The sequence below is a fragment of the Lutra lutra genome, chromosome X (assembly GCF_902655055.1).
Source record: "Lutra lutra chromosome X, mLutLut1.2, whole genome shotgun sequence".
NCBI lineage: Eukaryota > Metazoa > Chordata > Mammalia > Carnivora > Mustelidae > Lutra > Lutra lutra.
Genome location: NC_062296.1, coordinates 51,012,799 through 51,084,887, shown reverse-complemented (window position 1 = coordinate 51,084,887; position 72,089 = coordinate 51,012,799). Strand labels below are relative to the sequence as shown.

At 45.8% G+C, this 72,089-nt stretch overlaps 1 protein-coding gene across 1 annotated transcript; it reads left to right on the top strand.

The window, feature by feature from the left end:
* The first annotated feature begins 34,714 nt into the window (after nucleotides 1-34,714).
* On the top strand, nucleotides 34,715-60,552 carry NALF2 (NALCN channel auxiliary factor 2). The gene is made up of 3 exons (XM_047716393.1): nucleotides 34,715-35,844; nucleotides 58,873-59,044; nucleotides 59,435-60,552. The coding sequence occupies exons 1-3, from the start codon at nucleotides 34,981-34,983 to the stop codon at nucleotides 59,818-59,820; spliced, it is 1,422 nt and encodes a 473-aa protein (XP_047572349.1). The 5' UTR covers nucleotides 34,715-34,980; the 3' UTR covers nucleotides 59,821-60,552.
* Nucleotides 60,553-72,089: the final 11,537 nt, after the last annotated feature.

The window sequence follows — 72,089 nt, the reverse complement described above, 5'->3', positions numbered from 1 at the left end:
TCCCAGGACCCTGAGATCATGACCTGAGCTGAAGGCAGAGGCTTTAACCCACTGAGCCACCCAGGCGCCCCCTCACTCTGATTTTTCAATGCTTCTTTTTTTTCCTTTCTTATCTTCTTTACAAGCAACTGAACTTTTGTTATTTAATTTTTCCTCCTACTGCTTTGTATGTTGTATACTCTTTCTAGTCTTTTAGAAATTACCCTTAGAGGGGCACCTGGGTGGCTCAGTGGGTTAAAGCCTCTGCTTTCGGCTCAGGTCATGGTCCCAGGGTCCTGGGATTGAGCCCCACATCGGGCTCTCTGCTCAGCAGGGAGCCTGCTTCCCTCTCTCTCTGTCTGCCTGCTTCTCTGCCTACTTGTGATCTCTGTCTGTCAAATAAATAAAATCTTTTTTAAAAAAAAGAAATTACCCTTATATTTTAATATTAATACTTAAATGAACCAAGTCTAAATTTAATTAGTATCTATACCTTGCCCCAGTGATACAAGGACCTCCTAATGCTTTCATGTTGATCACCGCCTCGGCTTACTTATTACAGTTGTTCACTAATTTAATTCCACCTTTTTAAAAACTCCCCAACTCAGCCACTATATTGTTTAACATAGGTAATGGTTGTTTATATTTATCTAAATTCCTTCTCTCATTATTCTTTCTTTCACCTCATTCTTCTTCCATTCTTCTGGAAATTCATTATAGAAGACCTGTTAGTGAGGATCTGATTTTACATGTCTGAAATTATCCTTATTTAGCTGTTATTTTTTCAGTATTAGCTTTTCAAGTATAAATATTCTAGACTGACAGATATTTTCCTTTGGCACTTTTAAAGTACAGTTGATCCTTAACATGCATTTGAACTGTCCAGCCCACTTACACATGGACTTTTTAATAAATATAACATAGTATTGTAAATGTATTTTCTCTTCCTTACGCTTTTCTTAATAGCATTTTCTTTTCTCTAACTTACTTTATTAAAAGAATACAGCCTATAATACATGTAACATGCAGGGGCGCCTGGGTGGCTCAGTGGGTTAAGCCGCTGCCTTCGGCTCAGGTCATGATCCCGGGTCCTGGGTTCGAGCCCCGCATCAGGCTTTCTGCTCGGCGGGGAGCCTGCTTCCTCCTCTCTCTCTGCCTGCCTCTCTGCTTACTTGTGATTTCTCTCTGTCAAATAAATAAATAAAATCTTTAAAAAAATACATGTAACATGCAAAATGTGGGTTTATCAACTATTTATGTTATCAGTTATGCTTCCAGTCAGCACTAGGCTATTAGTAGTTAAATTTTAGAGAAGCCAAAATTTACTTGCAGATTTTCAACTGCACAGGGGTCAGCACTCCTAAGCACCCACACTGTTCAAGGGCCAACTGTATTATTCCTTTATCTTCTGACATTGTTGCTTTTGAGAAGTCTGCCCTCAGTTTAATAATCATTCTTTAAGGGATAATCCATCATTTCTGTCTGACTCCTTTTCAGACATCCTTTATCTTTTTACTACAATGTGTCTATGCACATCTTTCTTTGGATTTGTCCTGCCTGAGATTTGTTGCAATTCTTGAATTTAAGGATTCAACTTTTTCATCAGTAAAGGAAAACTATCAGCCATTACTCTTTGAATTTTGCTTTTCTCTCATTTTCTGCATTCTCCATCTAGAAATGCAATTACATTTATCTTAGATTTCTCATTCTATCTTTAATATTTGTTTAATTTCTCATTTATAATTCCTACCCTTCTCTCTCTCTCTCTTTCTCTCTCTCTTTCTGCTGTATTATGAGTAATTTCTTCAGATCAACTTTTCAGATCACTAACAGTATCTTTATTTCTCTCTAATTTTCTATCTAACCTGTCCACTGAATTTTTTAAATTGACAATTACATTTTTTTATTCTAGAAAGCCTATTTTGTTCTCTGAAAAACTTACCTAAACTTTCAAATGCAAGTCCTGTCCACAGGAAACACATAAGAAAAAGAAATAAGAGGCAGCCATAATGGTAAAAAGAAGTTAAACTGTCACTATTTGCAGCTGATAGTATATTATATACATACAAAATCCTAAAGACTCCATCAAAAAATAATAAATGAATTCTGTAGTTATAGGATACAAAATCAATACCCAGGAATCAGTTCCCTTTCTACACACTAATAACAAAGAAGAAAGAGAAATTAAGAAAACAACATCATTTATAATTACACAAAAAGAATAAAATAACTAGGAATAAATTTAATCAAAGAGGCAAAATACCTGTACCCTAAAAACTACAAACACTGATGAAAGAAACTGAAGATGACAAAAAAAAAAAAATGAAAAGATATTCCATGTTCAGGGATTGGAAGAATTAACATCGTTAAATCATCCATATTACCCAAAGCAATCTACAAATTCAAAGCAATCCCTATAAAAATATTAATAACATTTTCCACAAAACTAGAATACTAAAATTTGCATGTAACCACAGAAGACCATGAATAACCAAAGCAATATTGAGAAAGAACAGAGCTGGAGTCATCACAATTCCACATTTCAAGATATACTCCAAAGCTTTAGTAATCAAAACAGTATGCTACTGACACAAAAATAGACACATAGATAAGTGGAATGAATAGAGAGCCCAAAAGTAAACTCATGATTACCCAATCAATTAACCTATGACAAAGAAGGCAAGAATATACAATGGGAAAAAGACACTCTCTTCTGGTGCTGGGAAAATTGACAGCTACATGTAAAAGAATGAAACTGAAACACCTTGTAGCACCATACACAAAAATAAACTAAAAATGGATTAAAGACCTAAATGTGAGACCCAAAACCATAACAATCCTAGAAGAGAACATAGGCAGTAATTTCTCTGACACCAGTCATAGCAGCATTATTCTAGCTATGTATCCTAAGGCAAGGGAGACAAAACCAAAAAATAAACTGTTGGGACTATATCAAAATAAAAAACTTTTGCACAGCAAAGAAAACCATCAAAAAACAAAAAGACAGCCCACTGAATGGGAGAAGATATTTGCAAATTATATATCTGATAAAGGAATATACCTGATATATCCAAAAACATAAAGAACTTATACAACTCAATTCCAAAAAGCCCCAAACAGTCTGATTTAAAATGATGAGAGGACCTGAAAAAATATTTTTTCCAAAGACATACAGATGGCAAACAGACACATAAAAAGATGCTCCAACATCACGAATCATCAGGGAAGTGCAAACAACAATGATGTATCACCTTACACCTGTTAGAATGACTAAAATCAAAAAGATAATAAAGAACAAGTGTTGGCAAGGATGTGGAGAAAAAGGAACCCTTATACACTGCTGATGCAAACGTAAATTGGCACAGCCAATGTGGAAAACAGTATGGAGTTTACTCAAGAAATTAAGAATAGGGGCACCTGGGTGGTTCAGTTGGTTAAGCAGCTGTCTTCAGCTTGGGCCATGGTCCTGGGGTCCTGGGATCAAGCCCTGTGTTGGGTGCCCTGCTCAGGGGGGAGCCTGCTTCTCTCTCTTCTTCTGCTCCTCCCACCACACTCATGTTCTCTTTCTCAGTCACTCTACTCCCACTCTCAAATAAATAAATAAATAAATATCTTTAAAAAAAGAAATTAAAAATAGATATACCATATGATCCAATAATTCCACTAATGGATATTTACCCAAAGAAAGTGAAAACACTAATTTGAAAAGATACATGCACCCTTATGTTTATTGCAGCATTACTTACAATAGGCAACATATGGAAGCAACCTGTGTCCATTGATAGATGAATGGATAAGGAAAATGTGGTATGTACACACACACACAAATGGACTATTACACCGCCATAAAAAAAGATAAGATGGGACGCCTGGGTGGCTCAGTTGGTTAAGCAGCTGCCTTCGGCTCAGGTCATGATCCCAGCGTCCTGGGATCGAGTCCCACATCGGGCTCCTTGCTCGGCCTGCCATTCTGTCTGCCTGTGCTCGCTCTCTCTCCCTCTCTCTCTGACAAATAAATGAATAAAATCTAAAAAAAAAAATGAGATAATGCCATTTGAGACACCATGGATAGACCTAGAAAGTATTATGATAAGTGAAACAAGTCAGACTGAGAAAGACAAATACCATATGATTTCACTCATGAGTGAAATCTAAAAAACAAAAGAACAAACAAACAAAAAGCAAAATCAGACCTATAAATATAGAGAAACTGATGATTGCTAGAGGGGAAGAGGGTGGAAGCCTGGGCAAAATGAGCAAAGAAGAGTAAGAGAGGCAAACTTCCAGTTATGAAATGAATAAGTCATAGAATAAAAGGCACAGCATAAAGAATATAGTCAAAGATATTGTAATGGTGAGATATTAGGACAGATGATAGCTAGCTATACTTCTGGTGAACACAGCACAATGTATAAACTTGTTGAATCACTATGTTTTACATCTGAAACTAATGTATGATTGTGTGTAAACTATACTAAAAAAGAGAAAAAGAGACAATGCATGGACCTTATTTGGAACCTGGTCGAATACACCAATGGTAATATAAAGTTTACCAGACAATCAAGGAAATTTGAACACTGACTAGAAATTTAATGACATTAAAGATTTAGTGGGTTTTTTAGGTGCTATAAGATATATTTTTTTGTTCTTTAAAAACCTTTTCTTTGGGAGTTATATATTAAAATACTTATAAATGAAATTATATGAGGCCCAGGATTTGCTGGAAAGTAATCCAGTGTTGGTCAGATATTTGAAGATGGCAGAGGAATAAGGGGACCCTAAGTTTGTGTCATCACTTGAAAACAACTTGATGGTTATCAAATAATTCTGAACACATGAGAAATCAATCAGAGTTCTAAAAAACAAATACTGCAAGTCTACAAGTAGAAAAGTGACAACGTTTTGGAAGTTTCTTTTAACAAGCAAACCAAAACACACCCAGGATCTAGTTCTGTTTTTGTTTTTGTTTCATTTTCTTTCTTCTTGTCTTTTCTGGACAAAATGACAAGATGGAGAAATTCACCCCAAAAGAACAGGAGGTAGTGCTCACAGCCAGTGATTTAATCAACACAGATATAAGTAAGATGCTTGTACTAGAATTTAAAACAACAATTATAAGAATACTAGCTGGGCTTGAAAAAAGCATAAAAGACACTAAAGAATCCCTTACTATAGAGATAAAAGAACTAAAATCTAGTCAGGTTGAAATTAAAATGCTATAACTGAGATGCAGCACCAATTTTAGTATATGTGCTGCCGAAGCGAGCACTGAGATGCAGCACCAAGTGGAGGACATAAAAATGAGGATAAACAAAACAGAAGATTGTCTGATTGTCAGTGATATAGAAGATAAAACTATGGAAAATAATGAAGAAGATAAAACTATGGAAAATAATGAAGCATAAAAGAGGGAAAGAAAACTTTTAGATCACATGGGTAGACTTAGGGAGCTCAGCAATTTCATACAGTGAAATAATATCCATATTATGGGAGTCCCAGAAGAGTAACAGGAAAAAGGAGCAGAAAGTTTATTTGAACAAATTACAGCTGAGAACTTCCCCAATATAGGGAAGGAAACAGGCAATCAAGTCCAAAATACACAGAGAATTCCCCTCAAAATCAACAAAACTCAGTCAACACCATGACATATCATAGTGAAACTTGCAGATTGCAAAGATAAAAAGAAAGTTCTAAAAGCACCTCGGGAGAAGAGGTCCTTAACCTACATGAGTAGACACATAAGGCTGGCAGCAGACATGTCCACAGAGAGCTGGTAGGTCAGAAAGGATCAGCACGATATATTCAACATTCTAACTGGGACAAATATGCAGCCAAGAATACTTTAATCCATCATGGCTATCATTTTGAATAGAAGGAGAGATCAAGAGTTTCCAAGACAAAGAGAAACAAAAGGAATTCATGAACACTAAACCAGCCCTGCAAGAAATATTAAAGGTGGACCTTTGAGCAGAAAGAGAGATCAAAAGTAACAAAGACTAGAAAGAAACGGAGACAATCTACAGGAACAGCAACTTTACAGATAATATAATGTCACTAAATTCATATCTTTTGGACACCTAGGTGTCTCAGTCAGTTAAGCGTCTGCCTTCAGTGCAGTTCATGATCCCAGGGTCCTGGAATCAAGTTCCACATCAGCCTGCTTCTCCCTCTGCTCTTGCCCCCACTCATGTGCTCTCACTCTCTCTCTTACAAAAATAAATAATTTTTTAAAAAAAATCTTTAAAAAAACAAATTTACAATCTTTCAATAATTCCTCTGAATGTAAATGGACTAAATGTTTCAATCAAAAGATATAGAATATCAGAATGGATAAAAAACCAAGACCCATTGATACATTGCTTACAAGAGACTCATTTTAGACCCAAAGACAATTCCAGATTGAAAGAGAAGGGGTGGAGAACAATTTACCATGCTAATGGACATTAACTGAAAGGCAGAGTAGCCATCCTTATATCAGAAAAACTAGATTTTAAACCAAAGACTGTAATAAGAGATGAAGGACACTGTATCGTAATGAAGGGGCCTGCCCAAGAAGAATATGTAACCACTGTAAATATTTATATGCCTAACTTGGGAGCAGCCAACTATAGAAATCAACTAATGACAAACTTAAAGAAACTCATTGATAAGAGTACAATAATAGTTGGGAAATTTAAGATCCCATTCACAGCAATGGACAGATCATCTAAGCAGATCAACAAGGAAACAAGGGCTTTGAATGACACACTCAACCCAATGGACTTAACAGATATATTCAGAGCATTTCATCCTAAAGCAGAAGAATACACATTCTTTTCATGGGCATGGGACATTCTCCAAAATGGATCACATACTGTCACAAATCAGGTCTCAACTGATTCAAAAAGCCTGATATGTATTTTCAGACTATAATGTGATGAAACTTGAAGTCAACCATAAGAAAAAAATTTGGAAGGACCACAAATACATGAAGATTAAAGCACATGCTACTAAAGAATGAAGGGGTCAACTGGGAAATTAAAGAATTTTAAAACTACATGAAAGCAAATGAAAATGAAAACATGACAGTTCAAAACCTTTGGGATGCAGCAAAGGCAGTCTTAAGAGGGAAGTATATAGCAATATAGGCCTTCCTCGAGAAGGAAGAAAAGTCTCAAATACACAACCTAACCTTATACCTGGAGAAAGAACAGCAAATAAAACCTAAGTCCATCAGGATAAGAGAAATAATAAAGATTAGAGCTGAATTCAATGATATAGAAATAAAAAACACATTAGAACAGGTGAATGAAAGAAACTAGGAGCTAGATCTTTGGAAGAATTAACAAGACTGATAAATGCCTAGCCAGACTTACAAAAAGAAAAGAGAAAGGAACCAAATAAATAAAATCATGAATGAAAAAGGAGAGATCACAACAAACATTTAAGCAATGCAAACAATCATAAGAGAATATTATGAGCAATTCTATGCCAACAAATTAGGCAATCTGGAAGAAATGGATAAATTCCTAGAAACATATTAAACTCCCAGAACTGAAACAGGAATAAATAGAAAATCTAAACTGACCCATAACCAGCAAAGAAATTGAATCAGTAATCAAAAATCTCCCAGCAAACAAAAGACCAGATGGCTTCCCAGGGGAGATCTACCAAATATTTTAAGAATTAATGCCTATTCTGTTCCAGAAGGTGTTCCAAAAAATAGAAACAGAAGGAAAACTTCAAAACTCATTCTATGAGGCCAGCATTACCTTGATCCCAAACCCAGACAAAGACCCCACTAAAAGGAGAATTACAGACCAATATCCCTGATGAACATGGATGCAAAAATCATCAATAAAATACTGGCTAATTTTATCCAACAGTACATTAAAAGGATTATTCACCACAACCAAGTGGTATTCATTACCAGTCTTCAGGGGTGGTTCATTATCCACAAATCAATCAACATGTTATACCACATTAATAAAAGAAAGTACAAGAACCATATGATCCTCTCAATAGATGGAGAAAAAAACATTTGACAAAATAGAACATCCTTTCTTGATAAAAACCCTTCACAATGTAGGGATAGAGAGAACATACCTCAACATTATAAAGGCCATATACCAAAGACCCGCAACTAATATCCTCAACAAGGAAAAACAGAGATTTTCTCTTAAGGTCAGGAGCATGACAGGGATGTCCACTCTCACAACTATTGTTCAACAATAGTACTGGAAGACCTAGCCTCAGTAATCAGACAACAAAAAGAAGTAAAATGCATCCAAATCAGCAAAGAAGAAGGCAAACTTTCACTCTTTGCAGATGATATGATATTCTATGTAGAAAAACCAAAAGACCTACGGAAAAATTATTAGAACTGATACAGGAATTCAGCAAAGTCACAGGATATAAAATCAGCACAGGAGTCTGTTGCATTTCTATACAGTAAAAATGAAGTAGCATAAAAAGAAATCAAGGAATCAATGCCATTTACAATTATACCAAAAAACCATAAGATACCTTGGAATAAACCTAACCAAAGAGGTAAAAGATTGGTACTCTGAAAACTATAGAACATTTGTGAAAGAAACTGAGGAAGACACAAAGAAATAGAAAAATATTCCATACTTACGGATTGGAAGAACAAATATTGTTAAAATGTCTATATTACCCAAAGCAATCTACACATTCAATGCAATTCTTATCAAAATACTACTAACATTTTTCACAGAGCTGAAACAAACAATTCTAAAATTTGTATAGAACCTGAAAAGACCCTGAATAGCCAAAGTGATGTTGAAAAAGGAAACCAAAGCTGAAGGCATCATAATTCCGGACTTCAAAGTGTATTACAAAGCTGTAATCATCAAGATAGTATGATACTGGCACAAAAACAGACACGTAGATCAATGGAACAGAATAGAGAACCCAGAAATGGACCCTCAACTCTACGGTCAACTAATCTTCGACAGAGCAAGAAGGAATGTCCCATGGCAAAAAGACAGCCTCTTCAACAGACGGTGTTGGGAAAAGTGGACAGCCAGGTGCAGAACAATGAAACTGGACCATTTTCTTACACCATATACAAAAATAAATACAAAATGTTGAAAGACCTAAATGTGAGACAGGAATCCATCAAAATCCTAAAGGAGAACACAGGCAGTAACCTCTTTGACCTCAGTCACAGCAACTTCTTGCTATACATGTCTCCAGAGATAAGGGAAACAAAAGCAAAACAAATTATCATTTCAGGATAACTTCATCAGGATAAAAACCTTTTGCACAGCAAAGGAAACAATCAACAAAACTAAAGGGCAACCTACAGAATGGGAGAAGGTATTCACAAATGACCTATCTGATACAGGGCTAGTATGCCAAATCTATAACTTATCACACTCAATAGCCAAAAAACAAAAAGTCCAGTCAAGAAATGGACAGAAGATCTGAACAGACATTTATCTAGAAGACATACAAATGGCTAACAGACACATGAAAAAATGTTCCATATCACTCTAACATCAGGAAAATATAAACCAAAACCACAATGACATATCACCTCATACCAGAATGGCTAAAATTAGCACATCAAGAAACAACAGATGTTGATGAGGATGTGGAGAAAGGGAAAAACTCTTACACTGCTGGTGGGAATGCAAGCTGGTACAGTCACTCTGGAAAACAGTATAGCAGTTTCTCAAAAAGCTAAAAGTAGAACTACCCTATGACCTAGCAATTGCACTACTAGGTATTTACCCAAAAGATACAAAAGTAGTGATTTGAAGGGGCACTGCATCCCAGTGCTCATGGCAACAATGTCCACAATAGCCAAACTATGGAAAGAGCCCAGATATCCATTGACATATGAATAGATAAAGAAGATGTGGTGTATGTATACAATGGAATACTACTCAGTCATCAAAAAGAATGAAATCTTGCCATTTGCAGCAACATGTATGGACATAGAGGATATTACGCTAAGTAAAATAAGTCAGTCAAAGAAAGACAAATACCATATGATTTCACTCATATGTGGAATTTAAGAAACAAAACAGATGAACATAGTGGAAGTGAAGGAAAAATGAAATAAGATAAAAACAGAGGGAGGAAAACCATAAAAGCCTACTATGGGAAGCAAACTGAGGGTTGCTGGAGGGGAAGTGGGTGGGAGGATGGGGTAATCTGGTGATGGGCATTAAGGAAGGCACATGATATAATGAGCACTGAGTGTTATATGCAACTCATGAACTAAATTCTACCCTTGAAACTGATAATATATTCTGTTTATTAATTTCAATTTGAATTAAAAAATACATAGAATTAAACATACACACACATATAGACAGGTACACACAAACACAAGTACATCTGGAAAAATCTGAATAAATTTGTGGATTATAACAATGCTGATATCTTGGTTATAATGTACTGTAGTTTAACAAGCTCTCACCCTTGGGGAAAACTGAGTAGAAGGTACATGAAATATTTTTGTATTTCTTGAAATTGTATGTTAAGCAGCAATTATTGCAAAATAAGCTTAGTTTTAAAAGAACCATAATTAAGTGGTATATCAATACAATGGAATATTACTGAGCAATAAAAAGGAATGAGGTGATCAATTTCCAGAGTGTCAGTGTGAGGAATTCTGTGATCCTTCTCAGAGAAAAAAACAATTTCATTGCTGAAATGCATTTTAAAAATAATCATTTAAGTCTCTGGAAATTGTTCTAATGGTATATGCCAAATGGAGAAGCATCTCTTTTTCAAAAAGTTGTGACAGTGAAAGTCTATGGCATTTAAGCCATGACACACTCCCTTATCAACACCCCATCTCCTACCCTAGTCATGTGCAGCCAAGACAAGCCTCCCTCTCCATATGGCCCTCAGTCTGTCATTGTGGCTTCACATTAGGAGGGGCAGGCCACCAACATCCATCCTCCCTTCAAGATTCATGCTGCAGATGCTCTCTGTTGGGCAGACACTGACAAGAGGACCAGTCTCTTTTCCCAAGACAGCCTCTACTGATAAAGCAGAGACTTTACTCCAGGCATGACAGACTGAGAAAGCTGGGACTCAAATGTCTTCACTTCAGCTTGTTTATAGGGTAAGTGGGCAAGTTAGAATGAGCTACTATCCCATCTGTAAGCACTGCCCATAAAGCAGTAGTGCCACTCTGGACAAACCAGACTATGGCCCCTGCCCCATTCCTGTATAATGCACAGAGGTTTTGCCCTGGGGAAAGACAGACCACAAGAACTGATAGGTCTGTACCTCTCTCCAAGGGAACTGACATTGGAGTAGAGTGTAGGGAGATGTCTGACGGTGTTGTTGAAAACAATGGGGATCTTGGTGGTGAGCAACTAAAAGGAGGTTAGCAGCTCCAGAATACTAAAAGCAACAGTCAAAATGATATACCATCTAGAAGTTTAACAGAGACACACAGGCAAAGAAACAGCTAAGAAGAGTATACCTGGAAACTACTAACCACAAAGATTGCTAACATTTTGCTCCTACAAAGAGATTCTACTTTTATCAGACCAGACCACAGAGTAATTTATGCACCAGAGCAACATCAAAAACAAAAGAGCAATCAGATAGCAATTAGTTGAGGCTAACAACTGGGTGGGATACCAATAGAGGCAGATCCACCCAGGCACTTGAGGAGACTTCGAACTTACCCAAGGCTATGCCTCTGAGGAGTAACATTAATGGTGGTATGCTGTGAGGAAATAGATGTTACCAAAACAGCCAAGTCACTAAAGCATAACAAATAAAAGAAGAAAAAAAAAAAACCCACAATAAAATAGAGTCCCATAACCCATAGGAGGAAGTGGATCGGTATCCAGATTGCTACAATATGCATAAACTCTTCATTTTTTCAAAAATATTACAAGGTATGCAAACAGCAGGAAAGTATTACCCAGAAATAGGAAATAAAGCAGGCAATACAAATTGTCTTTAGGGAGGCCTAGATGTCAGACTTACCAGACAGATTTCAAAAGAACTATTATAGATAGAAGATATTATAGAGATAGTTCTAGAAGAACTAGAGGAAGCTATGATTTAAAAAGTAAGGTAAGTTATGATGACAATGTCTTATTAAGTAGAAAATATCAACAGAGATACGCACTATTTTTTTTTTTAAAGAACCAAATGGACATTCTGTGGTTAAAAAATACAATGACTGGAATAAAAAACAATTCACTATAGGGGTTTAAGAGTAATTGGAGCTGGTAGAAAAAAGAATTTATGAACTTGCAGATAAACCAGTGGAGATATACAATCTGGAAAACAGAGAGAAAAAAGAAAAAAAAGTTAACAGAACATAAAAGAAATGTGAGTTACCATTAAGTGCACCAACATACATGTAATGGAAGTACCAGAAGGAAAGCACAGAAAGGTGCAGAAATATACCTAGAGATAATGACTGAAAACTTCCCAAATTTGATTAAAACATTGACCTACATATTCAAGAAACTCTATGAAGTTCAAGTAGGATAAAGGCAAAGAGATCTTCGCCCACACACATCATAGTCAAACTGTTGAAAGACAGAGTCTAAGAGAAAATCTTAAAAACAGCAAGAGAAAAACAAATTATCACAGGCAAGAGACCCCTTGTAGCTGACTTCTAATCAATGACAACAAGGATCAGAAGGCAGTGAGGTGACATATTCAAGATACTGGAAAAAAAATCAACCAAGAAATTTATATCCAGCAAAACTATTTTTTAAATTTTATTTTTAGGGGTGCCAGGGTGGCTCAGTCATTGTCTGCCTTCGGCTCAGGTCCTGATCCCAGGGTCCTGGAATCAAGCCCTGCATTGGGCTCCCTTCTCAGTGGGAAGCCTGCTTCTCTCTCTCCCTCTCCCCCTGCTTGTGTTCCTTCTCTTGCTGTGTCTCTCTTTTTCAAATAAATTTTTAGAGAAAAATTTTTTAAATTTTATTTTTAGAATTTATTTTAGAGAGAGAGAGTATGTGTTTGTGCAAGTGGGGGACAGAGCAGAGGGAGAGAGAGACAAGCAGACTCCCTACTGAGTGAGAAACCATACACAGGGCTTTATCCCAGGACCCTGAGATCATGACCTGAGCCAAAATCAAGAGTCAGATGCTCAACTGACTGAACCACCCAGGTGCCCCAAAAACTATTTGTTTAAAATGAAAAAAATTAAAACATCTCCAATTGGGTAGTTACTCTAAATGTAAACATGAAGTTACTCTATGAGAGCAATTCGGCTTGTAGTTATATATCTAAGAGAAATTTGTTAAAAATATGTCTACACAGAGATTTGTACATGAATATTCATACCAGCGTTATTCATATTAGCTTAAAGGTGAAAACAACCTCAATCTCCATCAACAGATGAAAGATTAAACAAAATGTTCTATAGCCATACAATGGAATATTACTTGGCCATAAAAAGGAATGAAGTACTGATACATGCTACAACATGGATGAACCTTGAAAACATTATACTAAGTGGAAAGTCAGTCACAATAAAAAACGCCTATTTTATTATTCCATTTATATGAAAGACCCGTAATGGGCAAATCTACAGACATATAAAATAGATTGTGGTTGTTTAGGGCTGGGCACAGGGACAGCAGAGACCTGAAGTGTCATGGCTAAGGGATACAGTGTTTCCTTTTGGACTAATGAAGATGTTCTAAAATCAATTGTGATGGTTGTACAAATGTGTGAGTAGACTAAAAACCAGGGAATTATATATTTGTGTGGGTAAATTGTACAGTATGTACAATAAAGTTCTCTTGTTACCAAAAAAGGGAATAAAGTATCTGATACACATAACAACATGTAGAATATAGAAAACATTATATGACCAAAAGAAGTAGAACCCCAAAGAATATATACTGTGTTGTTCCATTTATATGAGATTCTAGACAAGAAAACTAACCTACAGTAACAGTAAATATATGCATGGTTGTCTATGGGGGCCAAGGAGTAATTGAAAGTAGAAATGAAAGAACATTCAAAGTGATGGAAATGTTTTATATCTTGATTTAGAGTGGTAGAAATATGGTATATACATTCATGAAAACTCATTGAGTTGTATAATTAAGATAGGTGTGTATCAGTGTATGTAAATTTTACTTCAATTAAGAAAGAGGATATCAGAAACAGGAGAAAGGTAGAGAGGAGGGACAGAAAGGGAGAGTGGAGAGAGCAGATATAGGAGCTACTCATAAAGTAGAATGAGTATTACCAAAATAGTATTACCAAAATACTAGCCAATAGGATTCAAAAGTACATTAAAAGGCTTATTCACCACGACCAAGTGGGATTTATTCCAGGGCTGCAAGGTTGGTTCAACACCCGCAAATCAATCAATGTGATACAACACATTAATAAAAGAAAGAACAACAACTATATGATACTCTCAATAGATGCTGAAAAAGCATTTGACAAAGTACAGCATCCCTTCCAGATCAAAACTCTTCAAAGTATAGGGATAGAGGGCACATACCTCAATATCATCAAAGCCATCTATGAAAAACCCACCGCAAATATCATTCTCAATGGAAAAAAACTGAAAGCTTTTCCACTAAGGTCAGGAACACGGCAGGTATGTCCATTATCACCACTGCTATTCAACACAGTACTAGAAGTCCTAGCCTCAGCAATCAGACGACAAAAGGAAATTAAAGGCATCCAAATCAGCAAAAAAAGAAGTCAAACTATCACTCTTCGCAGATGATCTGATACAATATGTGGTAAACCGAAAAGACTCCACTCCAAAACTGCTAGAACTTGTACAGGAATTCAGTAAAGTGTCAGGATATAAAATCAATGCACAGAAATCAGTTGCATTTCTCTATACCAACAACAAGACAGAAGAAAGAGAAATTAAGGAGTCAATCCCATTTACAATTGCACCCAAAACTGTAACGTACCTAGGAATAAACCTAACCAAAGAGGCTAAGAATCTATACACAGAAAACTATAAAGTACTCATGAAAGAAATTGAGGAAGACACAAAGAAATGGAAAAATGTTCCATGCTCCTCGATTGGAAGAATAAATATTGTGAAAATGTCTATGCTACCTAAAGCAATCTACACACTTAATGCAATTCCTATCAAAGTATCCATTTTTTTCAAAGAAATAGAACAAATAATCCTAAAATTTATATGGAACCAGAAAAGACCTCGAATAGCCAAAGGAATATTGAAAAAGAAAGCCAAAGTTGGTGGCATCACAATTCCGGACTTCAAGCTCTATTACAAAGCTGTCATCATCAAGACAGCATGGTACTGGCACAAAAACAGACACATAGATCAATAGAACAGAATAGAGAGCCCAGAAATAGACCCTCAACTCTATGGTCAACTAATCTTTGAAAAAGCAGGAAAGAATGTCCAATGGAAAAATGACAGCCTCTTCAATAAATGGTGTTGGGAGAATTGGACGGCCAAATGCAGAAAAATGAAATTGGATCATTTCCTTACACCACACACGAAAATTGACTCAAAATGGATGAAGGACCTCAATGTGAGAAAGGAATCCATCAAAATCCTTGAGGAGAACACAGGCAGCAACCTCTTCGACCTCAGCCGCAGCAACATCTTCCTAGGAACATCACCAAAGGCAAGGGAAGCAAGGGCAAAAATGAACTATTGGGGTTTTATCAAGATCAAAAGCTTTTGCACAGTAAAGGAAACAGTCAACAAAACCAAAAGACAACTGACAGAATGGGAGAAGATATTTGTGAACGACATATCAGATAAAGGGCTAGTGTCCAAAATCTATAAAGAACTTAGCAAACTCAATACCCAAAGAACAAATAATCCAATCAAGAAATGGGCAGAGGACATGAACAGACATTTCTGCAAAGAAGACATCCAAATGGCCAACAGACACATGAAAAAGTGCTCCACATCACTCGGCATCAGGGAAATACAAATCAAAACCACAATGAGATATCACCTCACACCAGTCAGAATGGCTAAAATTAACAAGTCAGGAAATGACAGATGCTGGCGAGGATGCGGAGAAAGGGGAACCCTCCTACACTTTGGTGGGAATGCAAGCTGGTGCAACCACTCTGGAAAACAGCATGGAGGTTCCTCAAAATGTTGAAAATAGAACTACCCTATGACCCAGCAACTGCACTGCTGGGTATTTACCCTAAAGATACAAACGTAGTGATCTGAAGGGGCACGTGCACCCGAATGTTTATAGCAGCAATGTCTACAATAGCCAAACTATGGAAAGAACCTAGATGTCCATCACCAGATGAATGGATAAAGAAGTCGTATATATACACAATGGAATACTATGCAGCCATCAAAAGAAATGAAATCTTGCCATTTGCGACGACATGGATGGAACTAGAGGGTATCATGCTTAGCGAAATAAGTCAATAGGAGAAAGACAACTATCATATGATCTCCCTGATATGAGGAAGAGGAGATGCAACATGGGGGGTTAAGGGGATAGGAGAAGAGTAAATGAAACAAGATGGGATTGGGAGGGAGACAAACCATAAGTGACTCTTAATCTCACAAAACAAACTGACGGTTGAGGGGGGGAGGGGGGTGGGAGAGGGGGGGTGGGGTTATGGACATTGGGGAGGATATGTGCTATGGTGAGTGCTGTGAAGTGTGTAAACCTGGCGATTCACAGACCTGTACCCCTGAGGATAAAAATATATTATATGTTTATAAAAAAGAAGAGGAAAGGGTCCAAAATAACAAAAGGTGGCAGAGGAATATTCTGCAAGAATATCACTGACTTTCTCATGTGTCTGGTTTTTTAAATTAATTTATTTTTTTATTATGTTCAGTTAGTCACTGTATAGTACATCATTAATTTTTTATGTAGTGTTCAAGGATTCATTAGTTGCATATAACACCCAGTGCTCACCACAACACATGCCCTCCTTAGTACCCATCAGCCTGTTACACCATTCCCCAACCCCCCTCCCCTCTGAAACTCTCATTTTGTTTCTCCAGGTCCATAGACTCTCATGGTTTGTCTCCCTCTTTGATTTCTCCCCCTTCAGATTTCCCTCCCTTATCACTGACTTTAAAGCCAGATAGATGTTTAAGAGGTTCCTCCAAAGTCTAGCTGTAGGACCTGTGGCAATCATCCCACCTCCCAGAGCCTGTTTACTCACCTATTAAAAAAAAAAAAAAGAATAGTGATCCCTCTTTTGCAACGTTTTTTATGAGGATTAATGAAATAATACATGTAAAGTATCTAGAAGGTTTGATTATTATGACTCAGATTTCTAACTTTTCCCCTAAATAGATCAAGCCCTGCCTCTAGAATAAAACAAAGGTCTCAGATACAGGAAGGAGTTGTACAAGGGATACCCAAAGAAAGAAGTCAGAAAGTGAGGATGAGCAGGAGTTTTCCAGCAGGTGGTGGACTTGAAGCCTAGGGTGAACATTGCTATATTTACTTCTAGAAACCCTCTCCCCACCCAATTCTCAAGCTGGGAGGTGGGATGTTGGTAGTATCTTCACTCAGCTCATACCTAGAGAGGCATAAACCCTTCAAAGCTGTCTTCTTATCTCTGCCTGGATGGTCAGATCAGTTTTCTGGCACTGTAGGTAAAGTAGTACTCTCTCAGGGAGCAATGAGACATTTCCTTGAGGTCTGTGGGGGAGGCTACATCTTTTGTATCATATCAAGAACCTGCATCCTTTCCTATCCATGCTCTAATGCCCAAAGGCATGCAGAGCCCAGAAGGTGAGAGATGGGCTAATACTACATTTCTCCCAATTCATGCACCTCCGGGCCAGAGCTACTTGGCAAAAATCAGAAGTTGAGTCATGGCTTCTGGGTTAACTTCAAGGCACCCTTAGGAAGGATCACGTTCTTAGATTTTGAGATGGGTGCTTGGGGGATCATAGGGGGCTTTGGGCTGGTGATTTTGAGGCTGAGCATGCTCTGAGAGATCATTCCATTCCCAGTGATTTAAATGCCTATTTTTTTTTCCTGTTCACTTTCCACATTCCTAGGAGAGGTCCGGGGGTGGGGGAGAAATCTGGATACAAGCTAAAGTGGGTGCCAGCACCTTCCAGTCATGATCTAAACCTCTCCAGTATCAGGATTTGACCAAGTTGTTTCCCGCCTCTGACCCAAGAGATAGCCATGCTCCTGGCAACATTGCAGAGATTACTAGGGGTAGCTATAAGATGCTGGGGAAAGTGACCAGTAATTTGGAGGTCTGACAGCCTTTTTTCAGAAGTCACTTTGAGTGAGGAAAAGTAACCTCATTTACCATGGAGGGGGCAGCAGAGGACAATTTACAGAATCCTCACCCTACACTCAGAACTCCTGGTTAGAATCTGTTTGTGCATAGAGTTATATCTGTGGTCAGCTCAATCACAGGCAGCATCACCTCCCTGCAGGCCAGTACAGACCTGACTCAATGTAGGAAGTGGAGAAAGTCCAAAAGGTAACCAGAGAAATCAGAGAAAAGGAAAGTCTCCAGGGAAGTGACACAGCCTTCGAAACCCAAATTGCCACAATAGGTAAGTCCAAAGCATGATAAGGGAGGAGGGCAGTTATTTGTATATAATTTGCACAGATGTCTCTCCTTCCCTAACTGACTGTCATATAGAAACATTCGTCCTCCAATTCTCATATTCTAGGCTGAGCTCTCCTAGCCTAGAGCTCCTGCTCAGTAATGTTGCCTCAACTTCACTCCCAGATCATTCTAGCAATGGCTTTTCCCCACATCTACCACGCTTGCCTCTTTGGCCTGGAAGAGCTACCTTTTTACCTTTATGGTCCATAAATTAAGGCTACCCAATTCAGGAAATCTAGGGAGAGTTTCACCCTTCCCCTGGGTATACCGAAAAGGATGAGTCATTCAGCATTTCTTGGGGAAGAGGGCAAGTCTTGTAACTAGAGCTAGCTTGATTAGTTACTAAACTCAGAAAACATTAGCCATCTACATTCTGTAAATGAACTGAAAGCCAGAAGCACTCCTGAAAGATAGTCCATTACTGGGGGAGTCCATAAGGAAGCTCAGACTTCAGAACAGAAAGGGATAACCTGTTAACTGACATATCAAAGTCCAAGATGGCCTTAGAAGGTCACATAGCCAATAAAATAAATAGGCCCAGCTATAATCCAGACCAACCCATGAAGGTACTGAGCGTCCTTGACGTATACCTTAGGGAAGCCTCATGTGCTGTTCCTCCTAAAGTTCCAGACCATGGGTAAGGTTCAGACCTACCCCGAGACATCTACTGACTTCCTTCCTAAAGGCCTAGGAACTCAACCTCCTTTCCTTTCCTCTCTAAAGCTATCCCTGGCACTCCTCTCTTTAGGTGGGGCACAGCTCTTCTTCAGACTGGCTAAAGAGTGAGTTAAAGTTATCCTGGCACTCCCCCCAAAATAAATCTAATGACAACCCTCAGGTAAAGAGCTCTACTGACCACCGCCAAGGTAGAGGTAAAAATAACAACACATTGCCCAGACTAGATTCATTGAATTGTTACAGCAGAATGAACATAAAATGGCATAGGTTCCATTTTCCAAAGTCCCCAGATTGAAGAGACTGAGATTGAAGAGGTTAGGCTCTATCTCCTGACTCCCTTCTGAGATGACCACTAGATCTATGAGGCCTTTCCCTCTGTATTTCTTATCTGGAGGGTGGTAATCACTTCCTCCTAACACTAAACACACACACACACACACACACACACACACACACACACACACACACACACACACACTTCTCCCAACTCATGCCTGACAAGCTCCTTTTTCCTTATGGGCCATCTGTATCTCTGATGATATTATCCCCGCAGCCCACAAGCCTCTGCTATACAGAGAAATTTTCCCCCCAACCTGGGAATTTCTTCCCAGCAGAGAACCAGACTTAATAATATGCTGGCAAATGTGTTTCAAGCAATGCAATAGAAAGACACCATGAGAAAATAAAAAGAGGATGCTTACCTTGTCCTACAAAGAATAGTTCAGGGTGGACTAAAATGTACTGAGGACCATGTATGAGGCACTTTAGAACCATCATGACATTTCATCTACATAACAAATTTATGAAGTAGCTATTTCTCCCATTTCACTGATAGGAAAACTGATAGGTTCTGACCACTTGTGCTCACTGGGATGCAAACCCAGGCCTTTCTGACTCCAAAGTCTATGCTGTTTTGACTACCAGTGTGCTGCTTCCTGAAGAGGGTGGGAACCATAGACCAGAGCCCACAAGGTCAGCTGAAAGAGGCAACTTCTAGATCACTGCACCATGTCCCAAACCTGAGAAAATGAACCATAGACCCTCCGGGGAACAGGATAGCTATAGAGCCAAAGCGCAGCACATGCCAGGGTGTCAGCCCCCACCCAAAAGCAGTGCAGGAAGAGGTTGAGGGAGGGACTGAAAGAGAAGTCCAAGCCCAGGCCCAGGTCGTGCTTGGACCAGCATTCAATGTCACTCAGACACTAGTGCTCAGCCACTTCTGCTGCTTTAAGACCTCTACTTCATTCCCTTCTATATTCAGCTCTGCTGGTGGCAGAGGATGAGGCAGGCAGTGACTTGGTATTGAGCTGTGGAAGATGAAAGCCCTCCCTTCCTTGTCCTCTGATCCTAACTTTTGCCTTTCACCAGGTACTTCCCTGTGGCAGATGAGGCAGGAAGTTGTAGAGGGGAGCTTTCTAGCCTTCACAAGCAATCTGCACCAGATCCCAGACCAGTAGCCTTTTGGCCGAGGTCTTGCCTTGACTTGGGAGTTGGCTTCAGAGAGGATCTGAAGAGCAGAGCTGAAGGGACCCATCTGCCCACTGGTGGCTGGAAAATCTACCTCTGTCTCTATAGATAGGTAACTTGTTGACCCATAAGAAAATATCCAGTAAATAAAGAAACCACTTCCCTTGTTAGGAGAAACCCATTGCACTCAAAAGAGAATCTTCATGTGGGAAGGAGCCATAATCACCACCCAACTCTGGCCCACTGAATCTTCCTTTTCCTTGAGGTCCTAGGTCTCACTCTGACCTTACCACTGTCACTCCCTTTGTAAAATAGAACACAGAGTCTTCCAGGTTAGAGCAAAGTGGACCTTGGGAAGGAGGGCTGGAGAGTAGCTCTCATTCCCAGGAACCTCCATAGTAGTCCCCCATAGTAGGGCTCTGCCTTTTTCTCATCCACCCCTGTTGCCACAGTATCTGCACTAAGAACTTTCTCAATCACACTGGGGAAAGCAAAGGGCAATGTCAGAAACCCAAACAACCCAGATTCCACAGTACCCATCTGAGCTGAGTCAACCATGGCTAACTCTTCACTGGCACTCACACACTGTCTGTATTATATCCCAGCTCCAAAATGGCATATGCCTGGCTCCTGCCCTCTCTGGCCCTAGCCTGTGTTCACAAGGAGACCACTTTTTACCTCCAACCTCAGTGGGCAAGTGTTTGAGAGCTGGGTTCCTCCCCAACCAATACTGCAGAAACTTGAATCCCAAACTTCCTAAAGGGCTCCTTTCTCAGTCCTGGTTTCCACACTAATGAATATATATTTCTTTCTCAGGTGATTCTCAGGACTCCATTGTGGTTGATATCATTTATTATCCAGTTCAGGTGAAAGCCAACTCCTTATATTTGACCTGCATGACTTTGACCTGCACAGGTTCCACAGTCTGACAGCACTTCAGTTTTAGACAACCCTTAACATCTGAATACCAAGAGTAGCCCACATACAGTGTAACATATGGCACCTCAATTCTCTGTACTGTGAAATGTGGGAACTTACATGTAGCCCAAAATAATAACCTTTAGAACTCTTTGGATACAGCCAAAGTAGAATATTTCCATCCTTGCTGTGAGAAGCATGCGGTAATAACCTTTTGTTTTGGTATGGTTTGGGTTTTTTGTTTGCTTGTTTCTAACTCTAAGGACAATTTTATTTTAATTAAAGCAACAGTCTTAAATTAGCTTTAGTACCAAATAGTATCCCAGACTCGTGTAAACTGAAAAAAAAAAACCATTTGGGTTAGTTTCTGAGTTTTGGAATACCCAAATCTTACAAGTGCTTGCCTTCAAACTAATGAAATGGAGTTGTTATACAAATGAATTTTAGCAATACCATCCAGAGGTAGAAAAAAATACACATAGATGGATGGACACACATACACATACAAGATACAAACAATTTTCTAGCTTTTGTTCTTAGTAATATTTGTGGAAAAGTCATTAACAGTCTTCTAGCTTCTGTTCTTACTAGTATTTGTGGAAAGACATTAAAAACCCAACGTCCAAATACCTCCCTTTTTTGTAAAAAACTTTTCCCTAAAGTTCTCTCTTATTCTTTATTTCAAAGAATTGCCTAGAGTGCCTGGGTGGCTCAGTCAGTTAAGTGTCCAACTCTTGATTTTGGCTCAGGTCATGTTGTCAGGCACATGAGATCCAGCCACGCAAAGCTGGCTGCATGAAACCTGCTTACGATTCTCTCTCTCTCCCTCTCCCTTTGCCCCTCTCACCCTGCTAGCACACACACTCTCTCTCTCTAAAACAAACAAAACAAAAGAACACAAAGAATTGCTCTCAGGTCCTAAAGAAGGTGGGCAGAAAATTTACATCACAAAGGCAGAAAGGGAGCATCCATATTTCCTCCAAAGTGAAAATTTGGTGTGTATCTGTCTGTTATGAGGGGTGCTAGAGTCTGGGCATTCTAGCAGTTTTTCTTTTTTAACTCTTGTTTCCTTCTTCAGTTTCATTCAATTGTAAGCTGTGTTTACATTTAAAGATGTAAAATGTATAATTTCACAGTACAGAAAGAATGCAGAGCAATTTTTGTTTTCCAGAATTTCAGGGTAGTTGTAATTTAAAGTTAAACTTCCTTTCTCCTAAGTACAGTACAATTTTGTTCAAATAACTTGATTTTTTACAAGAATAGGTGAGGTTTGGGATTGGTAGATAGGTGGGCCTTGACTTATTTCTGGAGTTCCATTTCTGGTTTCATAGAGATATGTAAGACAAAGAGTTGTTTTTAATTTTCCAAAGAACTAGATTCCAGCCTGAATATTAAGTGATTGGCTTACCTTTTTTTTTTAAGATTTTTTTAAATTTATTTATTTGACAGAGAGAGAGATCACAAGTAGGCAGAGAGGCAGGCAGAGAGAGAGAGGAAGGGAAGCAGGCTCCCTGCTGAGCAGAGAGCCCGATGCGGGACTCGATCCCAGGACCCCCACCGAGATCATGACCTGAGCCAAAGGCAGCGGCTTAACCCACTGAGCCACCCAGGCGCCCGATTGGCTTACCTTTTTAATTGAATTTACTTCTTTATATTAAGGAAACTTTTAACTAAAATTGGAATCAAAATATTTTTGTCTGTATAAAGCATTTTTTTAAAAAGGCCTTCTAATTCACCCTCGGTTTCTATTAATCCCTGAATATTGGTCTTTCACAGATCATTAGTAGGAGGGACTAAAAGAAATTTTGGTCCTCTTTTCCTCTGAAAGGAAGGTAGTAAATAAGTCATCAACCTTTTAAATTTCTCTCACAATTTTGTGGGAACTTTTAAAAGTGGAGGTAAAGGGCTTATAATTTGAAAGTTTTTGCTGCTATGCAGGAGACACAATATATACATCTTTTGCAGTGAGGGATCTTGCATACACCTGCAATGGACATTGCTAATGAATGCCTGCAGCTAGTGGAGTCTGGATTATCAGTCCCTGAAAGGTAATTTGTTATTTATGTACCAAACCCTAACATCACAAAACCTTGGATGGCAAAAGCTTTAGAAGTCATCTAGTCCTCTTGTGGCTATTTCAACAGAGGAAGTCATTTAACTTCTACTAGATACTACTTGCAGATTCCTTCACTGAGGGGAATTCACTACCTCTGTGGGAAACTATGAGAGGAAGATCCTCTGTTTCTGCATGTTGTGGTTGCAGTTCATGTTTGGTATTAAAACACAGCCATGATCTGTTAGGCACATGTAGCAGATTTGTTAGAGTAAAGGCACACCCCTGTGATGGGGTGGGGATGGTCTTGCTTGAAGTATCTATTTATCCACTCATACATTCATGCATTCACTCATTCAACAAATACTGAGTGTCCATATATTAGGTATTATACTTATTGCTAGAAAAACAGGGAAAAATAAAAACAGATATGGCTCTTGCTCTGATGAGTTTGGAACGTAGTGGGCAAGACAGTAATAAAACAAGGAATCACAAAAATAAGGTGAAATACAACTGAGATAAATGCTATGAAGAAAGGAAGACAGTTCTATGAGAGGTATAACAAAGGAACCTGACCTAGCCTAGAGGGACTGGTCTAGGAAACCTTCCCTGAGGAAGTGATGCTGGAACTGAAATCTGAGTATTAATTAGGTTAGCTAAATGAAACAGATGGAGGAGGAAAGTGGAGCATGTTCTAGGAAGAAGAACAAACATGTGCAAAGGCCCTGTGGCCAACGAAAAATGGTAAATTTGGAATTTAAAGAAGACCAGCATGGGTGGACCTTGGAGCAGATGGGACAAAGTGATGTGAGGCTAGAGATGTAAGTTTGGACAAGACCTTATATGACCTTGTAGGCCACATTAATGATTCTTTCCTCAAGTATCATGGGAAATTATTGGAGGATGTTCATATAAGATGATAACACAATTGGGTTTAACTTTTGAAAATATCACTCTGGTTTCTCTGTAGAAAATGGGTTGGAGAGAATCCAGCATGGATGTGTGGAGACCAGTCTTTGTAATAGATAAAATGAGAAATGACAGTAATCTAGACAAAGGTGGCAGCTGACAGTGTCATTGAAAAGATGTGGATATTACAAAGATATGGATGGAACTGGAGGGTATTAGGCTAAGCAAAATTAGTCAATCAGAGAAAAACAATTATCATATGGTTTCACTCATATGTGGAATTTAAGAAACAAAACAGGATCATAGGGGAGGGGAGGGAAAAAATGAAATAAGATTAAATTAGAGAGACAGACAAACCATAAGAGATTCTTAACTCTAGGAAACAAATTGAGGGTTGCTGGAGGGGAGGTGGGTGGGGGGATGGGGTAACTGAGTGATGGGCATTAAGGAGGGCACATGATGTAATGAGCACTGGCTGTTATATGCAATAGATGAATAACTGAACTCTACATCTGAAACTAATGATACACTGTATGTTAACTCACTGAATTTAAATAAAATAAGTTAAAAAATTTTTTAAAAAGAAGAAAGAAAGATGCTTTCAACACAGGAAGAAAAGCGGTGGATGAATTAAGAAACTTTTGAGAGGTAAAATAGAGAGGAATTAGTGATGGATCGGATATGAGGGAGAGGGGTTGCCAAGAATGACTCCTAGGTTTCTGAACTGCATGACTGGATAGTTGGGATGCCATTCATTGAAAATAGGAAAACTGGTAGAGGAGGGGATCATAAGTTTGTTCTTGGGTGTATTGAATTTGAGATGTGTTTCAATTATCTCAGTAGAGACATAAATATGCAATATATACCATAGTCATGGATAAGATTTCCTAAGAAGAGAGTATAGAGTGAGAAAATAAGGCAACTTTGAGGAACTCCAACATTTAAAAACAACTGAGAGAAAAGTGAGCTCCCAAAAGAAACCAATAAGGAGTTATCAGAGAAGTGGGAGAAAAACAAAGAAAGGAGGCTAATGGAAGAAAGTGTCTCAATAAAAAAGAAGCAGTCAACAATGTCAAATGTCACTGAGAAGTCAAGTGAAATAAAGATTGCAAGCACCCTTTGGAGTTAATGACATTAAGTTCACTGGTGACCTAAATCAAAGCATTTTCAGGGTAATAATGGGGCAGAAGCATGATTGAAAGCAGATAATTCTTTTAGGAAGATTATTTGGGAGGCAAGAACAATGAGTGATAACTGGAGAGGAGGTGGAGTTGAGGCAGGCATTATTTTAAGATGACAGAGACTGTTTTACTTGCTACTGAGAAGGGTCCAGTTGAGAGAAAGAGGTTGAATACCTAGAAGAAAAAAGGGATAATTGATAGTGTGAAAAAGTGGGAAGGGATAGGCTACAAAACACCAGTGCAAGGACGGTCCTCTGAGAAGAAAGGACACTTCCTCCACTGTTAGAAATGGAAACTCCTGGGGCACCTGGGTAGCTCAGTGGATTAAGCCTCTGCCTTCGGCTCAGGTCATGATCTCAGGGTCCTGGGATGGAGCCCCGCATCGGGCTCTCTGCTCAGCAGTGAGCCTGCTTCCTCCTCTCTCTGCCTGCCTCTCTGCCTACTTGTGATCTCTCTCTCTCTCTGTCAAATAAATAAAAAATTAAAAAAAAAGAAATGGAAACTCCTACCTAGAATGTCATTGAGGTAATGTAGGAACTGGAGGCTCTGCCTGATGATTTAATCTTCTTGGTGAAATAAATGATGAGGTGATCTGCTATGAGAGAAAGTGAGAGTGTAGACACAGGGGTTGGAGGTTTAAGGAAAGAGTGGAGAAGACTTGAAATAGTCATCCTGAAGAGTGAGAGGTACTAATGAAATTCAGTATGTAGTAGGATCGTGAAGAAGTGTTGATGGCTCAACTGAGATTGATTATTTATAATGGAACAGATCCCGTTTGTGACAATAAATGTAGGTAGCTAAATGGAGTGGAAAAGATGAGGAAGTTTAGGAACCAGGAGGTCCAAGTGAAGGCTGAATCATCAACATGGATACTTAAGTCCCCTAGGATGATGGCAGGACTTACAGTAGGGGGTGGGAAAGCCAACAAGACGGACACCAAAGTCTTCACTGAGAAAAAAGGGTGTATTCATTACTTGGGGCTGCTCTAACAAATTACCACAAACCGGGTGACATAAAACTACAGAAATTTATTCTGTAATAATTCTGAAGGCCAGAAGTCCTAAGTCAAGGTGTTGGAAGGGTTGGTTCCTTCTAAAGGCTCTAAGGGAGATCTACACCATACATCTCTCCATGTTTCTGATAATTGCTGACAATCCTTGGCATCCCTTGGTTTATCCTGCAGACCTATCACCCCAGTCTCTGCCTCTGTCATCACATTGCCATCTTTCCCCTGTATATGTCTATGTCCAAATTTGCCTCTTTTTATAAGAACATTAGTCAGCGGCCCACCCTAATCCACGATGACCACGTCTTAACTTGATAAGATCTATAAAGACCCTATTTCCAAATAAAGTCACCTTCACAGGTTAAGACTTCAACATATCTTTTGGAGGGTGACAATTCAACCCACTACAGAGGATATGACCAGGAGGTCTATACATGACAGAAATGAGAAGGAGTGAGTTATATATCGAAATGATGTCTGTCTCAAAAAAAGCTGTAGTTTTTGCAAGAGGGGAGGAAACAAATGGTCTGAGAGTAAGTTCTGGGGGTAAGGAAGACATCCACTTCACTTTCTGACCTTAAAGTACTGAAAAAGACAACATAAGAAGACAGCAGGGGAAAAGGAGCCCTCTGGGTAGAACTAGGTTTCTGTTAAGCAAAAGAGGTTGAGAATGCTGATTAGGGAGCATCTGGTCAAGAGGGCTCTGGTGGAAGGCTTGGGGAGGTGAAGAAAAACTGGAGGGATGGAGGGATGGAGAGGGTCAGGAAAAAAGCAGAGCATTATGAGAACTAATATAAGGGTGGATGTGAGGCTTACACTTTGGGGGTGGACTAATGACTTTGGAAGATGTAGGGCAGGGTGAATTTAGTCCTGGCATCTTTGAAGAGTTATCAGAATTTTGGATATGGTGGTCAGAAAACCAGCGCTCTCATCCTGGGTTGGTGGCAGCTTCAGGAACTGTAGACTCTGCATATTACACGCTTTAGGGTAGTGATGACAGCATAAGTGGCCATCTTGTACCTTTGAGGCTTAGAGTGGAATGGAGTCTAAGTCAGGGTCACTTTGTCAGTTACCCAGGCGTGAGGCTGTATTCCTTTTACAAGAAGTTGGAAATGAGAAGGAAAGCCCAAGGTAGGCTAAGAGGTGGACATTTACTTCTCTTGGCCTCGACTGAGATGGTATTGAAATATCTAACAGGCATTCCTGGGTTGTAGGTTTTAAAATCAGGCCCTCTATCTCTCTGCTCTATTTGCCAACTCAGCCACCAGGGCCAAACGATCAAGCAAGCTGCAAATGCTACCTGGTGCTCAAATCTAGGTGATTACCCAGAATCACTAACACTCTTCTAGGGAGAGCATGAACTCTTGTGTTCAAATTCTGCCTCAGCCACTTGCTAACTGTGTGACCTTAGACAAGTAACTTAAATCTATCTGTCCCTCACTTTCTTCATCTGGAAGAAATCACGTCTGGAGAAATAACAGTTCCTGCCTCACGGAATTGTTGTCATAGAGGGTTAAGTGACTTGATCTATGTCAGTGCTTAGAACGGTACCTGGTACATACTACACACTATCTAAGTATTTTTATTGTTATTCGTTCTCTATCCCATCACCCTACTTAATCCCTTGACACTACCCTGCTTGCTATAATCATCTTGACTCTGAACCCTGCCTTGAATAACTACTTCTGATCCTTCCCCTATGGGGGTTCTTCCCTGGGTCTTTTAATTAAGGCCAATTAAGCCCAGGTCCTTCAACTGTTCTTCATACGATGTGGCTGCTGGTTCACCAGCCTAGTAACCCACCTTTGGACACTATGTACTTTATCAGTGTATCCCTGTTTAAATGGGTTGTCCAGAATGGAGCACAGTGCTCCAGGAGGGATGTGACAAGTATGGAGAAAGACAGAACCATCTTTTCTCTTGTTCTAGTTCTATACTTCTATTAATGCAGCCTAATATCTAATTAGCTCTTTTGGCAGCGTCATCACTCTGTAGACTTGTCTTTTTCACATGTGCTGTTGTTAAACCAGGCAGGTCTCTTCTATCCTGTGCTAGAGGAACAAACCAGCTGTAGTTGCTGAAAGGAAGTCAAGTCTAGCAGTCAGAGTCCAGTGTATGAGGGGTTTAGTATAAAGGAAGGGCAGTCCAGGCAAGGAGTTGGTAGCTGGGGTTCATGGCAGATGCTATCAGTTGCCTACCCAATAAGGATTTACCTCTTCTTCCTTACTCACAGAATCCCAACTTTGTTCAGACAAGCAATGTGCCCAGCTAAAAGTAGTGGACTTTCTGGCTTCCTTTGCAGCTGGGAGTGTCCATATGGCACAGTTCTAGTCAAAGGGATGTAGGTAGAGGTCACTGAGGAGAGTGTTCCATTCCTAATAAAAAACCAAAGCCTAGGGCACCTGTGTGGCTCCGTCGGTTAAGTGTCTGCCTTAGGCTCAGGTTATGATCTCCAGGTCCTGAGATCAAGCCCTGTGTCAGGCTCCCTACTCAGCAGGGAATCTGCTTCTCCCTCTTTCTCTGCCTCTCCACTGGCTCATGTGCTCTCTCTGTCTCGCTCTCTCTCAAGTGAATAAATAAAATCTTTAAAAAAAAAAAAAAGGCCAAAGCCTCTCTAGAAGGTTCTTTCTCCTTAGCCTTCTTGCCCAGCAGCTGTTTCCCATTCTTCCTGTCTATAATGCACACATGTGATCCAGAGCTTCAGCAGGTGTCTTGTGACCATGAGACAAAAAGCAAACCTACCCTAAGGATGGTGGAGATAAAAAGCCAGGGCCTTGGGGTGCCTGGGCAGCCCAGTCTGTTAAGCATCTGCTTTCAGCTCAGGTCATTATTCCAGGGTCCTGGGATCGAGTCCCACATCAGGCTCCTTGCTCAGAGGGGAGCTTGCTTTTCCCTCTGCCTGCCACTCCCCCTCTCCCCGCTGCTTGTGCGCTCTCACACTCTCTCTCTCTCTCACACACACACACCTACACACACACACACACACAAATAAATAAATCTTAAAGAGAAAGGGAAAGGAAAAGAAAGGAAAGGAAAGACAAGACAAGACGAGACGAGAAAAGCCAAGCCAATCCAGGGCGTTGATGGCATTGCTGAACTGCCATATCAGCCTTAGACCATGTATTCAGGGAATTTTTGGTACACAAGACAAATAAAACTTTATCTTAGATAGCCATTATTGTAGAGCTGTCTATTATTTGAAACCAAAAGCATACCTAACTGACATAGGGTTACCATATAGGAAAACTGGGGATCCAAATGGAGGGCTAACATGAAGATAGGAATTTAGACACTTAGAAATACAGTTGGGGTCAGAGGAGTCCACCAGTAACAGGCCTCAGCCACTGAGTAGGGACTTGGGGTCAGGAATTTCTCCCTAGATGGTGGACTAAAAGAGCATACTGGACCTAGGACTTGATAGGGTACCGGTGGTCAGGCAGGGTCACTGAATGGGGGACTAAGACACAGGACAAGGAGAGAGGAGGCCAGGAATTAAACTGAGCAATGAGAGAGAGGCTCAGTGGAAACTTGAGATAAGATTCAGACCAGTGGCAAAGGGGTTACTTGATGCTGAGTTCCAGTATACAGGATGAGGTTACTTCCATCCTTCCTCTCTTAGGACAGATGTAGCCTGCAGGTTGGAGGTAAAGTATTCCAACTATATGAAGGAAGGAGTGGGGACAGAAGGTGGGATCTAGGCAAAGCCTGACAAGCTGTAGTTCAAGCTGTGCTTTAGCCATCCCGACACTCTTCTTACAGGTTCTTAGATTCAGCCTTAATTGCAAGTTCTTGTTTCCATCCTTTTCCTATGAACTTTTAAGATCTGAGCTTAACAGAAAGTTCCCTGTGTAACCATTTGGTCTCTTTAAATGGCTCCCACTTTTTCTTCTCCCTAATTTGTCAGAATTTCACAATGGAAAACCTTCCCTTCCTCTTCTACTCCAAGTTGTCTCTCCCCTACCAGGTTTGGGGGCACTCTATCACTCTTGCTGGGCAGTCTGGGTCCCATCAGAAGTGACCCATCCTTAGCCTCCAGCTTTAGCCTCTGCTTACCTGGAGCAGGTAGAGAAAAAGGGCTGGGAAGAAGACTGGCCAGGGTCCACCAGTTCTACGGAGCAGCAGACTCCCCCCCCCCCCCCCCCCCCCCCCCCCCCCCCCCCCCCGGCTATTCTGCTGCAGGGGCCTGATTAGAGGCCAATGCCTTCCCTTCCCCAATCCCAACTTCTTGTATAATCTAGAGTGAGGGAATGAGAACTTCCTCTGACCTCTGGTATGCTACCACTTCTCCTTTGTGTGCGGCAGGTACTGTGTAGGTAAGTTATTGTTATATTGTGCTCCTGTGATAAATGGACCTTTGTGAGACACTTTTCACCGTGTGTGTGCTGGAGGAGGGAGGGAGTCTTGCCTGAGTGACTTCTCACAGAAAGCTCCAGAGGTGCTCAGAGCTGATAGCCTAGGCCTGGCAGGTTGCTCTTTCATTGGCATTCAAGGGTGTCAATCACAGTGGCCCTGCCAATCAGCTCCCAACCAGGTATCTGTAAGACATTAGCCTTCTTTGTTTAACAGAACACTGAACCCTCCAAGGACTAAACAAAGAATGGCTCTGGAGAGACAGTTCCTAGGGATGCAGGGGCAGTCCTGCCAGTGTCACTAACTGGAACCCTTTGGTTTCATCTTCCTTCAAGTCCTACTTTATTCCTTGCATCTAGGCCAGTCCTAGGTCCTTTTAATTCTGTCATTTCCCTCCCATGTGGATTTATTCTCTTTACCTACTGCTGCTTTGCTTAGCCCTTAACACCTCTCATCTGAACTACTAACCAGTTTCCTAACCAGTTTCCCTGCCTCAAGTCTCCCCCTGCCCCTCCCCAAGTTCCATCCTGCAGCCAAATGAATCTTCTAAAAATACACATCTGATTGTGTCACCTCCTGCTGAAAACCTTTCAGCCTCTTCTGTGGCTCTTAGTACCCCTGGCATAAAGTCCAAACTACTTAGCACAGCACCCAGGGCCCTTCATGATTTGACTCCTGCCAAATCTTCAGCCTCATTTTTGGCAGTGCTCCCATTTTACACCTATTCACAATGAACTACTTTGCAGGTTTCTGGATGTGCCATTCTTGGCTTTGCTCCTGGGCCTTTACACATGACATTCCTTCTGCCTGGGACATCCTTCACACACCATCTTCTCTCCTATCTGTCTAGCCAATTCTTTCTCATCCCTAAGACTTCAACTGAACTCCTTCAGCCTAAGACACATATTTTACTCATGCCCATATCTCTGATGCCTAGTACAGCGTCTGGAACATAACAAATCCTCAAAAGATGTTTGTCAAATGAGTGAATGAATGCTCTCAACTCATGTGGCTGTGTGCAAAGTTGTCTCTGAGAGAAGCTGGCAGAGCTGATCGGTCCTTTCCTTTATGAGAGGAAAACCTCTCCTTCTTCCCATTCATATTTATCCTTATTACACTGGGTTGCAACTTATTTAAAATATCTGCATCCCTAATTCAACTATGAGCGTTTCAAGGGTGGGGCCATGACTACCTAGTTCCCTAGTCTCCCACCTAGTCCCCAGAATAGTATTTGGAACATAATGAATGAATAGGCCTCTCAAATGCCTGACAGATTTGTTCCTTGTCTCATATCCCTCTACTCCCTTCCCCACAAGCTCTCACCACCAATACATCCAAACTGTACACTTGTGGCCTCAGAACTATACAGGGCTCCTCCTCGTCCCTGAAACATTCACCTGCATTCTTCCTAAGTGGAACGCCCTTCCCACCCCCCACCCAAATTCTGATATTCCTTTAAGAACCAGCTCAAATTTTCACTCTTCCAGAAACCATTCATTCACCCACCCCAGCCCACTCCGAGTAGTGCTAATGATTCCCACCCATCTCATTTAGCCCTTGGCATCCCCTCATGTTACTCAGGGGAAAACCAAGACTCAGAGAAAGAAGGGACTCTCAAGGACACATGCTATGCTCAGTGGTAGAACTATTGCTTGAACCCAAGTTTCCAGCCCATGAATCCTCCCACTAGCCAACTTTCATGCTTTCTTTTCCTTCTATAGACTATGGTTTCCTTTAAGGCAGGGCTGTGTCTTCCACCCCTTCATTTTTCCGGGGCTTTCCTGGAGTGTTAAGAGAGCTCTAGAGCCAGACTGCCTGGGTTTCTGCCTTGGCTTCATCAGTTATCAGCTCTGGGGCCTTAGGCAACTTAACCACTATAAACCTCAGCTTCCTCATACATAAATGAAGATAACACTAGTGCCTATCTCATAAGATTGTTGTGAAGATTAAATGAAATAATGCTTGTAAGGTACCTAGAGCAGTAACCTAGCACCTAGTATATGCTCAATAAAGGCAATTTTCTTTATTGCTGTTAGTCTTAATATTAACATATTTTTACTGGTAATGGTTGATTAAAAATTTGAATGGGAGAGTTACTGGGAGTGGGAGGGAGTGAGGAAAGGAAGTAGACAACAGGACCAGTCCGAGATTTGGTGGAATCCAAACAAGGTTAGTGGCGTGGCAGGACGTTTGTATGTCTGAGTTCCTAGTGCCATGTGACTCTGTAAAGGCCCAAGCACATGGTTCCATCCGGGCGGCGCAGCTTCCCTAACTCTCTCAGCTATTCTCAGCAGCCTGTAGGGGGAGCCAGGAAGCTAGGAAGGGGGAGAGGCTGCTGTAAATCTTACAAAGGGCAGAAACGACACCCTATCTCTACTACCCACCCTTAGCCCACCGTCTTGCCCCCTCCAGGGATCTCTCTGAGCCCGGTCCTCTGCGGCAGCCGAACTGGGAGCTGTCCTTCAGCACCAGGGGCCGCCTTGGCCTCGGACAGGGCAGTGAGGGCGACTGCTGAGTTAGGGACACGGGACTGGTCCGATCCACAGCCGGCTCCAGCATCGCCTAGTCACGGGGACGGAGGAGGCGACCCAAGGAGGCAGCGAGACGCTAAGGAGAAGCCTCCTGCCTCCTGCCACCAAGAATCAGCCTCAGAAGTCCCCTAGCCCTCAGGGGGGAGCGAGAGGCCGCCCTGGGGAGGGAGGCGGGCGCCCAAGTGGGCGGGGGAGGGAGAGCTCCGGGGCCTGGGACTCAGCGTGTGGCGTGTGCACGCGGGGAGCGGGCGGATGAACGGAGGCGCTGAAGTGAATGGAGTTGGGGGTGGACTGGAAACATCCCCAAACAGCACAGGCTGCGGCCGGCGGGGGCTGGTGGCGGGGGGGCGGCGGGGGGGGGGCGGTGGCGAGTCCTGAGGCGCAGGCGCAGTCGGGGCCCCAGTCCCGCTCCCTCCTCCTCTCAGTGCCTCTTTCTCCGCCCCGCTCCCCCCCAAACACACTCGCACACGGGCTCTCAAGGTGTTCTCCGCACAGCGGAAGATGGCGACAGACTGAGGGGGCATGGCCAGCGGGAGCCACGGGGCCGTGAGGCTCGGCGGCCGCCACAACGGTGCTAACGGGAGACGGAAGCGAGAGGCGCACTAAGTGAAGCCCCGTGTCGCCGTCCGGCGCCTGTGGCGCCGCCGGGAGCCAGGTGGCCCGCCCGAGCCGGAACTCCGGGAGCAGCAGGCTCGGAGCCGGAGCGAAGCCGGCCCGGGACCGGCCCGGGCGAACGGCCAGAGCACGAGCGAAGCCCGAAGGGCCGGGCAGTGGGCCGGCCGGCGGGCCTAGGAGGGCGCGAGCGAAGCAGGGAGCGGCGCGGAGCAGGCAGCAGGCGGGCGGGCTGACGGGCGGGCGGGAGCGGCGCGGCGCGGGGCGAGCGAGCGGAGCGCGGTGGCCGGGCCCGCACGGCGGCGCTGAGGGGTGCAGAGCTGCGCCGAGCCGAGACGGCCAGAACAGAGTGCGAGCCGGGCGGCCGCCGGCGCGGAGTGGACTGGCGCGGAGCGGAGGGCAGCTAGCTGAGGGGCCCGACACTATGAGGAGTGCGGCGCTGCCGCCGCAGCCGCCACCGCCCCAGTGCCCCGCACCGCCCCCCGCCGGGACGCCGGGCAGTGCCTAGCGGGCCGGGCGGCGGCGCCCCGGCTGCGAGAGAGGGAGCGCGGGAGGAGCGCGGGGACGGCAGAAGAGCACCCCGCGACTCTGGCCTGAGCGGTGTCCCGGGGCCGGCCGGCCTGCCTCACCATGCAGCCACCGAGGTAGAGCCTGGACGGCGCTGAGGAGCGCGGAGCGGCGCGCAGCCCGCTCGCCCGCCGGTGACGGCCGTCCGGCCTCGCGCCTGCCTGATCTCTCCAGCCCGGACCCCCCCGAAATATGTTCAGGGGCGCTTGGATGTGGCCCGGGAAAGACGCCGCCGCGCTGACTATCTGCTGCTGCTGCTGCTGCTGGGCTCCCAGGCCGAGCGACAAACCTTGCGCTGACTCTGAGCGGGCGCAGCGATGGCGACTGTCCCTGGCGTCCCTGCTCTTCTTCACCGTGCTGCTCGCTGACCATCTGTGGCTGTGCGCGGGGGCCCGGCCCCGGGCGAGGGAGCTGAGCAGCGCCATGCGGCCGCCCTGGGGGACCGGCCGGGAGCGGCAGCCGATGCCTCCTCGCGCGGTGCTGCCCTTGCCGCCGCCGCCGCCGCCCGGCGAGCCCAGCGCGTCCCCGGGCACCTGCGGCCCCCAATACAGCAACCTGACCAAAGCCACCCCCGCTGCCGGTCCCAGGCCGGACTGCGGTGGCGTCCCAGAGCCCACGGGGCTGGACGCAGCTTGCACCAAATTGCAATCTTTGCAGAGACTTTTTGAACCGACTACCCCGGCCCCCCCACTGCGGCCCCCTGACTCCCCTTCCCGTGCCCCGGCCGAGTTCCCCTCCGCCAAAAAAAACTTGCTCAAAGGCCACTTTCGGAACTTCACTCTCTCCTTTTGCGACACCTACACGGTCTGGGACTTGCTGCTGGGCATGGACCGCCCCGACAGCCTGGACTGCAGCCTGGACACCTTGCTGGGGGACCTGCTGGCCGTGGTGGCCAGCCCGGGCTCCGGGGCCTGGGAGGTGTGTAACAACTGTATCGAGGCGTACCAGCGGCTCGACCGACATGCTCAGGAAAAATATGACGAGTTCGACCTCGTGCTGCATAAATACTTACAGGCAGAAGAGTACTCAATCCGGTCCTGCACGAAAGGCTGTAAGGTAGGGACTGGCGTCCTCGGGCAAAGCACCTCCCTCAGCGGCGGCGGGAGCGGTGGCGGTGGGACCCAGAGACAAAAGGAGGTCTCCCCCCACCCTCTATACACCTCACCTCCTCCCATCACCCCCACCGTTCACAGTAGGGCACTACAAATGCTACCTTGGGACCCTCCCCAGAGAGGGGTGCCTCAGAGATTCAGGTCAGTCAAACCACCTGGCCAACTTCTATCAACCCCGGGTTTTGGGCACCTTCGGACTGGGGCTTCCTGGTGCCCCGCCCCTGCACTAGGAGGGAGGGGTCACGGACAAAGGGGTGGAAAGAGGGATCTGGCAACCCCCAGCTTCCCTCCGCAGCCAGCCGGGCCCCTTCCTTTCTGAGGAGCCAGCATTGAAAGTCCTGCGTCTAGTGACTGGTTGCAAGGGGAAGGCCGAAGGGGGGAAGGAAAAATATTTGGCAAACTAACCCTCACCCTTTGGCCCCTGCAAGTGGGTGAGAGGAGAGGCATTCCTGTTGGTGGGGCACTTGGCTCTGTTGACCTTATATGACCTGAGGTGGAGACCAGGGGTGCCTGTCTTCTCCCAAGGAGGGAACCTGCCAGCTCCTCTTCCCCAATAAAAGGAGCTGGGGAACAGGGCACAGTGGCTCCGGGGAGGGCCACTGGGGGTTGCTGCATTACAAAACTCCCAGTTCCTTCCCAGCACACTGGGGCACCAGTGGAGGGAAAGCTGGCTGTCTGGCTGCCAGGTACAGGCATCCAGAGGAGAGGGGAGGCCACTGCAGGATGGGCCTGCCTAGGGCAGAGCTGGGTATGGAGAAACTTCTTGACCCTCGGCAGGGTCATTCTGGACAATAGGTGCATGGCTACTGTAAACATTTGGGATGTGTTGCTACTGCTCTGCTTGCTCAGCTTGGCCCGGGTGGCCTGCCTTTGGGAGAAAAGAGAAATGCAAGGTCAAAGGGTCAAGTGCTGAGGAGACCAGGTGGGGTGGTGGCCTCACTCATCCTGGAGCTGGGGGCTGAGAGCGGGAGAGGGAGACAGTGACTCCTAGCCGAGCTTGTCTCCTTCTGAGGCCTTGGGGAGGGGCAGAAAGTGCCCCTTTCCAACTAACGTGCCCGCTGTGGACTTCTTCAGGGTGCCATGCTCCTGGTGAGCTCCTTAAGGATTTGGGCAGGGGGTTGGGGAGGGAAGGGGTAGCTCCTTGCTCCTGACTTCACTTTCTCATTCTCCTTTTTCCTGTTCTCGTAACCTAGCAGTCTCCCTCCCGCCTCCCTCAGCCTCAGCTGACTCACTGCCTCACTCACACTACCAAATGAGATATTCTACTTCTTAAAGGTGTACAGACGGATAGACAAACACACACTGCCATACACCACCACCGCCACCCTAGGCAAAGTCATGCAGGGATAGAGAGAGGTCGTCACACCCACAAACAGTGCCAGAGAGGCAGACACCCTGTCACACACACGCATTATCTCTCTCCGATGCCAGAGACACACAGGCAGGCGAGGCGGAAGAACTGTCACATGAAGAAGGACACATTTTGTCATAGAGACAGACACACACACCCTGGATGTCAGTCACAGATACACACTCAGTGAGAACAGAGGGATGTAGTCCATGGCATACGTAATAAAGGATGTCGCTCTCTGTGGCCCTCCCTCCAGTCCCCAGGCCCTGATCATTTTCCTTCCCTTCGGCCACCAGGATGACTTGAGAGACCACACCACAACTTTCCCATGGGTTCCCCCCACCCCCATTGTAGTTGGCTCCAGGCTCCGTCCAATCCCACACTCAATAATAATCACCTGTATTAATTATTTTTACCAAGTGCTTTGATGGAGGAGAAAGACAAACTGATGTCTTGGATTCAGGAGGCCTCATCACCTCTACCACTTGTTAGTGGTGTGACCTTGGGCACATCACTTCACTTCCCTAAGCTTCCATTTCCTCATTTGTAACATGGGACCCATGATCCTGGCTCTGCCCACATCCTGAGTCTTCTGTGAGATATCAGTGGGAAGAGATAGCTGATAGCATTTTGCAGTAATAATATGACACCTGACGTTGACATTATGCTTAAGGTTGTAACCTCTGCCAGAGATCTGACGAGATCACAACTGCCCAGGGAGGGTGGCAATACCAACGCTATTATCCCCATTTTACAGATGAGGAAACTGAGGTGCAGGGGGATCAAGCAGTTTGCCCTGAGGCCACTGAGCCAATGAGCAGGAGTGCCAGGCTTCCAACCAGTGTGTTCTGCAGAGGAGCAGAGGCCTGCTTTTGCCGTAGCCTCCCATCAAGCTCCCCATGGCTAGGGCCCTCCCTGCTCTCCTTTGTCTCCTTGCCGCTGTTGCTGTCGCTGTCACTCTTTTGCTCTCCCTCTCAAGTGAACTCTGCCTGCTCTCTTGCTGCCAGCTGTTCTGGGAGAAGGGCAGTGCCTGCTTCCTCCTGGTGTCTCCCACTCCTCTCCAGTGCCCACCCTCTCTACCGAGGCCTAGACCCACAGGACTCTGGATTCCAGCTGTATTATGGGCACAGAAGGGAAAGGAAGCCCTGCTCTGCTCCTAGCTGCAGCCCCTCTCCCTTTATCCCACCTCTATCCCAGTACTCTTTGCCCATTTCCATACCTGCCCCCAGGCTCCAAGCCCTTTCCTGTTTAGCCTCTACCCTAGAGGGGATCCCTTGGAGATGACACCTCATCCACAAAGCTTCCCCCGCAAAACCGCCCCCCCACCCGGTGGAGAGCCCATAGCCCAGGCCAGGATGAGGAGTCTTCCTCTATCTCTGGAAACCAAGCTTGGAGCCTCTGCTCCAGGCCCAGGTGACCCCCAGCCCTGAGGCCCTGTCCTAAGTGTCTCAGTCAGATCTTTCCTGGGCAGCTCCAGAAACCCTGTTCTCTCCCTCAGCAGCATCTGTCCCTGTTTCGGCCATGCGGGGCCCCACGAATCATATACCTGTCCTCACTGCTGCCTGTGACACCTCCCAATTTAGTATCAGCTGCAACATTTCCTTAATGTGCGACTTACTTCCTCTCACACAGCAGGGGATGTTAAGTTAGGCTGGCCAATGCCCATCCCCACTCTGGCCTCCTGCAACCCCAGGCCACCCCAGCCCTTATCTCCCTGTGCACACAATCCCCAAGCCCTCACCTCCCCCTCCCCTTGGCCCTCCCTTCCAGCCCTGCCAGACAGCCACCTCACCCCCCACCCCCCCCACACACAGCTCTCCATCTTCCCAGCCCTGCTGCACCCCTGCCTGGTTCCCATCCCCTCTTCCCCCACCTCTGCCCCTCTCTGGCTCCAAATTTAGGACAGTGTGACTAGGGGAGTGGTGGAAATGAAAACAAAACACTGCCTATTTCTCTCATGGTTCTGATCCGAGAAGGGATAAAAGACCAAGAGAAGGACAGTTCGCTCTCTTACTGGTCATCAGGCCACAGAAGTAAAGGTTGATACCGAGAAAGGATATGACAATTCTACTCTGTTCTAGACAGACCCGAACCCACATGGCAGACTGTCCATTTCATTCTGGATCTCACACTGAACAGGTGGGGAGGAGGCTGGAACCCAGGTTCTCCTGGACAGAGTGGAAGGAGCTGTTTCACCAGGAGAAGAGACGACTCAGGAAGGTGTGGTCTCTGACTTCAAACCGCAGGAGAGTTGTCATGGTGCAGAAGAAGCAGGTCCTGCTGAGCCCCATAGGGACTTAGTAGTTCAAAAGTCCTGGGGTCAGACCCAGCTCTTTTATCTATCCCTTGCTGTGTGACCTTGAGCTAGGTCCTTTGACTCTCTGAGCCTCACTTTGCTCATCTGTAAACTGGAGCTAATTCATCATACGAGCCCTGTGAGGTCATCATTACTGACAAGTCTACACAGGACCTAGGCCTGGCACATCGGAGTGGCTCAGCTAGCAGCTTTTTCCCTGCCAAAGAGGGAACAGACTGCCCTGGGAGGAAGTGAGCTCCTGCTCTCCGCAAACGTCTTGGTCTGACTCAGGCAGACCCTTGGAGGAGACGCTGTGGAGGCAACTCTCACTCCGGGTTATGGGAGGAGCTGGACAGGTGACCTCTGAGGACTGCTTCAGTGCAGGGTTTAGGCCCATGAGCAGAGCCTGCTCCCTGAACAGTGGCACTGGATGGGAGGGGGCGGTGAGGGGGCTGACACCTCCACACAGAGGGGGAACTGCCAGCAGAGCCAGTGCCTTGCCTTCTGCCCGTACCCGTTGGGGCCTTGCTCTTCCTCCACTCCGGCTGGCAGCTGTTTCTGCCTCGCTGCCTTCCTTTCTCCTCCCACCTGACACAGCCTTCCTGCCAAGCAGGACTCCTGGGCTAACACTGATGATGAGAGCAGGCAGCTCAGGTCACTGGGCAAAGGGCAGATGCTCTAAGTTGGCAGTGGTCCCTGTTGTCACCCAAGCTCGCAGGCCAGGAGTTGAGCCCCACAGTTGGCCTCCTGACCCAGGGTTCTCAGGGGCAAAGAAGGTGCCCTGGGGCATGCTGGGGCTGGGGCAGGGGTGGGGGTGGGGAGGAAGTGGGAGGCAGTCAAGACGTGGCCACCTGGGAACCATGGCAAAGCCTCCCGTGGGGAGGAACCTTTAAATCCACAGAATTTCATTGCCCAGTAATGTGAGCATTGGGCTTCTGGGACGAGACTGGCACAGAGAAGAGGCAATGTGTGTAGCTCAGCCAAGGACACAGTGGATTAAATGTGGGAGGGGAAAGTGACCTCATGCTGCCCATACCTCTCCAGACCACCTCACCCCCATCCTGACCCACCCCTACCCCCATAGTCTTCCCAAATTTTAGCCCACGCCCAACACCTCCCATCCACATACCAGTGACCCCACAACATTTCCGATCTCTTCTTAGAAGATCCCCCTAGACCCTTCCCAAACTGCACCCCACACCTCACTTGCTGATCCTCACCCCTACACTCCTCCAACCCCCACTTCTCCCAACAGTTACCTCCAGCCCCTCGCCCCATCTCCCATTCCACCCCACTGCCCTCATCACCCACCTCTACCACACACCCCTCCCAGCTTTCACCCCATGTCTTTCCATTCTTCTGGCCTCTCCCCAAGCCCCCCAACCCTGCACTGTACCTCTCGCCCTTGATAACCTCCATGTCCCCTCACCCTTTGCATCTCTCACAACCCATTCACACTTTACCTCCCTTATCCCCATGCCTTCTCCTGCCTCCCCTTCCGTCTTTTGGTCCCCTCTTCTGTCCCCTCCCTCCCTACACCCCCTTTTCTGCTTTCTGCTGTTTCCCCTCCCTGCACAGGGTAGACATGTGTATGTACGCCTGTACACACACTTAGACACAGACACTCACATGGACACACAGTCTTCTTCATGGCTACTTCCCATCCTTCCCACAGGCTGGTGCCTGACTACTATAGTCACCATAGCAACGGGAACCTCCAGGAAGGATACACTGGTATCTCCTGAAGGTGGGGGTGGGGGGAGCTAGGTGGAGGAAGGGAGCCCAGCAGCCTCCCACCTAGTCTCATGGTCTGGCTGGAAGAGTCTGCTGAAACAGTGGAGGCAGTGAAGATGGGGGTGAGGAAAGGGAAGACAGTGGGCGGGGCTGACAATAAAGGAGGGTCAGAGATCTCTGAACACCTCAAGAGCCCGAGAGGGTGCTTCTAAGTCCTATGGGGGCATGTCATCTCCTCCCCAGGCTCTGGTACCTCATGGAAAGGGCACCCCCGCCCTTTCGTGTGTAGGTGGGGATGTATGTAGGAGGACATCTCAGGCTCAAGGGTGGGAGTTTGCCCTAGAAAATCTTCTCCCTCTGGGTGCTTCTTTTGTGTTCCCGCCCTCTGAGGCTGTTTACCTGCTTTGTGGCCGTGCAGACCTGATATCAGACCTGTCCCCCACCCCTGCCTTAGCTCACGTCTCGGCCACATGTGGAATCCAGCTGCAGGTGTTTATCTGGAAAGCCAGGGGCATCTGCTGAGGGGTCTAGACTAATACAGGCTGCCAGAAGCACCATTGTCCAATGCTGACCTGGGAGCTCTCAGGGGGATGTGTATGTTGTGCTCCTGCGGTTACAGGCACTTAGACCAGAGTGTATGTGGGTGGCCAGGAATGCCGGCTCAGACTTCTCTCCTTAGGCATGGAGGAGGTTCAGAAAAGCCTGAATTTTTGACACCTTGAGCCAGGGAGGTGCTTAGAGGGGAGTGCAAGGGCACAGGTGAGCTGCAGCTGGCCCCGGGGAGGGAAGGAGTTGCTACAGAGTGACAGGGGCTGCCAGGACCAAAGCTCTTGCTCAAATGGATCCTGGAGAAGGGAGCTGGAACTTGGGCCACAGGTCTCTGCACTAGAAGGCTAGGCAGATGGGCGCCAAAGAAGAAAGGGGGGATAAAGGGAAGGGGGTAAAGAAAACTGCAAGCTTTTGAGGGCCTGCAAGATGACAGGGGCTTTCTTTGTGTCCATAGACTCACTTCAATCCAATCATCCCAGCAGGCAGCAACTATCATTATCCCCACTTTGCAAACGCAACAGCTGAGGCTCAGTGAGGGCAAGTGACCCACCCATGCTACATAGCCAAAAGGTGGGGGGACTGCAATACAAAATCAGGTCTGTCTGTTCTTTCACTGGAGCACACAGATACAAAGAAAATGTTAATGATCTCCTCCAGCTGTCAGAAGCAGTGCCCAGCTGGCTACTGAAAGACTGGACTGCAAGGCCACCCTGACCTCAGAGGAGGTCCAACAAGGCCTCCTGGCAGCATGGGCCCCCCTGGAGTGGTTGAGGTGCAAAGTGGGGACCCACCAGCATCCTCTTTGTTCAGCACCCCAGTCTCTTGTCCTTGAGACCCAGTAACAGTCACTGATATCCTCCTGGGAGAGTGACAGAGGATGGGCACCAGGAAAGGAGGTGTTTGCTCCCTCCTCTTTCTGCGGGCTCTACACAAGAGATGGGAGGAGCCAGCCTCCCCCTGCCTGTAGGGAAAGAACTGTACTACTGGAGGCCTCATCCACTGGAAGGACCAACCAGAACAAGAGGGGAGGAGGTCCCCCTAGGCAGGCCTACTGCAGGCCCGAGCCCCACCCAGCACCTGCTGGGAGAGCTGGTCATGGAAAAGGTGAAACCTTGCCACCCCAGAGCATGCTGACACCTGTCCTGAGCTTTGGACACCCGCTTTCCATGCCAATGTTTTGATGAGCCCTGGCCTGGGATGGCTAGGCTTCTCTTGGGAGTAGAAGGAAGTGCCAGCTCACCAAGTTCTGCCCGCCTGCTTGCCGAGGGACATGGCATGGTGGTGGGCCTTCCCATTATTTCCTAGAAGTTTATTTGGTTATTCGGATAGCCTGGTGACCTAGCAGATCTGTGGGAGGCAAACGTGTCTGCTTAGTGTTCAACTCAACTAGAACTTCCAAACGACTCTGCCCTCCAGAATTGGAAAACACCCTTGTTTTCCAATTACAAAAAAAAAAAAAAAAAGTCTTTGAAAAAATTCTGGAAAATAGAAGTATAACAGGTAAAAGGTCCCAGAGACACTCTTAATGTTATAGTGTATTTCCTTCTAATATGTCTTTTTGTGGCATGTGTAGAGACATACATTCTTTTAAAGATTTTATTTATTTCAGAAAGAGAGAAACAGAGAGAGTGAGAGTGGGGAAAAGGTAGAAGGGGAGAGAGGGAGAGAGAGAATCCCAAGCAGGCTCCCCGCTGGGCACAGAGCCAGATGTGGGGCTCCATCCCAGGACCCCGAGACCACAACCTGAGCCAAAATCAAGAGTTAGATGCTAACCAACTGAGCCACCCAGGCACCCATATATATATATATATATCTTTGTAGTTTTTTTCATTATAGTAAAATATACATAACATGAAATTTGCCATTTTAATCACTTTTCAGTGTACAGTTCAGGGGGGCAATGTTGTATGATCACCACCACCATCCATTTCTAGAATGAATCCATTTCTGTGACCATTAAACAATAACTGCGTTCATTCATCCCTCCCCAAGCCCTGGTAACCTCTATCCTTCCTTCTCTCTCTATGAATTTGACTCATCTAGGAACCTCATCTATGTGGAATCACGCACTATTTGTCCTTTTGTGTCTGGCTTATTTCATTTAACATCACGTTTTCAGGGTTCATCTATGTTGTGACCTGTATCAGACTTCCTTCCTTTTTAATGGTCGAATAATATTTTATTGTCTGGATATACTATATTTTGTTTCTCCATTCATCTCTATGGACACCTGGGTTATTTCCACCTTTGGGCAATTACGAATAAAGCTGCTCCGGACATTCATGGATGAGTTTTTGTGTGGACATATGCTTTCCTTTCCTTTTACCCTTTGTCTATCGTGAATGATGTTGTTATGGGCTTTGAGATACAAGTATTGGTTCAGATCCTTGCTTTCAGTTGTTTGAGGTACCTACCTAGATGTGGGCTTGCTGGATCACATGGTAATTCCACATGTAACTTTTGGAGGAAGCACTGAGCTGTTTTCCACAGCGGCTGTACCATTCTACTTTCCTATCAGCCACACACAAGGGTTCTTAATTTCTCTGCATCCTTCCCAACACTTACTATCTTACAGGTTTTGATAAGAGCCACCCTAAGAGAGATGACTATCTATTTTTACATAGTTGAAATCATAGTTTTTTTTACCCTGCTCTTTTTCAGTTATTGTTAAAGTTTTACTGAGCATCTTTCCATGTAATTAAATATTCAAAAACATCAGTCTTGAGGAGGGTACAATATCCTATCACATGAATACAGTGCAATTCATTTAAGTCGTTCCCTACTGCGAGATATTTACTTTACTTCCAACTTCTACCATTAGAATTAATGCTGTGATGAATATCTTTGTTCATACATCTCTATCAGATCTATGATTCCTTTTTTTAATAAATACTATTTCAATGATATTTTTCTTATTTCTCTACTTCGCTGAGTTTCTCGAATCACAAAATAATGCATGCTCATGGTACCAAATCTAACAATACAGAGGTTTACAAAGAAAACATTAATAATCCTCCCAGTGCCACTGCCCTGAGGTCGCTGATGTTAACAATTTGGTGTGTATCCTTCTGCCCCTCTCTCTGAGCTTACATAAACATTTGCACACACAATGACTTTTTCTTTCCTTTGTTTTGCATACAAATGGGAGCATAAACATTAATTCCGCAGGATGAACATTTGGGACTCCTCTAACAGAATCAAAGAGTATTAACCTTTTCAAGGCTCTTGACATACAAATTTCTTCCTTACAAATTTCTTTCCACAAGGATTATTCTAGTGTATACCTTCATAGAAAGCATGAGGCTAATTTACCACCCTTTTCCACCATCATGTATCTTATTTTTAAAGCTTTATCAATTTGGGGTTGAAAAATGGTATAGCATTGGCTTTTAATTTGCATTCTTTAGGTCAAAAAATTGTTTTTCTTGCTTATAGGCCATTTGTATTGCCTGTTTTGTGAATTGTCTGTTGGTGTCTTGTGGTTTTTTATTGATTTTTATGTACTCTTTTATAGGTATTAACGATTTTAGCCTTTTTCTGATGCCAGTTGTGGCCGTTATTTTTCTCATTTGTTATTTCAATCTTAGAACTGAAAGGAAGGAATGGGAAAGAAAAGAACTATCCCAGACCCTTAATTCATATGTCTGCCTTGTGAAGTGCAAAAATACATATTCCCATTTTACATAAGAGAAGACAGGTTCAGAGAGGTTAAATAACTAACCCAAGGTCATTCAGCTAGTAAGAGTTGCAGCTGGGATTTGAATCCAGGTCAAATCCAGGGATTTGATTGCCAGAAAGCCGTGGTACTGCCCAGTCTGTGCGAGAGCAATTAAACTATAGGTAAAGCTTTGTGCTGGTTGCCTTAGATACGTAATTTGTAGAAAGGTAAGGATAGGTGCTTTTATTCTCTTCCATTTTGCAGGTGAGGAAAATGAAGATCAGGGAATTTAAGTCACTTGCTTGAGGTCCCATAACTGGTAAGAGCAGACCTGGGATTCGACCACAGGACGGAGTTTAAAGATGTTTGACCCCATCACATAGGCTGCCTCCCTAGAGACCACCTTCTTGGATCCACACTGAGGCCCAGAGAGGGAGAGTCCTTTGCTCATAGCCGCATTAGCCACAGTTGCTCATTAGCCGCAACTTAGTGGCTGAGTCCCCCACTCCTTACAGGTGACTCTCCCATCTAGTCCTAGAAATTTCTCCCCAACTTGACCTGCAAGTCCATCAGAAAGATTTGTTTGAGTAACAAGCTAATTCCTTCCATGGTAATAGTGAAATGGAGAGACCGCCAAGGGGCAACAGGGCATGTAAGAGCTTGGGCACTGAAATCCAGGTAAATCTGGCTCTGAAATCTGTCTTCTCCATAAGCTAGTTGTTGAGACCTTGAACATGTTCTTTCACTCTTTTGGAACCTCACTTTCTTCACATTCGAAATTAAGAAGTAGGGTCATTTTGATGCTTAAAGGACATACAACATGCTAACCTCTTAAGACTACAGTACCTATGGGATGGAAAATGCTCACGAAATGGTAGCCACCATTATTGTTACTGGCTGTGTGGCCTTGGGCAAGTTACGTAAACTCCCTGGTCCTTCCTGTTGTCATCCATAAATATGTCTCCACCTCGGGAGGTGGTTACAAGCATTCAATGAGTTAATAAATGTCAGTTGCTTAGAACAGAGCCTGGCATATAGCAAGCACTTAATAAATGGCAGCCAGTATTATTCTCACTTTAATTAGATGTGTTTCATCCAAATGACTGTTGAATACCCAATTGAGATTGACAACACTGGGATGGACTGCTTAGGAGAAGGGAAAGGTAATTTGGGAGCAGGCAGTGAAGTGTCTGGCGTGGGAGTGGGAGATCGGGAGCCAGAAGGCAACTGGTGTGACTCTAGTGAGTGAGGGCACAAAGACATGCTTAGGTAGGGGAAGAAAGAGGCAGAGATGGAAGGACTCCAAAGCCTTGATTCACCTCATCCCTAGAGACCAAGCATGGCTGACAGATTCTTTTATCAGGTCTCTGTTCTTCCCAGCCTCTCATCTGTCTATCAGGGTACTGCATTTGGAGAAGGAGGTAAGGCAGGGTCAGGGAGCTGGTTTCACAATGATCCCTGTGGAAGGCTAGAGATTGCTTTCTGGGCCTGGGCCCAGGGCTAGCAATGTGTGGCAGACAGCTGTGTCTGGGAGGGGGCAGTGGGACTTTATGCTGCACATGTCTGTGTGCAGCTCAAAGGAAGCTACGGCTGTCACTGTCTCGCTGGCAACATTCCTGTGGTGGCCTGCACAGCCATTGGGCACAGAAGCCCCCAAAGCTCCTGTCCTCTTACATCATTTCCTCTCTTTGGCTATAGGACCACTCAAGTTCTGTTGACTTGTTAAGCTAACCTGGCCCAAGCCCATGGCCCAGGCAGTGGGGATGGAGTAGATGATCCAGGACTGGGCTGTGTGGGGCCTGGGGCTTTAGGGCTGAGTCTGGTGAGGTTGGTCATATTAAGTCTCAGACATTTTTGTTTTATTGTTTTGAAGGTTCATGGATGCAAGGAAGCATTTTTGTTTCATTTTCACTTTATCAAAGTATTGAGTATACATATGTATACTCACTCATCAGAGTCAAACCCTTGAAATTGTCTTTCCTTTTTCTTCTGATATTTATCTCCACATTTCTAATGGTATGCCAATACTACTGTTTCTTGACTTGTCTGTTTTAAATATCAGTGCATGTGTATGTGTGTGAATTTTATATATATACATATATATGTACACACATATACACACACAACACACACACATATATATATAATTTAATGTCTTTCAAATGATAAATATAGATCTCAGTGCTTATACTTAAAACAGAAGCCTTCTGCTCAAACCCTGAGCCTCACTCTTCAGAGTTAAATATTTTCAAATCTCTTAGCTGTTTCTTCTGATATTTACCCCCGCATTTCAAAATGGCATGCCAATACTACAATATCTTGAGTTTTTGTTTTAAATATCAATTGACTTTTGTTTTATTAGAGGAGAATTTAGCTCTCTTACTACCAGCAGCACAGTACGTGCACACATAATTCCCCTCCCTTCATATATACAATATTGGCATATCACAATTTCTGATTTTATCAGGATTCCATTTTTACATTCTTAGGACTATAAATATTGTTCACAGCTGAGTCATGTAGAATACTGGATTACATTTCCTTCCTTAGTCAACTTGTTTTCCTGGAGTTAATATTTGCCTCATTTTGCTTAGTTCTGTATGACTTTTTGCTAATACATGTCCAATTTCCCCATCAGAGCTGTAAAATTCATGCAAACACAGAACATCACATAACCCATTACCTCTACCTTTTTATTGTAGGTCTCTACCTTACTCCAATCTGAGCTAGTTGCTGGAGGCTTCATTTTCAAGTGCTCAGATTTCAAGTACTTAGCAAGCACCTTTTCTGTATACCTAGCTCCTTGTGAAACACTAAGGATAATGCACAGATAAGTAAGATACAATTCCTGTCCTCAGGGAGCCTACAGTTTCCAGGATTTAATTTATACAGATGTCTTACTAGAAGGCTTGGGCTCCTTGCAGGGACTTTGATCCAGGCTGTGCCTTTGATCCCACTCTCCAGGTGGGCCTTATCTCTTTCCATCTCTCTCCACTGAATTACCAAACAAATACCAGGCAGTCCCCAGGAGAGCAAAGGTGGTCTCAGGCTGCATTAACAGAGCTTCCAGGGGCTCTGATACAGGAGGGCTGATACTTCTACTTGACTATGTTGATAAACTATCTTTAGGAATTGGGTTCTGTTGCAAGGGACACAGTAAAATAGGAACTCATCTGAATATGAACAACCAGGATAGAAGAGAGAACTGGAACCCACATCCTATGAAATAATTGAAAAAAAAAATGGGAATGTTTGGCTCCTTAGAGGAGTAGTCTACACATTGCTATCTCCATTTTCTTTCCTTTACATTTGCTTTTAAATTGGCTACAGTCTGGTTTCTGCTGCCACTGCTCCACTGAAACCATTCTCACTGTGATGAGACTGCCAGCATGTTTCTAAGTCCTCATTTGCTGATTGGAAACTCTTCTTGGAAACTCTCTCCTCCCCTAATTTATAGAATGCTACTCTTTTCTGTTCTCCTCTCATCTTTTAGGCCACTCCCTCATCATCTTCATCAGATTCCTTTCCTCCACCTTTCCCTTAAACGTTAGTGTTTTCCAGGGATCCACTGTTGGTCCTTTTCTTTTTGTGCTCACTCTCCCTAGGCAATATCATCCACTTCTTGGCTTCCACCCTTGCTTTATCAGTCAGGGTGAGCTAGGATATGCTGCGGCAACACACAATTCCTAATTATCTGAAGCTTATCACAACAAACAGTTATTTCTTGCTCACAAAACATGTCCAAAACAGGTCAGCAGGGAGCATCTGTTCATGATAGTCACCAAGAGACCCAGGCTAGTGGAGGGTCTGTTTCAACACTGCTTCCACAGTCAGCAGCAGAGGGAAGAGAATATGCCATATCATATGCCAATTCTTAAAGCTTCTCCTGAAAAGTGATCCACATCACTTCAATTTACATTTCATTGGCCAAAGTAAGTCATAGGGTCATGCCTAACTTCAAAGGGTAGGGGAAAGTATACTCCTACCATGTTTCTAATGATTAACCCCATATCCCTTGGTGATTTATCTCTGGTCCAGACCTTCCTTCTGAGCTCAGACCATTATGTCCAACTGTCTTCTTGACATTTCTATCTAGCTGAGCCACATATACTTCAAAGTCAATATGGTAAAAAACAATTCATCTTTTTCACTCCCAAATCTACTCTACCTCCTGATTTCCTTCTATAATGAATGAAACTGCTATTCATCCTGCCACCCAAGCCAGAAACCTGGTAGTCATCCTGGACCCCTCCCTCTCCCTCATTCCCTACCTCCATAAGTTATCCTGTTGATCCTACCTCCTTGATGTTTCTTCTCACATCCGAGCCTTCTCTCCATTTCTTTTTTTTTTTCAAAGCCAATTCTCTCCATTTCATAATTGTATGCTACTGCGTTAGTTGAGGTCCCCAACATCTCTCACTCAGATTATTGGAAATAGTTTCCTGTCACCCTACCTGTGGTCTTGATGCCTATACTCCACCATCCACACTTTCAGGCATAGCCTGAAAAGTTAACCACAAAAGCGACATGTGATCTTTTAAAAAGATGTTATTTAAAACCCATAAAAGGCTTGGGGTGCCTGAGTGGCTCAGTGGGTTAAGCCTCTGCCTTCAGCTCAGGCCATGATCCCAGGGTCCTGGGATCGAGCCCCATGTCGGGCTTTCTGCTAGGCAGGGAGCCTGCTCCCCCGCCCCCCGCCTGCCTCTCTGCCTACTTGTGATCTCTGTCAGATAAATAAATAAAATCTTTTAAAAAATAAAATAAAATAAAACCCATAAAAAGCTTTCAATTGTCTATAAGATGAAGCCCACCTCCTCCTCAGCATCCAGAGTATATCATAATATGGGCAAGGCCTTCCTCTGCAACTGCATCTCCCATTACACCCCCCTTTGCAGCCTCTAACTAAGCTAAACTACCTACAGTGTCTGAACCCAGCACTATTTTACACATCCAGGCCTTAATACCTCTGATTCCTTTGCTCGAAGTACACTTATTCCTGTCCTATTCTGCCTAGCAAACTTCTTCCAATTTTTTCCCAAGTCCCAACTCAAGCCTCCTCCTCATGGAGATGTTTTCCTATCCTCAGCGTTCAAAATACAGTTGATCACTCCTCCCTCTATGCTCGCACTGTATCAAGTACATACTATTTAGCACAGTGGCTTATAATGATTGATTCACATGGTTGTCTCTCCTTCTTCTTGAAGATAGCAATCTTATCTTACTCATCTTTGTCATATGTATCCCCTCATTGCAGTGCCAGATATTCAGAAGATGTTCAGAAACTGATCCCTGCATGAACAAATGAATGGGAAGATCTGACTCAGGGAAGTTTACAAATAACTGCAGGGCTATCCAGGGGGACAGAAGCTGACTGTAGATCTAGTAAGAGCCATGAGTAAAGCCACAGAAAGGCATTATCTCAGCTGGAAAGAAGGGAGAACTTCTTTAACTGCTAGAGTTGTCTAAAGATACGGGCTGCTCTAGGAGAGAGTAAATGCCCTCTGACAATAGCATTTGGTAGTGATGTTAGAGTGGAAATTCCAACAGCAGACAGGGAAGTGGAGTGGTGACTCTCACAGTCCCTTCCATTCCGGAGTGATCATGAACCTGCCTCCACTTCTCATCTGATTGATATGAATTAGCCAGGCTCCTTAAGAGCTACCCCTGCATTAGGAACACCACTTTTCCACTGATTAGACTAACCCCTGGCCAAGCCAAGCCCACCCAGCCACTGGCCTTTGAGCGGATGGCCTGGGAAGTTTGGAGGTGCAAGGTCCCTCTGGAACTGCACTGGCTTTAAGTTCTTCCGCACCTCTCCAGCCATCTCCTCCAGGCCAGGCCAAAGCACTTGAACCCATGATTGCTCATTCTCTGAAGCAGGAAAGCTGTTGGTTATTTTTATAGCCACTTAAGCAAGGCCGTATCATCCACCTGGATTCGCCCTATAATGCCTCTAATCCCAGTCTGACTCTGCCAATCCCAATGAACTATGGCTATCTTCAGAGTTATGTCCATGATCTCTTTTCCCTGAATTGGAGACTGACTTTGACCTTACCCTGTCCTGATCCACTTCTTTGAAAGCCCAGAATCAGGAATAGGACCATGTGGTTCTTTTCTGACCCTGCCCTAGGAGGTACCTCACAAAATTCTAGGTGTACCGATGGATGTGGTGCAAAGAGGCATGGGGTTAGTTGTCAGAGGATGCATTTTAATCCTGGCTTTGTAGCTGATTTCTTGCATGCCTCCAACTCGGCTAAACCAATCCCTTTTTCTGGGCCTCAGTTTCCTCCTAGGTAAATTATGGGGGTGGGTGGTTACTTGTGTGCTGTGGACGGTGGGTTTCATCCCTGAGTCCAGCCCAGATTGTTGCTCTGCCTCCACAGGCTCTGCAGCTGTAGCTCCTGGCCAAGGGTCCCAGGAGTCCATTAAGAAAACAAGCAGCCATAAAGAGAAGGTCTGCTGGGAGGATTTTGGATGGGGAAACAGGCCCTAGGGACATTAGCAAGTTGGAATCCAAGAAGGAAACTGCTGACTTTCTGGCTGGCAAAAACAGAAGCTCTCCTCTCTGGATGGTTTTCCAGCTCTTAAACCAAGACATCCAGGATGGCCTCCTCTTTCTAAACCCTCTGGCCCTGAATCTTGGCTTTGGGCACTGTGTGTGTATATACTCACCTGCGTGGATTCACACAGCATTGTGGGGGCCAGGAGAAGTCAGTCACTTCTTTCCAAAGGAGCATAGGGGTGAGGATGCCCTGGCCAGGGCTGCAAACCAGGAAGGAGGAAGGTAAGCCTTTCTCAGTTCTCCTGGTCCTCTCTAAACTGGCAGCTACAGAGCCCAGGAGGGTTTCTCATCTTTTCCCGCTCCCATTTCAAGAGTGGCTTAGCGGCCCAGTTGGGAGGAGGGGTGGGATAGCCTTCCCAGCTTCTTTTTTGGGTTAATTGGTGTTCCCTCTAGTTACTCCCTGCTTCCTTCCCCTCCCAGTTCCCATAGCAACTTGGCTGCAGCAGCCAGAACTTGATTGAGCCCAGTGGTGGCCTGACTGAGGTGGGAAAGGGGGTTCTGTAGGAAAAGGAGGGCACTGCTGGGTCAAGTCTTCCAACCCCACCCATCCTCTGCCACTACCTGGAAGGTCCAGGATGGTTAAGCTTAGAGGACAGCACATGATGCAGAAGGCTTTTCTGCCAAGGCTAAAGTTTGAAGAGCCTGAAAGCCCAGAGCCAGCCTGGTTCTCAGCTGTCCTCCCCCATGCATGCCTTTGTTTGCCCTGTCCCTGAATGTGGAATTCACAGTCATCGGTAAGATTGTCTGGTAAGAAGAATCATGGACTGAGAGCCAAGAAACCAGGTTTCAAGTTCCTCCCTCTATCACTATTTTATGTGACTACAGACAAGTCATTTCCCCTTTTCTGGGCCTCAGTTTCCTCATCTATCAAATGCAACTAGAGGGGCTAATCTGATAGTTCTCTGCGTATTATAATTACCTAGGGTGTTTTGAAAAACTACGTTAAGTGTGGGTCCCACCCACAAAGAATCTGACTTTGCTGGTTTCGAGTGCATTTTTTAAAGACTAATGTGCAGCCAGAGTTGAGAGACTAGAGCAAGAGATCTCCAAGTGTCTCCCAATGGACTGTTGTCCTGTTTCAAGACATTTCTTCCTTTTCCCTGCATGTCCCACCTCCAGCAGGCCCCACAGCTTCCTTAACCCTGGCTCTCCTAGCTCTTCCCTGTCCTTACCGTTGAGCATTCTGGCCACCCCCTGTGACTGTCCAAATAGGCCGGTGCCCTCTGGCTCAGTCCTCATACTGATCAGTCGGGGCAAGCTACTTAGGCTCGATAGGGAAAAGGGATGCAGAAACTAAGGTAGGTTTGCTGCCCAGATGGTAGACCCGAGAGACAGACTTTTCACTTGAGAAGGACCCTAGGCCACCTCCAAAGCAGGTGAGCCAGCAGTGGCCTCAGCTGGCCCTCTATGAGGCCAAGAAATTGGATTACTTCTCAACCCCTTTTTGCTCTTCCTCCATTCCCCTCATCAGCTCATTGCCTGTTCCTGCCTAACCACCCACAGACGTGGTGTCCTCCTCAGGCAATCTGTCACCCACTTATTGCCATGGTGACCCAGACTAGGGGGTATGGGGCTTGAGGGAGGGTCTTGTAATTAAGGAAAAAGGCCGCACTCCTACTGTAACACCCCCCACCCCCGCCGCTGCCAATCCCTTCCTCCCTCTCTCTCTCTCTCCCTCTTTCCCAGCATACAGGTGAGTGCCCAGCCACCATCCCCTGTTATTAGGCCAATCACAGTTGCCTGGGAGGAGGGCTACAACTCCAGCTGGGCCTTCTCTCAAAGGAGCAGGAATATTGAAATGGAAGAGCCCAGGGAGAATCCTACAGGGAACTCTGAACCCAATCGGTGGAAGAGGGAGCGATTCCACACACTTGGAGTGAGGACTGAGGAAGATCCTGGGTCCAGGCTGCTGAGATTGGGGCAAGGCCTGTGGACAAAGCCTCACCTTGGCACTCTGGGTTCCAAAAGATGGAGGGGATTCTCTGAGGCACTGGGATCCTTAGCTCTGGGCATCTTCTTTTCTTTCTTGCCTTGCTTTTATTTCTTCTACCTTCCTTCTGCTCTCTTATCCATCTTCTCATCCCTACTTTTTTATATCCCCATCTTCCTCACCCACTTTAATTCCCCTGCTCACTCTTTTTTTTAATTTTTTTTTTATTTTTAAAGATTTTTATTTATTTGACAGATCACAAGTAGGCACAGAGGCAGGCAGAGAGAGAGAGGAGGAGGAGGCAGGCTCCCTGCTGAGCAGAGAGCCCGATGTGAGGCTCGATCCCAGGACCCTGGGATCATGACCTGAGCCGAAGGCAGAGGCTTTAACCACTGAGCCACCCAGGCGCCCCTCCCCTGCTCACTCTTAACCTCAACTTTGTGACTTCTTCTTGCCCCTCCTCTTCACAAACCCCCTCTTACACCCTCTGGTGTCCCCACCCTCTTATCCCCCTTCTCTTCCTAATCCTTCATCTTCTCCCACCCTCACTGCATCCCTATACCTCCCTTACCCTCCATCTCTTATCCCTCTGCTCTTTCTCTTCAGGTCTACCCCCATCACCACCATTTCCTACTCTCCAACTCCCTACTCTTTCTCACTCTCTCTTTCTTACACACTCCTCCTTCATTCCCTCTTACCCTACTGCCACTCTCTTCTACCCCTTAGGCTCCCTCTTACCAGTTCACCTCTCTCTCACCCTGCCTCTTACCCTCACTTGATCTCTTACACTCTCCTTCCTTTGCACATACCTTTTATCCCAACAATTTCACTTTTAAGAGCTTACATAAACAAAATTTAACACAAGTGTACAAGAGACATATATATGAAGATAGTCACCAAAGCATTGTTTATAATAGTGAGAACTTGGAAATAACTGAAATGTCCACCCACAGGAGATTGGTACTCTTCCCACCCCATTCATACAAAACTCTCTGTTCTTTTAGCATGCCATGAATTTACTTACCTCTGCACTTCCTTCACCTCAGCCTGGAATGCCCTTTGGTCTCATCTCTACCCATCCCATCTAAAATCCTACTCTGAATTCTAGCTCAACTATTATCTTCTTGCCAAAATCTTCCCCAGCTTTTCTATTTGCTTCCCTTCAATGGCCCGTGGTTTACCTCTCCTACAGTATAGATCACATGCCATAGATTCAAATTAGATGCATCTACCTATGAAACTGGAATTTCTCCTAGAGCAGGGATTGGTTCTCATTTGCGTGTCCTGTTCATTCAATCAACAGACTTTTCTTATGTATATTGTGCAGAGTACACAATGGTCAATAAGACAAACCCTGTCTGCTCTCATGCATTGTGCATTTTAGTGAGGCTGACTGAGAAAACCCAAACGAAGATGCAGACAAAGTCGTGCTTGTGGTGAAGAAACACTTAAGAAAAAGAGGGAGTAATGAGAAGGCATCCTCTAAATAGAGGGGTCAGGAAGACCATCTCTGAGGACTTGACCTGTGAACCAGGCCTGAAAGATGAGAAGAACCTAGCCATGCAAAAAGGCCAGGGCGGGGTGTGGAGAGCATTCCAAGCCAAAAGAACAGTATGAGCCAAGGTCCTGTGGTAGGAAGAAGTAGAGTATGTTCAAGGAAAAGAAAGAAAACCTGTGTGTGTACATGTAGAGCATGATGAATTTGAAGGGAGAGATAGGAAATGAGCTTGGAGAGACAGATGGAAGCCAAGTTATGCAGGGGCTTGAAGTTCGTGGTCAGAAGGTTTGGGTTATATTCTACATGCATTGAAGGGTTTGAAACAAGGGAGTAATAGGATATGGTTGTGTTTGAAGATCACTGTTACTCCTGTATGAACAGCGGATTGGAAAAATGAAGAGTAAGAGGCAGGGAGGCCAAATGAGAGACTCTTGTACAGTTGACAGTAGTGGCCTGCACAAAGTTGTGGAAATGGAGTAAGAATTGGCAAGCCTCGCTGACGGACTGCATGCAGGGATGCACAGAAAGAGAGGAATAAAGGCTGACGCCTAGGTTTCTGGCTTGAATACCTGGGTAGCTGACCATGGCACTTCATTGAAATGGTCCAAACTTGGAAATGAGGGCAGATTTGGAGTAAAGAAAAAAATGAAGACCTTCATTGTAAGATTTAGAGCATGTTAAATGTGAGATGTCGGTGAGCTGTCAAAGCACCAAGCAACACGCTGTTCCTCAGGGGGTGGATTTGCACTACAACCCACTATACCACCCACCACCACCACCCGTCACCACCCCCTGCTTTGGAAAAGGCTTCTGGGGGGATGCATTGTGAAAGCTCCTGTTCACGGTGAAGTTATTTGTATTTTACTGAAAGTGTTTAAAGTCAGCATAAGCAGCTCTGACCATGTGGTTCTTGATGTGATGGAAAGGCTTCCGGCAGCACCATGACCGGGACATTTGTTAGAAATACAGATTCCTAAGCCCACCTCAGTCCTCTTGAAGCTAATCTATTTAACAAGCGCCCCAGGGGATTCTGAGGCCTATGGAAATCTAAGTACCTTTGCTGTGAGAAGCAACAATGACAAGGTGCTCCTGAAGATAGGAGGAGGCTGGGGGCAAGGCTAGCCCCATACAGGAGTTGCCTGGGCATCCTGTTGATGTGCTGTGTGGCAGGTCTGGGGCGGGGCCTGAGATCCCACGCTTCTCACAAACTCCTAGGTGCTGCTGAGGCTGCTGATCCACATCCACACTTTCAATAGCAAAGAGCTAGCTCAGTGGTTCCCAGTGGGGGATGATTCTGACCCCCTCCCCGACCCAGGGACATTTGACAATGGCCAGAGACATTTTTTGGTTGTCACAAAAATGGGAGGGGTGTAGGACTGGCAACTACTGGGTGGAGTCAAGAAATGTCGCTCAAGGGGTGCCCGGGTGGCTCCGTTGTTAAGCGTCTGTCTTCAGTTCAGGTCATGGTCCCAGGGCCTGGGATATAGTCCTGCGTCAGGCTCCCTGCTCAGTGGGAAGCCTGCTTCTCTCTCTCCCACTCCCCCTGCTTGTGTTCCCTCTCTCGCTGTCTCTCTCTCTCTGTTAAATAAATAAATAAAATCTTTTTAAAAAATGTCACTCAGTATCTTATAATGCACAAGACAGTTGCCAGTACAAAGGATCCAGTCCATGGATATTTACCCAAAGAAAATAAAAACACTAAATCAAAAAAATATATGCACCCCTATGTTTATAGCAGCATTATTTACAATACCCAAGATATGGAAGCAACCCAAGTGTCTATTGATAGATAAATGGATAAAGAAGATAAGGGGTGTGTGTGTCTATGTGTGTGTGTGTGCATGTGTAATGGAATATAACAGAATGGAAATAAAAGTCATAAAAAGAATGGGATTGTGCCATTTGAGACAACATGGGCCCAGAGGGTATTGTGTTAAGTGAAATAAGTCACACTGAGAAAGGCAAATACATATGCTTTCACTTATATGTGGAATCTGAAAAAGCAAAACAAATGAAAAGGAAACAAAGCAGAATCAGACCTAGAAATACAGGGAACAAACTGAAGGTCACCAGAAGAGGAGAGGATGGAGAGATGGGCAAAATGAGTGAAGGAAACTAGGAGATACAGGCTTCCAGTGACGGGACAAATAAGTCACAGGAGTAAAAGGCACAGCACAGGGATTAAAGTGAATGGTATTATCGTGTTGTATGGTGGCAGATGGTAGCTACACTCGTGGGGACTCTAGCATAGAGTTGTTGAATCACTATGTTGCACACCTGAAACTGTGTAACATTGTATGTCAACTGTATTTCAATTTAATTAATTAATTAGTTGATTTTAAAAACTTTGTTTTAAGATTTTATTTATTTGAGAGAGAGAGAGAGAGAGAGCATGAGCAGGAAGGAAAGGCAGAGGGAGGAGAAGCAGGCTCCTTGCTGAGCAGGGAGCCGGTTGTGGGGCTTGATCCCAGATCCCTGGATCATGACCTGAGCCTAAGGCAAACGCTTAACTGACCGAGCCACCCACACACCCCTTTAAAATAAAAAAAAAAAAAATGATTTATTCAGTTCAAAATGTCAGCTGGGGTTACTGTGGAGAAAGTCTGGGCTTGATGATAACCAAAGAGTACAGAGCAGGGAACCTCAGTGAGGACCCAGGGCCTGGTCGGAGTAGGCTATATGAGGAACAGGAAGTATACTGAGAAGTGAAACTGCAAAGGAGCGTTTGCAAACGAAACGTGCCATCTGTCCCACACCGTGGCTGAAGCCAACAGGACAGAGCATGGATTCAGTAGAGCTTGAAAACACATGTGGTGCCTGGTTAAGGCAGATTCCTGTTTTCATTAAAACTAACCCTTCACGTTGGTATTGCACTTCAGAGTTTACAAAATCATTTTTACATGTGTCTTATCTGATCCACGTAACACCCTAATGAGGGAGGGCAGGGATTATTCCTTCTACCGCTTTCTTCAATTTAGAAACTTTACACCATCAGCTGAAGAAGTGTTTGCTGAATGGAACAGAACTGAAGTTTACCTCATTGTAAGTGACTCCGGACAAGTCAGGATACCTCCTGGGGTCAACGAAACCAGTAGGGTTGGATGGGATGATCCGTAAAACCCCTTCCAGCTCTGACATAGGAGTAGTTTTGTGATTTTACCAGTGAAAAGAAAACATAAGCCTTGGAGGACTGCAGGTGAGGGGCCTTAGGACTTGGGGCTATGAGATGGGAGATTTTAGAGGAGGATTAGCGGTCTTTGACCCCCACCCTTCTTCCCCCACCCCCTGGATCCTGGTGTTGGGTGGGTGGGCAAATACACCCCCTCCTTCATCTCCGTCTTTTGAGGAAGGAAGGGGCTGGCACCTGGGCTGACGCTCTTTCCTCTCCCCTTAGGCTGTCTACAAGGCCTGGCTGTGCTCCGAATACTTCAGCGTGACCCAGCAGGAATGCCAGCGCTGGGTGCCCTGTAAGCAGTACTGTCTGGAAGTGCAGACCCGGTGCCCCTTTATACTCCCCGACAACGAGGAAATGGTGTACGGAGGGCTTCCTGGCTTTATCTGTACAGGTAAAGGCAGAGCGTCGATGACGAGGAGGGAGGAGGCTGGGGGCCCAGGGAAGACACCAGGTTGGGGGCGTGGGAGCAGGGAGGATGACAGGGGAGTCAGATTAGAAGAAGCCTAGTGCCTTGAAGAGTGGGCAGCGAGGTCCCCAGGTTCAGACAGGGCCGAGCAGAGCAGGGGCAAAGAGCACAGGGGCCATCTCTCTCCGCAACTTGCCCGAGAAACTGTCTGGGATCCCTGGGAGAGAAGTATCCAGAAAGGGAAGTCGCCAAGGGACAGGGGGAAAGGAGTCTGGGCCAGAGCTACCAGTGCAGTCACAGCTTTGAAAAATCTCCTCTCTAGGAAAGCCACCTGTCCCTTTAGCACGCCACCACACCTTCCTTATCCATTGGCAGGGTTGCTGGATACTTCGCCAAAGCGGCCGGAAACCAAGTGCTGTGACGTGCAGTGGGTCTCCTGTGAGTCGGAGAAGAAGAAGTTCAAGGAGACTGAGGCCCCCAAAACCCACCACCAGCAATTCCACCACTCCTATTTCCACCACTACCACCAACAGTACCACCATTTCCACCCCCGCCATGACCCCCCCGGCCACATCAGCCACAAGCCCTCCCTGCTGCCGGTCTCCGGGGGCTCCCGCCTCAGCCCCAGCAGGATCCGGCTCTATGTCCTTGTTCTCATGCTCCTCCATACCATGGTGTCCTTCTCCAGCAGCCAGGGCGGTGGAGGACTGGGGCTGGAGGCACTGCCGGCCCTAGATGAGGGCCTGACTCTGGAAGAGTGACAGCAGGAAGGGAGGACAGACCTCCACCGCACACTGACATCAGCTCCATCCCCCCAGGGGGAGGGGAGGGGCTCCTCCCATGGGAGGTATAGGACCAGGTGGGGGGCGGGGGAAATGGGGGCCACACATCACCCCCAACGTACCCCCACCCCAAAAGCAGCTCCAGCAGTAGGGCCAGAGGGCCCCAGGGAGCTGCAAAACTCATCCAGGAGAACAAGGCAAGAGCAGCAGGTGCCCCCCACTCAGGTCCCGATCTATGGGGCTTAGCAAAAAAAGGGGGGGAGTGGGGGCTGGACATATCCACTCCTGCTGAGAGCCCTGACCCTAGGGAAGGAGGCTGCTCAACCAGCCTTGGCCCTGCAGGGAATGTTGGGGGGCACAGAGGGGAGAAGCTCTTTTCCCCCTCCTCATTCCTTTTGTTGCCACGATCCTTAATTCCCTCCTGCCCATACCCCTATAGGCAATGGCAGACGGTGCAGTGGCCCTTCTCCTACTCCAGTGCACCTTGCCCCATGTGGGGCCACCACAGGCAAGTGCCAGGCTGGGAGGTGAGGTGCATACAGTCATGGCTAGGTCGGGGCCCCGGTTAAGCTGTGCCCTGCCACCCTAGGCAATGAGGGGTAGGAATGGGGTACAGAATGAGTGGTGAGAGAGAGTGGAGATAGGGAAGAGGGAGAGGAGAGTAGGGGAGTGGAGGGGAGAGGAGAGGAGAAGAAAGGAGAGTAGAGAAGAGATGAGGGGAGAGGAGAGTGTGGGAGAAGAGGAAGAGAACAGGGCAGGGGGAGGGGAGGAGAGTAGGGGAGGGAAGAGGAGAGGAGAAGAGAGCAGAGGACAGGAGAGGAGAGAATAGGGGAGGGAAGAGAGGAAAAGAAACGAGAGGAGAGAAAGGGGGAGAGGAGAAGAGAGTTGCGGGAGAGAAAAAAGAGAGGGGAGGGGAGGAGAGGAAAGGAGAGTAGAGGAGGGGAGAGGAGAAGAAAGGAGAGGAGAGAAGAGCAGAGGAGAGGAGGGGTGAGGAGAAGAGAGTAGGGGAGGGAAGAGGGAGAAGAGAGGAGAAAGAAGGAGAGAGGAGGAGAGGAGAATGGAGGAGAGGAGAGGAGGGGGGGAGAGGAGTAGAGAAGGGAGGAGAGGAGGGGAGAAGAGAGCAGAGCAGAGGACAGGAGAGAAGGGAGAAGAGAGTAGGGAAGGGGAGAAGAGGAGAGAGGAGAGCAGAGGAGAGGGGAGGGGAAGAGAGGAGAGGAACAGAAGGGAGGGGAGAGATGTGGGCAGAGAGCTTAGAAAAATGACTGAATGGTTTACAGTCACCTGGCTTGGGGAAGATGGATGATCAGTGTTGAGGCAGGCTTGAGAACAGCTCCCCAAATCAGAAAGGGTTACATAAAGAGTCCTGCAGGGAAAGAGCACAGGAAGTCTGTTGTTGGGCCTCGAAACAGAAGGCTGATAGCACATGGTCAGACTGCCACTGTCTGAAGGGCCATTATCTTACAGAAGGTGCACATACTCCCAAGGGCCACTCTTGCCCTGGAGATCTTGGCCTTGAGGCCAATGATGTTTCCATTTCTGATCTCCATGGGGAGGAGGGACTTAAGCCCAGTGGGTCAGGCCTGGCCTGGGTCCCCATTCACCTTCATTCTGTCCTAGCCCAGGCCTCCATGAAGGAGAACCTGGTGGCATTGCCCCAGGGCTTTCCAGAGATGAGCCTCCCCTGTTCCCACCCTGTCCCCATCTCCAGCCTACCAAAGAGTATTTGTCCCTTCCCATCCCTGACCCCATGGGTTACTATCTCAATTGTGGAACAACCAGACTCTTCCTCACCCTGTAGCAGGTCTCCTGATCCAGGCACCCCTGCCCACTCCTGGAGAAGGTCCGGAGACGGGCAAGAGGACCCACTGAATAAAGATAATGTGCTGTCTTTTCTTGGCTGAGACTGGAAATACTCAGGCCTGAGAGCTAGACAAGAAATGAGGCCTCCAAGGCCCCTTGGGGGCTATTAGCCTTGTGCTGATCTGGGAGTGGGAGGCCACATTACCTGGGACATTTACAAGCCAAGAAGAGCAGACAAGAAAGGCAGCCAGAACTGTGTCCCTTCGGACAGGCCAAGGGGCTTTCAGTGCCAGGAGATCCTGTGTCCTAGGCTGCATGTGATGCCAGCAAGTGAAGGGAGGGGGAGGGGACAGCCTGAAGTAGTTATCAGGGGAGAGATGGGAGACCTCCCAGGAGAGAGGGTATCATTCAAGGACTTCCACTGGGTCCCAAATAGGCTCCATGAAACTGGGGAGTCCTTCCCTGCCAGTTTTCTCATTTGTCACAGCCTGTTTCCCTCCCCTGACCCCCGTGCCCTGCCCACACCCTCTCCCGTTTGGCCCACAGCACTTCGGGCCTAGCCACATGCCCCATCCCTAGAGTGCTCTTTTCAGCTGGGGAGGGGAAGAGGTGCTGGCTCCTTTCCAGAGACGCTTCTGTAGATGTGAGAGACCCTAGGTCCTGCCTTCTAACTCCTGCATCCTCAGGAGGGGCAAGGGGACTGGGAAGTAAAGGGGGACCTTAGGGCCCCAAAGAACGGACCCTTGGAGACTCCCATCCTCTCTTCCCCATCACCAAGTGCCCAGGAGACCCCTGGCTCAGACCAGCCCAGGGCCTTGCCCAGTGGCAGGGGAAAGGGGCACCTCACTCCACCTCAAAGTCATTTGGACTGTCCCTGTCCCCCTTACCACCCAGATCTTCCACCACCCCTCCAGCTGCCCCCTGCCCTCCATCACAGGCAGCAGAGCTGGGCAGCTTTCTTATGCCATTTTCTACACTGTGCTTCATGAGTAGACCTCTCTTGCACTAGTTCCTATGACTGAGTCTCCAAGCTGGATTCCTAGTAGTCCCCCGTCCCTTCCGCCCTCACCTGGCTATGATTCAGTTGTTCCCCTTCCCCCTGCCTCTGTGTTTCGGTGAGAGTCTCTGTATGTGTACTGCTTTCTGTTTTGTTGCATTGTGGGGCAGAGACCTCTCTGCCCTTGTTTAACCCCATAAAGAAATAAATGGTAAGACTTGATGATAACCCTCCCTTCATGGCTTTGTTCCATGGTGTCAAGCACTGGGAGAGAGAAGAAAGTCTAGGGTTTGTGGAAGGGGTGGGACCAGAGGACACTGACCCCCGTGCCCTACTTCTTGGTGGCTCAAGTCTCAAAAAAAAAAAAAAAAAAGAGAAAGAAAGAAAGAAAAGAGGAAACTCTGCAGGAGGCCATTCAGACGAGGAATCACAAAATCAACCATCCTCTGGGATCAGGCAGATAAGGGTGAGTGCACAAGGTGGGCCAGGCTGAAGCGAAGGTCAGACTCCAAGGCTATGAGTGGTGAGAAGGGCATGGTGTGTGCATTTGGCAGGGGGCAGCTCAAGTCCAAGTTTGTCTTGTGGTAATGTGGGCATAGGGATGCCTTTTTTCTTTGTGAAGCCCCCTCATTTCTAAATATTGGCTTACATCTGCAGAAAGCAAATCTCCATGTGGGTTTAAGACATCTGCTGTCCCCACAGGGCCTGGGGATCACCGGTTTCCCACATCTGCTGCAGCCTTTGGTTGCAGTCTACCAGCCTCATGTCTCCTCCGCTGCTTCACTGGGGGCCTGTGTACCCAGCACAGAAGTGAAAGGCCCCCGGGAAGAACTGCAGGAAGGGCAACAGACAGAGCCCTCCGCCACCACCAGCTTTTCACATAAACAGGGCAAGGGAGGGCATGTGTTAAGAGGGAATCTGGTGTCCTCACCAGCTTCTGAATTCCTGTGCCAAGAAAGCACAAGTCTCCCCAACACCCCCCAAGGTAACAGAGCAGGGAGGTTAGGGCATCGTCGCAAGCACAAACTCTAGCACTGATGTCTCCTACTTGTCTGGCTTGGCACGAGTTCCTTGACTTCTTTGAGCCGTGGTGACCTCATCTGTCCAAAGGGTTATTGGGCGAATTTACACTGCATACCTACAGCACTTCGCACAACAGCACCCATGGAAGGGAGCTGCACAAGTATCGATCATGATTATCGTCACTGCTCAGTCTTTTTTCTCTTACCTTCACCTCCACTTAAAGATCTTATTTATTTATCTATTTATTTATTTGCGAGAGAGAGAGAGAGTGGCAGGGAGGAGCAGAGGGAGAGGGACAAGGAGACTCCGCTCTGAGTGCAGAGCCGCACATGGGACACAATCCCGAGACCGTGACCTGAGCCAAAATCAAGAGTCGGGGGCTTAACTGACTGAGCGACCCACCTAGGTGCCCCTTCACTCCCCACTTAAAATGGTCACCAAGTTTTGTCAGTTCTACCTCTGTCACGTGTTGGCTCCTGCTCCTCCTTTCCACTCCCCCTGACTCTGCCACTTAACAGGCCTGCGGTAGCTCCTGCCTGGACTACTGCAATGGCCTACCAACTCATCTCTTGTTCAGTCACTCCAACTCCGATCCATCCTCCCCCATCACAGGGTGCTGAGGCACTTAGGAGGCACTCCAGAAATATTTCATGAGAGAACTGTGGCCATGCAGCACACATCTAATCTTCCTAAAGTGAAGAGATTATCCCTGTGATCCAAACACTGGTTGGCTCCATGTTGCCTGTACAGTCAAGAGTAAACTTCAGAGCCTGACTTTCAAGGTTCTGCATGTTCTGATCCTATCCACCAGTCTGATCTTCCACCGTAGGCTACCCCACACTCAAGTCCCAGCTACATTTGCCTGCTGGCTGTTCACTGAAGGAGCTCCTTGCTTTGTCATCTCCTACCCTTTGGTCACATTGTTTCTTCTTCTTTTCTTTTTTTTTTAAAGATTTTATTTGAGAGAGAGTGAGAGCGAGAGAGAGAGGGAGAACACAAGAAGGGGGAGGGTCAGAGGTAGAAGCAGACTCCCTGATGATCCCTGGGGATCCCGATGCAGGACAGGATCCCGGGACTCTGGGATCATGACCTGAGCCAAAGGCAGTCACCTAACTAACTGAGCCACCCAGGTGCCCCCACTTTGTTTCTTTTGCCTGGAGTGCCTTCTCTCCACCTCTACCTATCACTGCCTCCCCTAGTTTTCACAGTCCAGCCCAAATGCCCCCTCTGCTGTGAAGACTTCCACACGCCCCCTCTCCCAAACCAAGAATGATCTGTACTTCTAGAACACTTTGCACGCATTGCACCTTATTCGTGGTACTTATTACATCCTGCCTCTATTCAACACAGTCATTTGTTCATCGAAACATACCAATGGAGGAAAGCCTATACATGTCAGGCACTGTGCTCCTGCTGTGAATACAGCAGTAAAAGACCTACACACAATAGAGCCATGGGATAACATGATGTTCTGTGTTCGGCAACCATGATAGACTTTAACTTTCAAGTTTTTCCTCTCACCACATGTCAACAAAGAGAGCCAGGCTCTCCTGGCAATGGGCATAGGGAAGAAAGGTGAGGGACTACAGGAGGCTACACACCCACGGTACTAAGGGAGTGAAAGACACCTTGGCCATGCCAAGGAAGTACAGGCACACTTCAGAGATATCAGGTTATTCAGTTCCAGACCAGCACAATAAAGTGAGTCAAATGAATGTTTTAATTTCCCAGTGTGTATAAAAGTTATGTTTACACTTTGCTGTAGTCTATTAAGTGTACAGTAGCATTACATCTAAAAAAAATGTACACACTAGGACGTCCAGGTGGCTCAGTCAGTTAACCATCTGCCTTCAGCTCAGGTCATGATCCTGGAGTCCTGGGATGGAGTCCCACATTGGGCTCCCTGCTCAGTGGGGAGCCTGCTTCTCCCTCTCCCTCTGCTGCTCTGCCTGCTTGTGCTTGCTCTCTCTCTCTGGCAAATAAATAAATAAAATCTTTTAAATAATGTACATCCCTTAATTAAAAAATACTTTATTGCTAAAAAATCGCTAGCCAACCTCTGAGCTTTCAGGGAGTTGTAGTTACTGATCACAGATCACCATAACAAATACAGTAATCACGAGAAAGCTTGAAATCTTGTGACAACTATCAAAATGTCACATAGAGACATGAAGTGATCAAACGCTGTTGCAAAAATGTCGCCGACAGACTTGTTCCAGTCAGGGCTGCCACAAAATTTCTGTTTGTTAAAAGAGCAAAACAAAACAAAACAACCCCACTGTCTCCACGAAGCGTGATCAAGTGAAGCACAATATAATGAGGCCTGTCTGTAGCTCTACCAGCCCCATTTTGCTCTTCAACTCCTGGAGACTGCCCTGTAGCTGCCCCCTGAGCCACCCCTTTGCCCTGGGCCCAGGCCCTGGTGCTCTCCCTTCAGGCTAACTGCACATAGCCTCAGACCCCTCCAGCCTCTGCATATGCAAGGAGGCGCAGGGGCGGGGCACCATAGTGCAACAGAATCACTTGGAAAGCTCTTGCTCGCCCTCCTCCCCCCACAACAGAGATTCAGACTTACTTAGTCTAGGTTGCAGTCCCAGCTTCACCATTATTTCACAAACTCCACAGGAAGTTCGAATGCGCATGTGCAGCCAGGCTTCTCAATCGGGGGATGAAGAGGAGGCCACAGCTCCGGCTCCGTGAAGTCCTTGTCGTTTGAGGATAAGTGGTGCTAGAAAAAGGCCACTTACAGTGAACCCACTTCAAGTAGGGCCCAACACTTCATAGTGTAGTGGGGGGAAAGGGCAAAAGGGTTTAACAGGGACTTTATCTTGAGAAAGAAGATGGAAAACGGAGACAATATTTTTGATTTTTTGAAATGTGTCAATAATTGCAAATGTGCACTCATTCTTAGAATGAACAAAGAATGACTCAAGCTTTGAGGGATAACAATTTCCTGACCAAAGTGCATGGGAACACAATAGCGCCTCTGGCCCCACCATCATACAGTTTTGTTTTGTCTTTCCAAAATTAGAGAGCTTCTTCGATTATCCCAAGAACTTCTTATAATCCTTTGAGAGTTGAATCATTTGCTTTGAAACCTTGATCCTGTCATTACCCAGGTCAGCGTTCTCTTCTGCCAGTGGTAACTAGGCTATCTCTGCCAAAGAACCATTCATCAAGGACTTCATATGACGTTAGTGATAGTCTTTGACATCACTTTCACTGAACTTCAGGAAACCCTGAATCTTCTTCAAGGCCCGTGGTTTCACTCTCAAATTTTTATGCACCATGTAATGCTAACAATTAACAAGAGAATGAAAAGAGCTTGCATGATGGGTACAGAGAAACAGAATGGGAGTGTGAAATGGGGGAAGGAATTTACTTAGGACTCAAAATTGTGACTATTTTGTGCCATGACGACTTTGCCTTTCATCAAGTCCCTTTGCTTTTTTTGAGTTTCAGTCTGCTTATCTCTAAAATGAAGGAATGGGGTTAGATGTTTTAAAGATTAAATAAATTAATTTAAGTGAAGTCATATATGTGAAAGTTCCTAGCACACAGGAGGGATTCATAATTCCTGCTTTCCTTTCCTTTTAAGACGGTTTTAGAAGACCCTGGGGGACAGAGAAAGGAAAGGGGAGAAGTGCATCAGAGGAACTAGAAAGAAGACCCAGAACTGCTGCCCCAGGCCCTAGTTTCTGTCTTACTGCCACTCTCTGTTGTCACATTCTCTGTGGAGGGTCACAGATCTATTCCCTAACCAGTGAGTACCTCTTAGACTAACTGCTTAGGGGTGTAGGGTGGAAATTTGACCATCAGTCAGTCAGGGAATCTGCCCTCAAGAAGCTAGTGGGTTGGTCAGGAGGGAAGAACAGGAATAGAAATCACTTAAGTTATGAGATTCTGACCATTTCTCCTACCTCCATTGTCACCACCTGGACCAGGCCACCACCTCTCTCTCTTTCTCTCTCTCTGCCATCACTCTCTCCTGGGCCACTGCAATGGCCTCCTAACTGGTCTCCCTGCTTCCCAATCTTGTCCCCCTGCCACAGTCCACCCAGAGGTATCTTTGAAAGATGCAAATCAGATCTTGCCTTTCCTGTGCTAAAACCCTCTGTTAGGTTCCCATCTCAGTAGGAATAGAATCCAAACTCCTCATCCTAACCCAAGGGGCCTTACCTGACCTGTTGTCAGTCTCACCCGGTACACTCCTCTCACCATCCTCCAGCAACCCTGCCTCATTTCTTTTCCTCTCATATACAGAGCTTGTTCCTGTCTGGAGACCTTTGTACTTGGCCTTCCTCAGTCTGAAATGTTCTTCCCCCAGAATTTTGCAAGGCTGACTGACTCCTCTTCACTCTCCTTCCGAGACCGTCAGATCTCAGCTCCCATGTCACTTTTGTACAAATGCCTTTGCTGACCACTCTAAATTATGGCCGTGCCTTCTTTCTCCACTCAGGCCATCCTGCCTTTTATACGATCTGGGGCTGATAACAATGCTATACATTGGCTTTCTTGTTCATTGCCTTGCTCTTCATTTGCACATAACCTCTGAGCCAACAAGGATCTTGTCTCTCTGTTCCTTGTTCCCCCAGTGCCTTAGTAAAAAGGCCCACGGGGTCAGTGGGTGTGAATGCCATGAGTGATTCATTTGGGTGGTAGAAGGTGGTAAGATGTGTGGAGTAATAGGCAAGAGATGAAGCTTGAAAGACAGCCTGAGGTCCAAAAACGTGGAAGACCTTGAAAGTCAAGCTAGGAAATGTGGGCTTTATACTGAGACCCCTTGGGGGCCATGGGAGAGTTTTGATTTCAAGAGGAATATGTATCATCGGCTGACCTAGAGTAAGATTCATCTAGTGCCACGTGCCAGATGGATTGGTGAGCGAAGTGAATGGAGGGTCTGGCTTAAGAGCCCATCAATTCCTGTGTACCCTACCTTCACACTCACTTGCCTCCAGGCCCTCCTCTGGGGCCCTGTTCACTCAGCCGCCCCCACTCTTTCTGGCCACTTAAGAGCCCTGACTGCCGTACCCCGCCACCGGCCGCTGGGTGGCGCTGTGGCTCCTCCTACCCGAGCTGGAGGCGCGGGGTTGGAGTGTGGGAGGCGGAGAAGCAACTGAACCCGGCCTGGCGCAGGGGGTCAGTCGCGGCCTGCGGAGCTTGCTCTCCCTAGTCTGCCTCTTTCTCCCACTTCCGCGCTTCCCGGGTACAGGCCCGTCGCCGCCCCCGCCCCTGCCCCAGACTCCGACCCCTGCCGCCGACGCCTCTGGCTGTCTTCGGCTTTCCGACCCGCCAGGCCAAAGTGGAGACGAAGCCGGGGGCAGGGAGGGGTGCAGGAGCGGCTGGGGCCGGGTGGCGCCCTCCCTTTATAGCCCATTCAGGCTTCGATCCTCCCTGGCCCCTGGGATGAGACGGAGCTCCTACCACAGCCGCCACCCTTAGCCGCCCCCTCCCCCGCCCGCCAGCCCCAGCCAGTCTCGAACTAAAGGGAGGTCAGGGCTACTATGATGAAATGGGGCTGCAGTCATTAAAGGGCCCATTCACTGTCCATGTTTAATAGCCCTGCCTTTCCTCTTGGCTCCTGGTGCAAGAACACAGCTCTCTGGGACTCCTCCTTGGGTCCCTTCCACTCCCCTACCATATGACCCAGATATCCTTTATCTCTGTCTGTGTATGTTCTACATCCTCAACTGAGCCCTTCATCCTCATTACTCCCCAAGTGGCCTCCAGCCTGCTGTCCTTGCAACCCAGACTTCCTCGCATTGAGCCAGGAGCCTCCTGGAGCAGTGGCCTGGCATCCCGCCTGTAATAGTTCCCGTTGCTTGGAAAGTTTGAAAGCTGGCTTTCGAGACCCTCCACGCTCTGACCTCACTCTTTTGGCCTGGCCTCAACTCAGATTCAGAGTAAAAGGCCTCCCCCCGTAGGCTGCCATGAGTAGAAAAGGAGCTAGAACAGGAACTGAGCACCGTGGGAGGCTCTGTGGGACTCTGTACAGGGCTGCATAGACATCTGTGTGAATAACGTTTACTCACCAGCACACTGTCACAACACTGGAGAAATGCAGGGAACACAGTGCCTGCCTCCCCTGGAGCAGAACACTTCCATGTTCATTCCTTCACCCTCTCCCTTTGTTTCCCCTGTCCCCTAGATCCGAGACCCAGTCTTCCTGTTCCTCTTTCTGTTCATGTTGTCCACTCCCCTGTGATCCTCCTGCTGGGACATGAGGATTTTTCTCAACAAGGACACACCATCCTTTCACAAAGTGGTTGATGACATGAAAACCAGGTTTCTCCATAATGTTAAGTCTTGCTTTCAGCCTGGTTTTTTTTTTTTTTTTCTTTTTTTCCCCTTGAGCCTAGCCTGCACAGATGTCAAACTATAGGTTGCTTCTTATGAGCAAAGTTTTGCTATTCCTATATTCAATTTAGCCCACTGAGCCCAACACACAAACTATAAATTAACATGGAAAAACATACAAGTGAAGCAAGAAAATTGGCAAAGGCAGCATTCATTGGCAAAGAAAGCACGCCTGGTGAATTTCAGGCTGCCCTGTGCCCTTGGACTCCAGGAAGCCATGCCCAGAGTTAGATATGTCTCGTTCGTGGTCTTAGAAGCATCCCAGTGGACGAAAGAGCTTCGGATCAAAAACATAACCCCGAGTTGGGTGGGGTAAGAAGAGACAGCTCATCTTTCCTGACTGCATCTCAGGGTAGCTTCTTCTGGGAAATGACAGCTTCCTGTCCCCCAAACAAGCTCTACTTCTAAGAATATCTTCTTCCATTTCTACTGCACATGTACACGCAGTGTGGTATTGCTCCTCACAATAATCCGGAACGGTAGGAATTATTAGTTTGGGTTTAGAGATGAAGGAACTCAGGATCAGAAAGGCCAAAAGAGAGGTGCCTGGGTTGCTCAGTCGGTTAAGCGTCTGCCTTGGGCTCAGGTCATGATCCCAGAGTCCTGGGGTCAAGCCAGCATCGGACTCCCTGCTCAGCAGGAGAACCTGCTTCTCCTTCTCCCACTCCCCCTGCTTATGTTCCCTCCCTCGCTGTCTCTCTCTGTCAAATAAATAAATAAAATCTTTTTAAAAAAAAAGAAAGAAAGAAAGGCCAAAAGACATCCCGTCCCCAGCAAAATAACCATTACCAAAAAACAAAAAATAAAAAACAAACAAAAAAAAAAAACGCAGAGCAAAAGGCCAAGCATGGAAGCCAAGAATTCTAACTCCTAAACCAGCGCCAGCACCTTTTCACCTGCAGTTTTGTGATCTGTTGAGGACCCAAAGCTAGGGTCAGCCTGTACCCTCACTCTGTCCTCAAGAGCACCTGAGAACACCGGCAGTATAACCAAAGCTGAGAAAAGGGCTTTTGCCAGGCTCTGGGTCTATGCGGACCCCTGGCCTGGGTCCAACAATGGCAGGGGGACTCAATCAATGTTGAGGTTTGAAGGACCAGGTGAGCAACAGCTGGATACCCTCTAAAGGGGAGGTGTCCAACTGGAGACTTCCAGAGACGCTTTGTTTGGCTTGGTAGTGTTGGTCTGTGCAGTGCTTAAATTTGACTTAGGTTTCCTCAATGAGAGACTTAGGGCAAGTGTTCAATAAAAGTTCAACAAGAGAATGGTCATGAAGGACATGGCCTGAGTTCACATCCTGACCCTGCTACTGGCTCTGCGTGACTCTGGGAAAGTGACTGAAACTCTCTGTGCCTCACTTTGCCCATTTGTAAAATGGAGAGAAAAGGTAGTACTGAAGCCCATAGAGGTACAGTGAATATTGGGTTAGGATATCTGAAGCCCTTAGACCAGTACCTGCTACACAGGAAGTGCTCTGTGGGTGTTTGCAATTACTGTTAATATCATTGTAGTATATAAGTTGGGACGAGTTCACATAAAATCTGTATTTCTAGCTTATTAAAAATTCAAAAGACCTGGGGCTCCTGGGTGGCTCAGTCAGTTAAGCACCTGCTTTCAGCTCAGGTTATGATCTCAGGGTCCTGGGATCTGGCTCCCTGCTCAGGGAGGATCCTGCTTCTCCCTCTCCCTCTCCCTCTGCCCTTCCTTCCTGCTCTTGCTCTCTCTCTCTTTCTCAAATAAATAAATGCATTTAAAAATAATCCAGAAGATCTGACAGTACTGGACTCCACTGCCAACTGGAACTGATTCTACCCTCTTTAGATGGAACGTGCTTTCTCCTGGTTAGCCCCACCCCCACCATTCCCCATCTGGTTTATAAGACTGAAGCTAGGTGTCAGTTGCCATTTATTGTCTTGCACGCAGCTTGTTTCATGGATTTCCACTGTCTGCCTGGTGTCTGAAACCAGTCTGTCATTCGGCCACTGCCTAAATGTCACCAAATAGGAATTGTTGACCAAGGGGACATTGTTAACCAATAGGGCTTAAACTCCTGCCAGGCTCTTGCCCACGTTCT

Coding starts and splice junctions, on each gene's coding strand:
- NALF2 (XM_047716393.1), top strand. CDS start 34,981: ATGTTCAGGGGCGCTTGGATGTGGCCCGGGAAAGACGCCGCCGCGCTG. Junction 35,845..58,872: donor CCTGCACGAAAGGCTGTAAG/GTAGGGACTGGC, acceptor CTCTCCCCTTAG/GCTGTCTACAAGGCCTGGCT. Junction 59,045..59,434: donor TCCTGGCTTTATCTGTACAG/GTAAAGGCAGAG, acceptor ATCCATTGGCAG/GGTTGCTGGATACTTCGCCA.